The 53109-nt window shown below is 43.1% G+C and overlaps 2 protein-coding genes across 2 annotated transcripts; one reads left to right on the top strand and one right to left on the bottom strand.

Moving 5' to 3' along the window:
• Nucleotides 1-537: 537 nt before the first annotated feature.
• On the top strand, nucleotides 538-36100 carry dhx9 (DEAH (Asp-Glu-Ala-His) box helicase 9). Its single transcript, XM_088350619.1, has 28 exons — nucleotides 538-663; nucleotides 2094-2259; nucleotides 4087-4227; nucleotides 4303-4432; nucleotides 7258-7397; nucleotides 7469-7617; nucleotides 8042-8088; nucleotides 9530-9666; nucleotides 11194-11283; nucleotides 11352-11513; nucleotides 15130-15207; nucleotides 15376-15567; nucleotides 17293-17434; nucleotides 17511-17593; nucleotides 19778-19934; nucleotides 22201-22301; nucleotides 22376-22589; nucleotides 23826-23920; nucleotides 23992-24065; nucleotides 24730-24882; nucleotides 24945-25105; nucleotides 26431-26542; nucleotides 26614-26775; nucleotides 26839-26966; nucleotides 28501-28730; nucleotides 31789-31904; nucleotides 33978-34178; nucleotides 35512-36100. Exons 2-28 carry the CDS (start codon nucleotides 2155-2157, stop codon nucleotides 35831-35833), a joined length of 3822 nt encoding a protein of 1273 aa, XP_088206745.1. The 5' UTR covers nucleotides 538-663; nucleotides 2094-2154; the 3' UTR covers nucleotides 35834-36100.
• An 808-nt stretch (nucleotides 36101-36908) lies between these two features.
• ttc19 (tetratricopeptide repeat domain 19) lies at nucleotides 36909-45624 on the bottom strand. The gene is made up of 11 exons (XM_088350618.1): nucleotides 45496-45624; nucleotides 42619-42689; nucleotides 42469-42557; nucleotides 42041-42151; nucleotides 39845-39883; nucleotides 39730-39786; nucleotides 39596-39657; nucleotides 39434-39528; nucleotides 38546-38709; nucleotides 37240-37402; nucleotides 36909-37174 (listed from the first exon to the last, which is right to left on the bottom strand). The coding sequence occupies exons 1-11, from the start codon at nucleotides 45591-45593 to the stop codon at nucleotides 37032-37034; spliced, it is 1092 nt and encodes a 363-aa protein (XP_088206744.1). The 5' UTR covers nucleotides 45594-45624; the 3' UTR covers nucleotides 36909-37031.
• Nucleotides 45625-53109: the final 7485 nt, after the last annotated feature.

Here is a 53109-nt window from a genome sequence, read left to right as displayed (position 1 = left end):
AAACAAAATAAGACATTGATTTTTACTCCAGGTAAACCAGGGGTTTCCAACCTTTTTCAAACTGAGAGCTACTTTTAGTTACAAATTAGCGCAAAGGGTGCGCACTTTTATAGGCATTTCTGAAATTATCATGCTATTAGTTTGTTTTTACTGTTATTACCTGGTTATTTTTTTATTTATTTTTTTTTTGGGGGGGGGGTTAACAAACTTTGTTGGCACAAACACACTACATCACAATTCAACAACGTGGCCCAATTTAGAGATTACAAACATTGCTTATTCAAACATCATTACTAATGTTTCAATAAAAGAAAAAAAATGTTGGGAGTAGGGTTAAAAAGACTAAGTCAACTACCAAAAAAAACATTTTACTCAGAAATCACAATGGCCCAGAACTAATAGACAAATCATGACGTCAATGCGCCCCCTCACTCACCTTGCCGTGGATGAGGAGGATCGTGACGTCATAAACACCCGGATGTCCAGTGCCACGCACTGGCTCACGATCCTCCCATCCGCTAGGTGGCGATGTTTCTCCAAACATTCACCTGGATGAACACCAAAGAAAGCAGCACCTTCCGCCGCCGCAAATGCAGCAACAACAAAACCTTTGAGAAAGCGATACTCGAAGAAAATCAAATTTGGTTCCCAGGAGCAGTGAACGTGAGTTGTGAACGCTTTACAAGCAACACGGAGTTTGCTTTTTGACTTTCACTGTGGAAAGTGGCGCAAATAGACGGCTAAGTAGCATTAGCATCTTTAGCTCATTCATCGAATGCTGCTAGCAAATCCGTCTGTAAGCCTGACTGCATGGGGTGTATCGACGATGTGTCACAAATATTTCCTCCTACATAGAATTACGTTTGTCTCTATTGTCATTGATATTAACCTAGTGAACATTGTCACCATAATCTGAATATAATAAGCAATGTTCCCTCTTAGCTTCCACGGGTCTGAGCTATCACAAAAGAGTGTGAGCGTAGCTTGGACTAATGGTGAATGTTGCAACAATTAATCGATGATTAAAAGCTTTGGCAACCAATTCCACCATCGTTTTATCGAAGGATTTAGGAGCCACCAAATACGTAAAATGAATGCAAACAATAGTGCACAACATTTTGCTGTGACGCTGGGATTTGTAGTACCGCTTTTTTTCCGGCAGAGGACGCTAAGACCAATTTTTAAATAAACGTTGTGTAACGTCCAAGATATTGAACATGGCATCATTTACATACAAAATTGGAAGTAAAGATTCAACTTTTTGGTGTTTTACCATTTCACCATGAAATAAATGTAGCTATGTTCTTGGAAACAGACAGTACTGCATAAAAAAAACCCTGAAAATAAGTAAGTAAATAGAAAATAGTGATAATGACATGTTTAAGTCTCCCCGATGGGCAAATTATGAAACATATATAATCTTAAAAATGTAACTCCAAAAAAAACAAACAATTTTGTCTACAAAATTTTGTAACTCTGTTTTGTAATAAACAAAATATATCTAAAATATAAATTTTAGATATATATGTTTTATGTGAAAACAAAAATACAATTTTACCAAAAGTTAAGGTGCATTGCTCTGCCTTATTTTGTTTTGTTTGATAAGTCCATGAGTAATATGATGCTTGGATAAGCCAAATCATGTTTATTGGTATAGCCCTTAATCACTGAGTCTCAAAGGGCTGCATGGACCACAGATTATTGCAAACCACAGACTGTTATGCCACTGTAGGTAATGAGTGACGTCATCGGAAATCTATGTATTTCTGTGGAGAGCAAATGCAAAGAAAGGCACAACATTCTCTTGCCTCGTGGTAGGGGGCGGTTGTGAGACCAAGGATTGTGATTTGGTGCACACCTTAGCCCCAAACAATAGAAACAGTGATAGAAAGCTAACAGCAAGTCAAGACATACAATTTTGCTTTTTCTTGATTAACTGATTTTCTGATGCTTCTATTCTAATATCGACTTCCTTTATAAATAACACAATAATATGTTTTTTATATGTTACTGTCTGTATATTGCTTTCTTGCTCTGACAATCAAATGATGAATGAGATGTAGATTTATTCATTTGTAAATCTTGCCGCACAGGAATCTCAAGGCGGAGTGTTGTGATTGGCCAGCGTGGGCGCCAATCGTCCGGTGTGGACCAATGGCGGACATCAAGAACTTCCTGTACGCTTGGTGCGGCAAAAAAAAGTTGACGCCCAACTACGACATCCGAGCCGTCGGGACCAAAAACAGATTCCTTTGTGAGGTGTGTTCATCACTTGGTTTTGGCGTTCTTATTTTATTGTGAAGGCGGTAGCTCAGGAGGTAGACTGATAGTTTTGGGACCAAGAGGTCGCTGGTTCGATTCCCAGCTCCTCAGAGTTAAATGTGGACAAGACACTGAACCTCTCGTGTCTCCGATACGCGGGTACGCCCTTTGCATGGCTGACTCGCTATCAATGTGTGAAGTATACTGTAGAGCGCTTTGGGGTGGTCTTCAGTGACTCTAAAAGTGCTATATAAATACAGTCCATTTATCATTATTGTTTATTTCATTTCTTGCCCAAAGCCACATCTTGGGCAATTGTGATTTTCTTGTTTTTTGTGTCAAATACATTTCCGCATTTGAACAGTTAACGTGGGGTATGTCCTTAAAACGTTGAAAATAGAACATTTTCTTTATGAAGTATGTGTTAACAATGGCCAACTGAGTTCCTCATGCTTTTTTTACTGCGTCGATTTGCTTTTAGCAAAGCTGTTTGGGGCGGAACACATTAGATAGGAGGATCGGGGAGTCGTTAGGAGTGCTGGAGAGTTTTGTCATGCTCATCAGTTTTTTTTTATCTATATTTGCTCATGTAGTATGCAAATGGTAAAAGTATAAAAGTGCGTACTTCAAGCAGAGTCCAAACACCAATCCAAAGCTCCAAATTGATGAAAAATGACGAGTTTCATCTCAGCAATGCAAATCATGAAAGGGTAACAAAGATCCAAATTCCGTACACAAATCACATAGGGCCCTTCAGGCTATTTAATCAGGCCCGCCAAATGTTAAAGGGACATTGTGTAGTGCTTCCTAATTGTGGAAAAACTTTATTCAAACCATTTTTTAAACTAAAATCCAAAATACATGAACTATCATATGAAGATACATTTTTTTAAATACTCAGTAGGTTGAGAAATGTTAATGTATTTTAATAATATAATGCTCACCTAGAGGTAGCAAACATTTTCTTTAACTATTTTGTTGCAATAGGCAACCCCGGACACATTCTTATATTCATTTATTTTGCTGTCTTTTTTTCTTCATTTTTTTTCTTTAATTTTCTTTTTTTCCTCTCTTGTCTTTTCTTCCGTCCTGTTTAAAAAAATCGTAATTTTCTTTATTTCCTATTTTATTTTTCTCTTTTCCCTCCCTCTTTTTTCCTTTTCTTTTCCTTTTTTCCTTTTTCTTTGTCCTGTTGGGATTTAACTATCAAAATGTGCCGCTTACCAAATTTTTCGAATTAGTTATCTGACTCCATTAACCAAACACAACCTACATTCATACAAGAATTTTGCGCGCTTGTTTCTTGAGAGAAAAATGACCGAAAGGCCGACATTTCCACACGGGGGCGGATGGTTTATTATCCCTAACAGCAGATCTAAGTGTAAACAGGAGACGGCTAACCACAATCCCAAAACACAGCGCCTTGATGTCTGTATCATTCTGCTTCAGCACACTCACACGTCCTGTTATCAAAATTCCTAGAGAAAATATTATGCATTTCACACAGCCTGCCCTGACTTGTTATTGTACATTGAACTAAACCACAGTCAGTGAATATCTTTATTGCATTAAACGGAATATATGTAACTTGTAGTCAATCGTATGAAATCCTCTATAGTCAAATGTATAAAATCTTTTAGTCCTTTTTCCTTCAACTTTTTCTTTTCCCCTTTTCTTCCTTTCATTTTTGTTGCTGTTTTTTTACTTTTCTTTTCATTTTTCCTTGCTTGTTGGTTTTCTTCCGTGCCCGTTTTTCATTCGCTCGTCACCCTCCTTCAATACGTAGCGGTCAAACGTTACACACTGATGTTATGTCTGCGTCAGGTACGTGTGGACGGCTTCAACTACACGGGCATGGGCAACTCCACCAACAAGAAGGACGCTCAGTCCAACGCCGCCCGAGACTTTGTCAACTTTTTGGTCCGCGCCGGAGAAATCAGCGCCGCCGAAGTGCCGGCTCTCGGCGTGAGTCTCGCCCGTCGGCCGACAGCATAATGCTTCGCCTGGCATGGCGGATAAAAGGACTGCTTTGTTTGGCAGGTGGGGGCTGCCGCTGTGGGCATGGCCATGCCAGGAGACTCTCAGCCAATGGGAGGAAGCGACGGCACCTTTGGGAATCTGCCCTCTGGGGGTCCGCTGCCGCCTCACCTCGTGGTTAAAGCCGAACAAGGTAAAGTATTCTTTTGTGTATAACGTGTATAGCACTCGGTCCTATCTTTGGATTCAAATTTAGCTTCTCACTTCTCGGCTCAAACTGAACATCGCGAGTGACAAACGTTGAATATATGCGGCCAGGGTTGGGTAGGGTTACTTTAACTTGATTACTTTCAATTACTTTTGGATTACTCCAATACCAAATATGCTAATAAAAGACAAAATAAACTAAATATGAATAAAATGACTACATTTTGTGCAGGCTTGGGGAGTAACGGAACACATGGAACGGCAAAAATGATGTTGGCAAGCTGTTTGGATTTATTTTCATTTCGTTTCTGTCGCATTTGATGTTAGTTTTGCCGGAGATCAAAGCCAGGAGAGAAAGCTTACCACGTGTTGTGAGTCATAATTTTATTCATATTTAGTTTCTTTTGTCTTTTATTAGCATATTTGGTATTGGAGTAATCCAAATGTAATTGAAAGTAATCAAGTTAAAGTAACACTAACCAACCCTGTGTGCAACCATGACTAAAATCATTTATTTACAAAGTCAACTTTGAACACAATACCAACGTCAAATTGACGGTGTATTTATTTTATGTCCTTTGGAGCCCGATTCCTCATCAGATACACCAAAGAGTTGTTTCCATCCTCTTACATTTTTGTATTTGTTTAGATTTTTCAGGATAACTTTCTCAGGGTTCTTGCGGATCCTTGAAAAATCTTAGAATGGGTTGAAATCATTCTACAAATGAGGCCTTAATTGCCATTAACGTCTTAAATCCAATTTTCGAAAGTCATAAAAAAATGTGAATACATGATTAATATTTATATTTTAATTGTCTTTTTTGATCATTCTATCGATTTGCTTTGGTGGCAACATGGCGTGACCACAATAGCGGTTTCTGAGCAGACGCATGTCACAATACACATAGCAACTTTAAACAAAGAGGTTTACTTTGGAGCATGGCCGGGAAGTGAATAGGATAGAATAGGATACAACTTTATCGTCATTGTTACAAAATGGGTTGAACATATTGTGACAACGTAAGTGTCCATTTCATGAGAAGTGGCTGTCCAAAGAACGTTTTTGGCCATGGCTAAAATCTGTGCCGGGTCATGTATAATTGTGTTTTGTCAACTGGTCTTAAATTTGATTCCAAATAGCATTACTACAGTCTTTAAAAGTCTTGGATTTAACTTGTCTTAAGCAGTGTCTGAAATAACGTCTGCCCGGACGTCGGGCGTACAACTTACAAAACGTCTCCGCCCGGGTGGCCGACAATTTTTTCAAGAAAAAAAAAATCAAACGTTTGCTTTATTTGTATTTCAAAATCTTCCTTCGGTTTGGAAATTTCGGTTCGTTTGGCAAGTTGCATACTTGGCAGCCAATCAGAAGCCTGCATCCAATAACTTAGTGCTTCCGGACTCTCCCGAACTTCACAAGGAATTGTATTTGCATATCATTTTCCAAAGTAGACGCACAGACAACACAAAAAAATGGATAAGTGGTTAGGAATCGAGCCAAAACCTCAGCCCCAGAAAAAAGATTCAAAAGAAGCTAACAAAATTGATGACGCTACAAAACGTAAACGTACATTAAAAGCATCGTGGAAGAGGAGCTCACATGGATTGTAGCAGACGACGCAACGCAAATATTGCATGAATGAAGATGAGTCAATACTTAATTTGAAAGTGTTATTCTGTTATGTATTCTGATTATCAATCCTTAATACTTTTCAACAATGTTTATTTGTTTATTTTTTTGCGATGGGTTGTCTTATTGTGTTTCAAGTTGTGAAAAATGGGGCAGAGAACTTTATGGCTGGGCATGCAAATTTTTAATAGTTGTCTGCCCTGGTGTCTGGTAACTTTTTGTCATGAGTTTCAGACACTGCCTTAAGATGTAAGAATCTTGGTCTCACAACTTGAAGTTTGCTTCCGTCTGTTGCAAGCTCCTAGCTTAAAGTCGCGATCGCGGCTTAAGTCTTCTCATTGACTCAACTCTTCTTAAAATAGCTTTTTTCCTCCTTTGTACTTCAGAAGGTTGCTAGTGCAATCAATTCCAACCTGCCTTTTGTTTTCCACACAGTATCTTTTGTGGTCGATAAGTTTATTCAGTTTTAAATTGAGGAAAAATGCAAAGTCGATTTCATAGGATGTTAGCTCATTATTTTGACTAGTATTGCACATCGTTGTTTGTTGCTATTGGCCAATAATGTTGCTGTTCTTTGATGTTTACACCCTTTAGGGCTGATCTGTTTTTTTCTTAACTTAAAGATTTAATCAAAACAGGAGGTTCTAGAAGAAACAGAGGTATTCTTTTATCTAAAGGGCCACCTTTCGAGTTCAAAGTTCATTGATCAGGGTTTGTCGGATCGCTTGAAATCCTTGAAAATGTTCAAATTTTGATGTTTTGTCTCCAAGGTTCAAAAAGTGCTTGAATTTTGGGAGATGTGCTTGTAAATGCTTGAAATTCTTGCCATGTTCCCTGGCAGTCTGACTCGATATGCCGCGCATTAAATGGAAAAAAAAAATCAAGTCTGCTTAAAAAAGACAACGACACGCTTTCGCTGGTGGGTTTGCTTTGCTATTGCATTTCTTCCCTCATGCCTAATGGTAGATGGCATTAGTTTGTATGGCGTTGTCTTGTAAGGCATCATCGCTCTCTAAGAGTCACACTCAAGGGAACGGGTGAAGAGATCAGGATGCCGGGTACTGGAGAGATTGGACAATTGTCTTTCAAAGTGCCTAAAAAGTGCTTGAATTTGGCCATTGAAGATTGATGTGTACTAAAATTTAAACTTAACAGTTATCATTTCTGACGTTTGTTGGCAGATGAGACCCAGTCCCGTCCGGTTCCAGGCGTGACGGGCCTGGGTTATTCGGGCGGCGGCGATGGCAGCGGAGCCGACTGGGAACGCGGGGCCAACCTGAAGGAGTACTATGCCAAAAAAAATGAACAGGAAGCTCAGGCGGTAGGTTGCCACCGCAGGGGGTGACAGGCGGGTGGCACCAAAACCAGCTGACCCGGTGTCTTGGTTTTCAGACTCTAGAGTCCGAAGAGGTGGACCTGAACGCCAATCTTCACGGCAACTGGACCCTGGAGAACGCCAAGGCCCGCCTCAACCAGTTTTTCCAGAAGGAGAAGACCAGTGCCGAGTATAAATACAGCCAAGTGGGACCGGACCACAACAGGTCTGGAGCAGAACCTCTCGAGTCCGGACGGACGAGCGGCATCCGCCAAAGAAATTGCATTCGGACCTCAGATGGCCCTTCAGGTTCTGGTTAAAGTTCCTGAAGCGCCACCGGCTCGGTTCTGACCTAACAAACCAGCGATGCTGCTCGTCCGCCAATAGCTAGCGAGCGGGCGTGTGTTTTTCTGCCGGACTGATGTGATCAGGCGGCCCGGCGTCATCAGAACTCGAGGAAGGACACCGGAGCGGCTTTAGGAGCGCTAAAGTGTTCTGGTGGGGTTTTGGAATCTGTTCTGATGACGCCAGCCCGCCCCAACCCAAGGAGCTGAATCCAATCCGGCAGAAAAACACACGAACGCTGTCAGGTGAGTTTTGTTGCGGACCGCCCGGCGGACGTACCGCCGTCTAACGTGTAATCCCTGCAGGAGCTTCATAGCTGAGATGCAACTCTTTGTCCGACAACTGGGCCGCCGTAAGAACCTCTCCGCCTCTTTTGAGTTGCCGCGTTGGGAATCGCTTAGTCCTCGGTTCAGAGTTCATGCCAGTCGAGAGCTGCGAAAAGCTTTAAGTCAAGGGATTCGAAATCATTTGAGCTCAGGGTCGTCATGTTAGCAAATATGAAGGACCAATCATGCTGTATGTTGAAATAAATTGTAGAAGTATAAGAATAGCTGTAAATATCATATTTTCTGCACTAAAAGGCGTATCATATAAGGCAGTCTTTTGGAATAGCATTATACCTATAAGGCACATCTGTTTATAAGGCACATTAGTTTAAAAACACTATATTGGCTAGGTTTGCATAGGAAAAAAAACCTCAGAAAACGTTTTTTTTATAGCACAAACTAACATAATGAAATCGAGTTTAGTCCACTAAAATAGATTCATTCATAAATGGTTACCCTAAGAATGAGCCTTTTTTATTGTAATAATGCATTTCAAATTTTAATAACTGTATTTTCTGCGGTATACGGCGCACCAGATTGTAGGACACACTTTTAGTCATAAAATACTTTATATCCCATATAAATAAACACATAAATAAATTGTCATACCAAAATGTATGACATTGATGCAGTATATTCATATATTTATGCATCCATCCATCTATTATCTGCTGCGCTTATCCTCAGTAGGGTCGCGGGGATGCTGGAGCCCATCCCAGCTATCTTCGGGCAGTGGGCAGAGGACACCCTCAACTGTTTGCCAGCCAATTGCAGGTCGCTCAAGGACAGGGGCAAACTCGCTCGCTCATTCACACCTAGGGACAATTCAGACTGGCCAATCAACCTGTCATGCATGATTTTGGAATGTGGGAGGTAACCGGAGTGCCCGGAGGAAACCCACGCAAGCACGGGGAGAACATGCAAACTCCACACCAAAGGTTCGATCTCATGACCTCAGAATTGTGCTGGACACGCGCTCACCACTGCGCCCCCGTGCTGCCCTTATTTATGCATATTATCAATTATTTATTCCCATTTTTTGTTATGTATTTAGTCACAACAAAATATTATTCAAATGAGAGGTAGGGTAAAGTGGCTGAGCTTTTTACCTATTGGTTGATCAGTGTGGTAGCCACTTTGTTTATTGCCAATCCAATGGCGACATCCATCAAACATATTAAAAACTGCAGGTCATTGCGATTCATTTTTCTCTCGTGCTTCTCTCAGCATAATCTCGCCGGCTGGACTAGGATCGGTTGGCGGGCCCTATGTTTGACACCTCTACCTCTAGTTGAACGCCATTTTTGCATTTCTAATGGAAGTTATCAATAAGGCGACAACATTTCAGTCCGAATGACCAAAGTCGGCTTCAAAATGGCCGACCTGCTGGAAGCGATTCCCAACATGGTTGCTGTGTTTTCTGGGACACTTGTGCAGATTGTGAATGGACACACGTGTTGTCTTTAGGTGTGACGGCACGCGAACACGGCTCCAACAAGAAGCTGGCGGCGCAGTCGTGCGCCCTGTCGCTGGTGCGCCAGCTTTACCACTTGGGGGTGATAGAGGCGTTCTCGGGCTTAACCAAGAAGAAGGATGGCGAAAAGGTGTCTGCTTTTTCAAATTTTTTATGAAGGAGCAATCTGTCCATATGTAGAGAAAAAAACCTGACAAATATATGCCATAGAAAACAAATGTGGACCCAAAATAAATCACATGATACCTACTGTAAATTCTGGACCACTCGGCACTACATTCTTTTAAATGTGACTGATTTCTGCTCAATGCTCTGAATGTCAGAATGAAGAATTTCAATGAAGCACCGGTAAACGGCATGAGAAACTATGATTTCGGTAGCCAAATGCCCCGTCATGTTATTGGTGATGTACATGAGATTGCGTTCTTGGCAGAATCCACGGGGAAATGTCTAAGAAAAGTAACACATCGTGCTGGATTAAGACACACCTTTGCGGGCTGTGTACGCAGCTGTCAATTTCAACAAGCTAAGTAGTCGATACTTCATAAACTCAATCAGGATTCAAATATATAAGCGGGAGTGAGACAAAAACGTTCTCCCAAAGTACTGTACTGACTAAAGGGAGAGTTTGAGATCATGCGACTCATCATGTGACTATATACATCCAAATTGAACAACAGTTATCTTTCAAAAGCACTATAGTTCTCTTTTAGTGTCCATAGTATCATCGTCCAGTCGCTGGAGTTCCCTTTAATTCTTGAGTAAGGACAAGTGAATGCAATTTGCGTCGTCACCGCGGCGACCACAATATAAAACGATTTCTCACCTCTAGCACTATTGTCCACAGTATGGTTTGCTGTGATCCAGGCATATAGGGCCCACATTTTATGCCACATTTGCAGCCCTCATTGTCATTGGGGTGGGTCTGCATTTGCCTTCTGCAAACAATGGCGTCCATGCCAAATTCCCCCTGCGATTAACGGGTACCCCAAAAACCTGTTGTTCTTACTCTCTCCTTTTCTGTCTCTTCTTTCTTTCTCTTTAAACAATTTCCTGACTCGCTTTCATTCTATTTCAATCTCTTTTTTTTCTTGCATTTTCATTTTTGTTTTTTTTTTGTTTTCTCTTCCTTTTTTATTTTCATTCTTTTTTTTTGTTTTTACTGTTTTTTATTGTTTTTTCTTTTACTTTTAATTTTTTCTCTCTTCGTTCTCTACTTCCTTATGTTCTTCCGTTTTTTTTTTCTTGTTATTCTTTTCTTCTCATTCTATTTTTTTTTTTGTGTGTTTGGACTTTTTTCTTTTGTCTTAGTCAACTGACTCTGTGGTAGTCGCCATCTTGAACGATCACATGATCCGGAAAACCCGTGACGTAAACAACCCGGGCGTGTGCCCAGCTTAAAATGCAAGGAATGGACATGAGTTGATTTTTCTGTCCGTTAAGCTTGTGGCTTCAAATCCCGTGCCGCTTGTACGAAAACAAAATTGTGTTTTTTTCTTAAATTTGAGCATGTGGCTTTTAATCAGGTGAGCCCTGTACTCCGGAATTTATGGTCATTGCAATCCAAGGAGGCGCTCTTTAACCTGCAAGTCCTGACACTGTGGCCATAATATCAAACCTCCAAATTGACTCCAAGTCTGAACGTTTTTGTCCACAGCTGGAAGCCTACGACGTGTCAGTGTCTCAGGACCTCCAGCAGCAGCTTTCCTTCTTTGTAGAGGAGCTGGGGGTCCAGATCCCTTTTCCTGTGAGTGGATGGTATTTGGCGCACGCTCCCGGTTAAAAACCCAATCTGACGAGCGCTTCCTCTTGCAGCCCGCCAACCCCGGCGAGCCGGTGTCTTTGGTGGCCCCCAAGATGGCCACTTTCGAACCATCTCAGCGGCAGAGCGGTGCCGGCGTGGTGCCGTGGTCGCCACCTCAGGTGAACTGGAACCCCTGGACCGGAAGCAACATCGACGACGGACCTCTCGCATTTGTGAGTCACGCTTTTACAGGGTTCATACGGGTGCTTAAAATTATTCTTCTTTGTGTTTAAATGGGGCTTTTTCAAGGTTTGAAAAGTGCTTGAATTTTGTATGAAACATGTCAATTTGTTGACATGTTTCCTGGCATTCTGACTTCATAGACCGCGCATCAAATGAAGGAAAGTGAATCAAGCCTGCTCAAAAATGACGCTGACACGCCTGCTCTGGTGGCTTCACTTTGGCACTGCATTTTTTTCCTCGTGCCTGACTGCAGATCGCATTAGTTTGTATGCCTTTGTCTTGTAAGACATCGCGCCCAAGAATACTAGTAAAGAGACAAAGATCCCGTGTACTGGAGAAATTGGGAACTTGACTTGGAAATGCTTAAAACGTGGTCGAATTTGGCCATGTAAAAGGTGTATGAACTGTTTTAGTATAATAGTGTAATCTCTTCTAGTCTGTGCTGCAAGAACTCATTTTCTGCAAAAGTGTTCTCCCGTTTCTTGTAGAGATTCAACTCACGCCTATTTTAAAGTCGACTCGTCGCAGTTTATTTAAACAATTAGCTAAACAATCAGATGATTATTTTTTTTCTCAAATATAGCATGGCGTTGATTATATTATGTGGCAAATAATGAAAAAACAAACAAAAAGGGGTACAATAAATATGATTTTCTAAACATACAGCGGATTTGTACTAATAAAGAAAAATGCCCTACCTAAAACCAATTAGGCACATTACTCAGACAGTAGAGAGACTTCTATTTTTCAGGGACAGGCAAATAAATCTTATCTATCGATCCACCCTGGTCATATCCCTCGAGAAGGGTGACTGACCGCAAGACAAACACATAAACAAACAAAGAAAATATTAAAAGGGAAAAAGTAACAAAAACACACACAAAAATCTTTGGACCATGGCCAACCCAAATGCCCAAACAGGTTAAGCACCTCGACACCCAAGTTGGTCATGCTTTCGTCCTTCCAGATGAAACGGGACACGAAAAAGCTGTCATGTCACGCGGGTTAGGATGACACGACACACTCATTTGTTCAACAACAGCGCCCAACAGCTTTCACTGGTTTACCCCTGCCGCATCATACGGGTGCCCTGCCCATCCCTTAGAACAGGTCTAAACATCCCACCATCATTTTACAACACCTCTCCACTCATTCCTATCACCAACAAGAGCTCTAGCTTCCACAAGTTTAAATCATGTCGACATTTTTTTATCCCTGTAAACCAAGACAAGTCCCATTGGCAGCAGTAGAACAGTAACTAAAACCAGAGGTGGATAAAGTGCCTGTGGATGGGGAGATCTGGTCTTCCCTGCTGAGGCTGCTGCCCCTGCGACCCGATCCGGAAGTACCGTATTTTCCGCACTATAAGGCACACCTAAAAGTCTTAATTTTTTTCAAAAGCTGACCATGCGCCTTATAATACAGTGCGCCTTATATATGGCTCAATATTAAATCGCAAGGTCTCGCAATTTACACAACAGCCGCGACTCGATTTCCCCCCGAACGTGGAGTAGTCCGCGGTGTATGCTGGGATTTATATACCGGCGTTTCATTGGCTAACCAATGTGTCAATCATCATTTGAATCGATCGCTATTGGCTGAAGTTATTTGGAGCCTCGGATTGGCTAGAGGGCCGAAACAAACCCTGCAATTGGCCGAAAAAGATGTGTCAATCATCCGTTAAATCGATCGCTATTGGCTGAAGTTATTCGGAGCCTCGGATTGGCTAGAGGGCCAAAACAAACCCTGCAATTGGCCGAAAAAGCTGACCGAATAGCAAGCTTGCTAAACTACGCCATAAAGAAACATGTTTCATTAATCTGTATTTGTAAAGATTTTACTCTCCTGGATTGACTACACTCACGGTTGTAAGAAGACCATGATTGCGTATCATTATTGAACGTGAGAACTTAGGTGAGCTATGCGGCTTTATATTTTCCCGGTATCTTGTTTTAGTACGATCTTGATGTTGCTGTCGTCGTCGTCGTTGAGTCACTCAAGGCGCCTAAGGTAATCCATATTAGAGCCAGACTCGCTCGTGGGAGGCTCCGTAGTTCTCCGAAGGAGAGGGGGCTGCGACTGTCCTGTGCCGCCAGGCCTGACGGGGTGCGACCCAAGCAAACCAAGCAGACGAAGCCTCTAAAGTCCTTAGTACGTTCGGACAGGCCGGTGCATGATTTATGGAAGCCCCGTGGGCAGGTAGTACAGGTAATTGGGGTGTGGTCGCAGCGAATAGTTCGAAAGCACCACTGGCATTTGGACTGGGGGCCAGGGTTGCTCTCGAAGTCGCCCGCCCTAAGAAGAACAGAGAGAGGAGAGTAGAAGAGAGAGAAAGAGAGGGACAGATAGAAAGAGACAGAAAAAAGGGAAAAAAAGGCAAAAAGGGGGAAAAGAGAGTGAGAGAGGTGGGGAGAGAGTAGGAAAGAGAGGGATAGAGAAAATGAGAGACAAGAGTGTAAAGGGGGAAGAGAGAAAATGAGAGACAAAGAAGAAGAGAGGAGCAAGAAAGAAAGAGCGAGTCTGAGTGGACTGAGTTGGATTCGTAAGGCTCCCCCGGGAGAGAGCGCTTCGCAGGACACCACGGGAAGGTTCCTAGTCTTTGTCCTGCTGATGTTGCTGTGATGAGTTGAGTGAATTAAACTCAATTCCAAGTGTTTATTGTCATATGCACAGTAAAGTTGCGAGCGAAAAAGAAACTAGAAACTAAGGAATGGTTGGCATTTCTTGAATCCCAAGACTTGAACCTTCCGAATGATATTTGACACGATGCATTTGAGTGACATCGTACGGACACCGCATCCGCACGTGTCTACGACACGTATTTGCTTCTTTGCAAGCTTTGGGAATGTTAAGGGGGTAATCAGTTGGACTGAATCATCTGACTGTTTTGTCCACGTTCCCATTGTAGCGCCTTATAATCCGGTGCGCCTTATCTATGGAAGATATAGGACCAAAAACGATTTTTTGGGGGTCCGCCCTATAACCCGGTGCGCCCTACAGTGCGGAAACTACGGTAAATGGATGGATGTTGCTGAGTAAATTACAATTAGTTAATTTATGGTTATTTCTTTTTGCGGGATTGCAGGTCTACCTCAGGTTATGTGCAATGGTTTTTGATTTGATTACCTCATTTTAGTAACTTTGAATTATTTTTAATGTTCCTCATATTTGTAAAATGCTGTGTAGTAGTTTGTCACCTTGTTTCTTTGTTCCGACATTAAAGATTGGTTCTAGTTTTGTCAACTTTCACTCCGGGGGCAATGATTCGACTTAAAATGCGGACAAAAAAAATGTGTGATCGTTTTTCCGATAATTATCGGTATCGATGAATAATAAATATTTTCTATTTTATTTTATATTCCTCGTCTGTTTCTGGGAAAGCCCTCGGTATTTTTCTCAACTGTTGGTTGAAACCATCAGTTTGGAATGCTTTTGGGGATTGAGTGCTCCTTTTGGGACCGAAATTGTCCTTAAATTGTCGCCATGTGTGTTTACGTCAGTGTGAAGCTCATTGTAAAGTGATTTGAAAAGCCCTATATAAATGCAAACAGTTTACCAGTGCTGGTTATCTCAGATGTGGTTCAATCCGGTGTCTTTTTGTTTCAGTGCACTCCGGAGCAGATTAGTAAAGACCTTCAGGACGAAATGATGCAACGTCTGGAGCACGATAACGACCTTCACAAGGTCAGTTTCTTGAACCTGTTTGTTCGTATGTGTATTTGCGCGTTTCGTGCCTTGACCCAATTTGTTCGAGTTTCAAATATGTATCGTGAGCTTTTGCTGGCGCCCTCCGGTGGGAAGGAGTGCGTTGCTAGGCAGAAAGCGCCAACGATGTCTTTGCTATTTGGCCAGATGCTGAGTGAACGCGAGCAGCTCCCCGTCAAGCAGTTTGAGGAGGACATCATGTCTGCGGTGGACTGCAGCCCGGTGGTGATCATCCGAGGGGCCACGGGTTGCGGAAAGACCACTCAGGTGCCCCAATTCATCCTGGACCGCTTTGTCAAGGAGGGACACGCCGCAGACTGCAACATCGTGGTCACGCAGGTAAGTTTAGGTCCTCTTTTTTCTTTTTTTTCTTCGATTTGGCACCCTTTCCAATGTACGGTTAGCAGTGCTAGCGAATTCTACAAATCTTCCGTAGTTGACTACACTACTGTATAGGAAATTATGAAATATGCACTTTGTATTGATAATGTTGATTGTTCCTTGGGTATTTCTGGTGCATTAGTGCCACCGGCTGGACACTCTCATACCGCCCCGCTTTTTTGAACACATTTTGTTTTTATTTTGTATTGATTGCTTTATTCTCATTTTATTTTTGTTTGCTATTCTGTCTACAGCAACCTTGGTCGTCCTGAGAGGCGCTTTGGAAGTAAAATGTTCTATTGTTATTTTTATTATGTGCGGTTTCTTTCTAAGTGAGGTTGACTAAGCTAGGCACCTTTTTATCATTAAGATAATCTTGAGAAGCACCGACAGTTGAAAGTATTAAAAAGATTATTCCACACCATGTTCCTTTTTGTTAAGCTTTTATAATTGACAGTATGACGTTTTTCTTATGAAATGTACTGGGTAGGTCATAAATGGTTATCCATTTTGGTTAATAGTTTTGCTGTGATGTAAGATTTTACTATGTTTTTAAACTATTTTTAATTTACTATATTTTTATCTTGTTTTTCTAAAAAGAATACAAAATACGACATAAATTAAGCAAAATATATCTGATAATGGGAGGTTTTTTTTTTAGAATTAAGAATGAATAAATTCAGCAAAACCAAGTTCAATATTTTTAAGTTTATTGCAGAATATTTTGGACACCATTGTGATATGGACAAAGGTTGCAGTCCAACAATAATGTATACTGTATATATACTGAGGTGTTGCAAAACTGCCAATGAAGTTACGGGTTGTTTTTCATTGTTTTGATCAGTATCTTGCAATCAGCCATTTTTACAGCTTTGTCGCTCTGGTCTTATTGAAATGAAGCGCTCTTGCAGTTAGCAAAGAAATATGGAAATATGGCTAAAGTTGATAAGCTTCTTATTGTAGAGTCTTCAAGATTCCTACAAATGACATGTTTGAACATTTGTGCAAACATAATCCACATTCTATTGAATTTCTCATTCAGATTTGGCAGAATAAATGTTATGATCTTCAACATTAATACTTTTTTCATTTAATTTGCCTTAATCATATACTTACTGCCTGTGAAATTTACATTTAAAAGTATATGAAATGTTTGGAAACTCTATATTTTGACTTAAAACACCAAATTCCCTGAGATTTGATCTGCAACCTCGGTGTAAATGTTTAAATCTAAGCTTAAAACACACTTCTACTCGCATATGAATAACCAATATTTTATGTTCATAATATGTTCATTGTTTGCCCTCATGTAAGTTTTAGATCAGGTGATGGTGTAATAATAGTCTGTGGTTTGCAATAATCCATGGTCTGTGCAGCCCTTTGAGACTCTTTGTGATGAAGGGCGTCACAAATAAAAACGACTTGACTTGACTAGACTATTGGGATATAGACAAAGGTTAGATTCTGGCAAGAGTGTGCAAGTGACATTTAAAGCAAGGTCCTGACAGTGCCTTTCAAAATGACTTATGGGCAACAGTGGGCATTTTATTGATGACTTTTCTAGGGAGATAAAAAAAGTCATGTTGATAAGGGCAGTTTTTTCATTCTTTTGACGTCATTGGTGGATAAAATGTGACCGGACAAATAATATTTGTGTCGTTTTGGGTGTTTTCCATCTCTTAGCCCCGCCGCATCAGCGCAGTGTCCGTGGCGGAACGCGTAGCGGCCGAGCGGGCCGAAGATCTGGGACGGAGCTGCGGCTACAGCGTGCGTTTCGAGTCTATCTTGCCCCGCCCCCACGGCAGCATCCTCTTCTGCACCATTGGTACGTCTGGCAACCAAACCCCGCCCTCTGCCGTCACGTGATGCCCCATAACCCCGCCTACTGCTGTCACCTGCAGGCGTGCTGCTGCGAAAGTTAGAGGCCGGACTTCGAGGAATCAGTCATGTTATCGTGGACGAGATACACGAGAGGGACATCAACGTGAGTCGCCGGCCCTCGGCTGGCCCCGCACCCTTACCCGCCGAAATCTAGCACTTTACTGAAAAACAATCATGAGTTACAGTTACTAATTACTTCATGTAAAATTCCATAACCCCACAGAATGGACACTTAACAGTAGCCCATACACTTAAAGTAACTATCTAGTTACAAAGGACCTTTTATGTTCCTATATAAACCTGCATCACATATAAGTAGACTCCTTAAAACTGCTTTAAACTCTCCACATTGTAAAAAATATAGAAGGTGTCCACCAACCTGCGAAAGCAGTGAACAGTTTTCATATTTTTTGGCTTGTGCCAGCCTTATAGCTTGCAAATCTTCACTAAGCTGAGGCATTTCATACCCATTTTGGCTTCAAACCGCTCCAAAATTTCCATACAGATCCTCCCCTACTTATGACCATTCGACTCACGCAAAACGGTAGATACGAACATTTTTTTCGGGATGTCGAAAAATATCCGGACATTGCTGTAAGTTAGAATGTGTATTGTGCAGCTTTATCCGATTAAAGGACAGTGTTGTAGTGCTTCTTTCCGCCGCATGGCGCTGTGAGAGGTCAACAAGCATCCACCCCGAAGAAGAAATACGCCTTCTACTTCCTTTTTAGTGTGTATACAGTACACACTGCACTGTATCTCTAGCGCTCTAAGAACTTTGACATTTTTATTGTTTAATATCGCGTGCATCCATTCAATATGATTGGTGTAAATAGGTGAGTCGTTTCTTTTGAAACGAAAGTGAAATAAGAAAGCTTGATGCGGTTGAGAAAATAGTTGGATCGTTTTTTTTTTTTTTTTTTTGGGTCCACTTTTTACCACGGAGGAGGAAGTCGCCTAACTCTTCCAAAAGTTAGTTAAACTTAACTTTACTTATCTTTATTGTCTATCTATCTATCTACCTTGGTCATATCCCTCAAGAGGGGTGACCGACAGCAAGACAAACACATAGAATAACAAAGAAATAAAAGGGAAAAAAATAGCAAAAAAACACACACAAAAATTTTTGGACCATGGCCAACCCAATTGCCCAAACAAGTTAGGCACCTCGGCACCTAAGTTGGTCATGCTTTCGTCCCTCCAGATGAAATGGGACACCAGAAAGCGGCCATGTCACTCGGGTCAGGGTGACACAACACACTCTTTTGTTCAACAGCAGGGCCCGACAGCTTTCACTGGTTTACCCCTGCCGCATCATACGGGTGCCCAGCCCATCCTTAAGATCGCGTCCACAATCCCACTATCCTTTCACAACATCTCTCCACTCCTTTCTATCACCAACACGAGCTCTAGCTTCCATTATATTTAGACCTCTTTCCTGCAGTGCACTTATAACACCATCCATCCACGTCAATCGCGGCCTTCCTCTTGGTCTCCTTCCATTGACTTCTGCTCTGTAGATCCTCTTCAACATTCGCTCCTCATCCATCCTCTCCATATGTCCAAACCAACCGAGTACTCTCTTATCAACATGCTTGCTCAGTTCCACGACTACTCCAGTTCTGTCTCTCACAATTTCATTTCTCAATCCATCCAATCTTGTCACTCCTAACATAGTCCTCCAACACTTCATCTTAAAAACATTCAATTTCCTTCTTAAATCTGCGTTCAGGCTCCAAATGTCTGCACCATACTACACAGTCGGCACAATCACACTCTCATACAGTCCCCTCTTAACATCCATACTCTTGTTATTCATCACTCTCCTCAGAGCACCCAAAACCTTGCTTCCTTGATTCACTCTGTGCAATACCTCGCACTCCACCAACTTTTACTAATTAACTATATTTAAACTCCTTTTTCCATAAACATTGCTCAGATGCGGGTTTATATGGTAGGGAGAATATCTTCACGACAAGAAATTCAGTGTTCTCGTGCTCTATGCTTGCGATGGTGGACTGTGTAGATGATTAAAAACACGCCCACCCTCCTTTCATCTTGCTGGCGAATTAAGTGTTGTATGTTACATCGTGAGTGAAGGACGAACAGTTAGAGATCACAGGACATTGTAATTCCTGATCTTCTTTTAATAAGTAGCAAAGTAACGTACCATGTGGTAATGACAGTTGAGTAACAAATTGTTATTAATAATGCATGGAGTGCTCGTTACAGACAAAAGTATTTGCGCTCTTTTGTAAGGCGTTATTCCCTACACTGTCTTTCGCAGACGGACTTCCTGATGGTTGTTTTGAGGGACGTGGTCCAGGCCTTCCCGCAGATCCGCGTCATCCTAATGTCAGCCACTATCGACACCAGCATGTTCCGGGCTTACTTCTTCAACTGCCCTGTCATCGAGGTCTTTGGGCGCACCTTCTCCGTGCAAGGTAAGGCCCCACTTTGTTTCAACGCTCCATTTAACAAAGCCATTATCCCCATAAAATGGCAAAGGGTTTGTACGGGTCCTTTGAATCTTTAAAATGCTTGACTTTTATTGTGGTGGCAGTGGCTCAGGAGGTAGATCAAGAGATCGCAGTTCGAATCCCGGCTCCTCCGTGTTACATGTCGAAGTGTCCTTGGGTAAGACACTGAACCCCTAAGACCCCCAATACGCAGGTTACCGCCTCACATGGCTGCACGACCGCTATTGGGAAATGTGAAGCACACTGTAAAGCGCTTTGGGAAGTCTTGACTTGAAAAGCGCTATATAAATGCAGATCATTTCATGAAGAAAAATGAGCCTGCCTAAAATCATGTCAAATCTCTGGTGTGCTGGCTTTGCCACAGCATTTCTTCTTTCCTCGTAATTAACGACAGCTGGCATTAGTTTGTATGGCGTTGTCACTTTAAGTCATCGCCGCCTCATTTCCTCTTCTCGCCAGTAGCGTACAAGCTTTACAAACTGCCTATTTCGCTATTTGCTGCGTGTAATTTGCAGAATATGATATTCTTTTTGGTGCGTTCAGTATTTTGTTTTTCTGAATTATCGGTGTGTGTGCCCCACGTTATACCTCTCCCCCCTAGCAAACTTACTTTGTATTTCATTTTTGGAGGAAAGGAAATAGAACTGTAAATAGGGCTGCGCATCGAAAACCGGTTCTAATTTGGAACTGGTTCCGCAGTTCAACGATTCCTTGGAATCGGTAGTAAAACTATTTCGGTTCCACTATCGATCCCACCCGGGCTGCGGTGCGAACATAGCAAACCAATGCAACCCAAAGCAGGGTCCGGTGACGTCGATCCTTGTGCTATTGGTTGTCGCTGCTCGACCAATCATATTAGCTGCAGAGATGTCGCCGGCTCGCAGTAAACGATCGAATGTGTGGCTGTATTTCACTCAAAAAGACGATGCAGGAGTATGCCATACATGCAAAAAAGCCATCTCGGCGAAAGGGGGTAATACCACCAACACGCTAAACTACCTGGCTGGCCAAACATGGCATCAAACTGAAAAAATGCACCATATTTGAGGTGCTCCGACGACAAGAGGACAGTTTTGCCACAGCACATAAACAACCTAGCTAGCGTGCTAACGATTAGCTAGCTACGTTAGGTTTTAGACGTGGCAAAAGGTTTATTTTGCGCAACTGTGTGTATCCAGCTCTCACTTAAAAATACGTTTTAATTCAGATGACACAATTGGCAGTCAGAATCAGGCTGCAGGTAGCCAGTGTGCAGCTGCAGGTACACTAGAGTCCCCTGGTCCATCTGTTGTTGTATTAATATTTAATTTTTCCGCAGTGAGAATCAATAAGAGAATCGATAAGGAATTAGATCGATAAGGAATCAGAATCGCTAAAACCTTATCAATACACACCCCTAACAGTAAAGCACAGAGCATTGGTCCTTGTATAGAAATCCATTTTGAGCAAGTTGAAAATATTTACTTTGGCGAAATGACGCCGGTATCTTCTGAACATTTGTGTTCAACACGGCAAGGTTGAAATTATAAACACAGGCCTAGAGTGCCCCCTAGCTGTTTAGTGTGAAAATAACATGAATTTTTATACCTGATAATAATGAGTTAATAAAACTGCCGTACCTGAGGTCTAAAAATCGCATATGTTAATTCCGGACATATCTGAGGACTTGTAAAACCTGTGTAAATCGTGTGCTTATCGGTGGATTTGATAAATACATGATTCACACTGGATATCTTTTTTCAATGGTACTGGAGAAATTGGAAAATAGCCTTTAAAAAGTTCTTAAATAGTGCTTGAATTTGAGTCAAATCAAGTCACATTTATTTATATAGCCCTTAATCACAAAAATGTCTCAAAGGACTGCACAGGATGGTAATCCCCCTTCCAGGATTGACCAGGGTGAATCACAATTAGCATTACTGTACACAGAATAGTAAACACCAGGTAAGACGTTGAAAATGTCCGGAAAGTGCAGGACAGCAACGACGCCCCCAGCCTGTAAACTAGTCCAGAAAGTCTATGACGACCATGAAAAAAGTTATTGGTTGTCAGTTCATTTTTAAGATTGAAGAAAATTTAAATATGAGCACAATCCAGGAATAAATAAATCTTGTATGTAGTTGTTGTGCTCAAAATGTCTGCACTGTTTAAAAACGGATTGTTTTTAAGCGCTGGCTAATTGGCTTGAGCAATGTGCTACCAATTGATGAGTGCCCATTCTTTGGCGCAGAGTACTTCCTGGAGGACTGCGTGCAGATGACCAACTTTGTGCCGCCTCCTGCTGACCGCAAGAAGCGAGACAAAGATGAAGAAGGCGGCGGAGACGATGACGTGAGTCATAATGAGGGGCACCTTATTGGTTTTGTCCATTTTGTCTGAAAGTAGCGCCACCTCATTGCGATCAGGTGAACTGCAACGCCATCTGCGGGCCCGAGTACTCTATGGAGACCAAGCGCTCCTTGGCGCAACTGAGCGAGAAGGAAACCTCTTTTGAGCTAGTAGAGGCTTTGCTCAAGTATATCGAGACGCTGCAGGTCGCAGGAGCCGTCCTGATTTTCCTGCCCGGATGGAACCTCATCTACGCTATGCAACGCCACCTGGAGTGCAGCCCGCACTTTGGTAAGTGACACCAGGGTAACTGGGCCTACAAATTGCTGATGATTTTTGGGGAAGAGCAATCTCTTGAATACAATTTTAACCTCTTGTGCTAGGCCACTGGGGCTTATCCAATTTAAAGTCCAAACTTTCTCGCATCTATCCAGGTGTCCTCGATAGGTGTGATAAATGCCATTGCTATATACCTGCAATTTGAGTCATATGAACGACTGCAGCCCCAACTTGCACGACTTTTGGCAGGGCTGTTTTCTAGCTATGGTAATTATTGTACAGGTGAATTTACAACCTTCCCCATCCATAGCAATTTTTGGTGTAATGGAGACTTCTATTTCATTAAATTCCACCCAAAAGAAGTTGCTAGCAAGGCGGTGTTTATTACTGCATGGGAAATCTCCAAGGTACCCTACAGTTTCTTTGTGGCTCTGTTGTAGAATAATGAAGTCGGAGCTTATCGACATAATGAGGACACATTTGTTTAGACAGGAAATTCCAGGCAGAGATTAAATGTCAGCGAAGCTGTCAGGAACTTTGCTGGGTCACGGCGACTTTTGATGAGAAACATGCGGACTATTGCAAAAACACTGTCAATTCTTGGAAGCATGCGGCCAGTAAGAGAAAAACAACACGAGATATGGCTGACGTGATGTTTTTGCTCCGGAGGGTATAAGAAAGCCGGTTGTCTCTTAGACAAATGAGAACGCTGTCTTGAACGCTGACGAATATCAATTAACATTTCCCTCCCCGTCAAAACTTCTCTGCTCTTTGTGTATATTTCTGGGGCGAGGCAATACGGTCTGCTCCGAAAGCTCAAGCACACCACATTCTTTCTGAAACTTGAAAAGATCGAGTGCACTTTGAGAGGGTCCTCCACACATTTTTTCCCATTATGGCTTCCACTAATCACTTCATTCAAAAGGCTGAAACAATTAACCTACTACTTATTTAGTTTTTTGATGTGCACGTATGTTTTTAAGTACTCACGCACTTGGCTAACCACATGAAGACGAGCCGTGGTGGAGGGGTTTCTTGTGTTAGCTAGCGTGTGAATCCTATATCCAGTATTCCTGTGAGGTCCGATTGTTTTACATAAGCACTTGTTAGGGAAAAAAAGAAAGTACAATGTATGTTCATTTGTAATTGTATATCCCAATGTAAAAAAAAACAAAAAATTGACGCTGATGGTGAGCATGGCAGCGTTTTGCTAACATTTTTGCCAACGTGTCTTTCGTTCTTTGCCAGGGAACAGCCGCTACCGCATCCTCCCGCTTCACTCTCAGATCCCCCGCGAGGAGCAGAGGCTGGTCTTTGATCCAGTGCCTGACAACATCAGGAAGGTGGGTGGCCTGCCCACTGTGCCCACCATGTCCACCTACACTCTGCCATCATACCGTTATTTTGCCCGCAGGTGATTTTGTCCACCAACATCGCCGAGACCAGCATCACCATCAACGATGTGGTCTACGTCATTGACTCCTGCAAGTAAGTGGCGCCATGGCCTCTATTTCTCTCTATCCCTCTCCTTTTTCCTTTCTTTCCATCTTTCTTGTTTTCTATCAAACTTTCTCTGCCTCTTTCTCTTCCTTTCTCTTTCCCAATTTCCTTTTCACTCCCTCTTTCTCTGCCACTCTTACTCCTCCCTACACTTCCCTGCTCTCTCCCTTTCTCACTCTCTATATTCCTCTCTCTCCCCTTTTTTACATCCTTTCTTTTGGTCTCCCTCTATCTTTCTCTCCTTCCGTCTCACTCTGTCTTTCTCACTTTCCTTTTATTTTACTCTATGGCTCTCCCTTTCTCATTTCTGTGTCTCTTTGTCCCTCTTGCTTCTCCTCTTTACCGCGCTCTATTTTTTTCTCCTGCTCTCTCCCCTTTTCCTCTCTTGTTTCCCCCTCTCCCTCTCTTTCCATCAATTTCACTCTCCCTTTCTATCGCTTGTTCTCTTCTCTCTCCCACTCTTTATTGCACACCATTTCTCTCTCTCTCTTCTACCTGTTCTGACTCCATCTTTCTCACTTTCCTTCCCTCTCTTTTTCATTCCCCCCTGGTCTCTATCCCTTAATCCCCCCACTTTCTCTTTTTTTCCCTTTGTCCTACTGTATCTCTTCTTTCTAACACCCTCTTTTTCCCCTCCTGCTTTGACTCTTAGGCAGAAGGTGAAGCTATTTACGTCGCACAACAACATGACCAACTATGCCACAGTGTGGGCCTCCAAGACCAACCTGGAGCAGAGGAAAGGGAGGGCCGGCAGAGTCCGAGCCGGATTCTGCTTTCACCTCTGCAGCCGAGCCCGCTTCGACAAGTACGACCTCCGCCGCGATCCCCCGTAATCCCCTCAAAACTCAAGCGTCCTCCTGCCTACAGACTGGAGACCCACTTAACTCCCGAGATCTTCAGGACGCCGCTACACGAGGTGGCCCTCAGTATCAAACTGCTGCGACTGGGCGCAATCGGACACTTCCTGTCCAAAGCCATCGAGCCGCCGCCCCTCGACGCCGTCATCGAGGCCGAGCACACGCTCAGAGGTAAGAACACCCCGATAACATTTGTTTTGTAGGAAAGGACTGAATAAAATCATCAAGATGAACACCATCTGGCTCGAGGTTTAGAGTTTAGGAGATACTCAAAATAAGGACAGAAGACAACAATGAATTTTGAACCTTCAGGGAGAACAGGAGTCAAGTCATGTTTATTTGTATAGCTCTTGATAAAAATAAATCTCAAAGGGCTACACAGACTACCAATACAGCATCCCCTAATCTAAAATTCAAATGAGGGCAAGGAAAAACTCAAAAACCTCAGCACGAGGAAAATTAAACCTCGAGAAGGGACTGCACATGAGGCAATTGCCTTTCTAGGATGACCAGGCTGCAATAGATGTCGCAAGGGCATCAAGAGACAATACACAGACATCAGCAACATGAAATATAGGTCATAACAGAATGTCCGGTTGACAAATTCCTGTTCCAAAATCTTGACCGATGAAGCTGGACTGTACAAAATAACCTACAAGGTTCACCTGAACCTCACAATTCCAAATTCCTAATGTGTTATAAAGGTCCTCCATGATTATTATTAAAAATCTTCAAGGTTTAAAAAACATCTGCCCTAAAGGGTGTGGAATCAAAGAACAACTACATGATTCACCATTTTCATGTTTAAAGTTAAGTAAACACACCAATTAAGGAGAAAAGACACATGCATTTTGAACATGCAAGGAGAACAAGGGAGAAAGTCCAAACCTCAGATAAGAAATTCCAACCTGTTCTGAAGGCTGTCCCCTGAGCCCCTTCTTGTTGTTAAATCATTGAAGTTACAAGCAGATCCGCCCAGAAGGGTGCGGAAATAAACTAAAAGCAACATGAATGGCTAATGGTGACAGTAATGTAACAGTTTATAATGGTCAAAATAACCCACTACCCTGGCATCCTATGCAATTGTTGTGGTTTAACTGTAGATCAGAAGCCTGGTGTGCAGACATCTGGCAGAATGTTATGAGATGATGTTGATACAAGAAGTCACAAGATGTTGACCGAACAAAGTCGGGGTCGGAAAAAACAGTTTGGAATCCGAGGAAAAACATCACGTGATCTTGTTGAACACAGTATAAAGCCCAGCGTCTCTTGGACGAATTTTGAACATGGCTTAAATGAATGTTGCTGAAAAAAAGGACGTTCCTTTTTGTCATATTTCTGTCTCTGCGTATATTTTGGGGCGACGCCCAACGACGTCCTCTCCAAAATAAGTGGAGCCCAACGTGGGGCTTCCTCTCAAAAACGATCTCCTTTGCAGGTGTTCAATATTAAATAACGAATGAACTTATAAGAAAACTGCATTTGTTTTTGTGCAGAACTGGACGCGCTGGATACCAACGACGAGCTGACGCCGCTGGGCCGCATCCTGGCCCGCTTGCCCATCGAGCCACGCCTGGGCAAGATGATGATCATGGGCTGCATCTTCCAGTCAGTGTCCCGTCCCGCTTCTGTCACCATTTTTTGCAGCTTTGTCCCGACTCCTCCCTTTTTGCACATAGTGTGGGCGACGCAGTGTGCACCATCTCTGCGGCGTCCTGCTTCCAGGAGCCGTTTGTAAGCGAAGGCAAACGATTGGGATTCGTGCACCGTAACTTTGCCGGCAACCGTTTCTCGGACCACGTGGCGCTCCTTTGCGTCTTCCAGGCCTGGGACGAAGTCAGGTGAGTGCCACCCCGCCCGAAGCCCGAGTACGAACGCGCCACCGTGACTCTGCCCCCTTCCAGGATTAACGGTGAGGAGGCAGAGAGTCGCTTCTGTGAGCATAAGCGACTCAACATGGCTACCTTGAGAATGACCTGGGAGGCCAAAGTCCAGCTCAAGGATATCCTGGTCAACGCCGGATTTCCTGAAGGTGAGCTCTCCCAACCCGGCAGAGTGTTATTGTGTGGTTGGTGAACACAACGGTTGTTTGAAGTGAACAATGGGAGCTGGCATCCCACCAATCGGGAGCCAGTTTATTTTTCCTCGAAAGTCCATGTGATTTCAAACGATTCACTAAGAGCTCTCTGAGCTGGTTCTTTGATACGAACAATGGGAGCTGGATCCCCATGGATCGAGATACTAATGTGTCGTTCACAAACGTTATGCCTCTATAACCAGCTCTTTAAAGTAATCAAAGTAAGCCAATTTCCCTCCACTCAGGAGACGCCTCCCTTTGAAATAGTGATGTGTTGTTGGTAAACAAAATGGCCTAACGAGACAGTTATTTAAAGTGAATAACCAGAGCTGGCGCTCCACCAACAAGTACCCGGCTCCCTTCGAATCTTTTATTTTGTGATTGGAGTAATGAGTTGTTACTTACCTCATGTGCGGTCCCTTCTCAAGGTTTCTTCATTTTCCTCATGTCGAGGTTTTTGGGTTTTTCTTGCCCTCATGTAGGTTTTAGATCAGGGGATGGTGTCATAATAGTCTGTGGTTTGCAATAATCTGTGGTCTGTGCAGCCCTTTGAGACCCTTTGTGATTAAGGGTGTCACAAATAAACTTGACTTAACAACTCCCTTTAAGTTGGTTGTATTTCTTGAAGGAGCGTTGGATTTGATGTCATTCACAGACGAAACGGCTCTACGAACTGGCTCTTTGAAGTAAAACAACAAGAGCCAGCACCCTATCATTAAGGAGCAAGCTCCCTTTGAGACACATTTTTGTCTCGTAGGTGCACATGATATGTACCGACTTTTTCCCCTCTTCAAGGTGCACATGATGGGTCAATATGCACTTTTGACTTTCAATTTGTTGAGTATTCCCACCCAAAAAAATTGTTTTGTATTTGATCATTTCTTTTTGTAGATCTGTATTTTTTTAGATATTTATTTCCAGTTTTTTCTGGAAACCTGTCCTGTCCTATGATTACCTTTTTTAAAAAATACGTAACAAATTGAAAGTTTTTGTATTTTAGTTGTTGTTTTTGCACAGAAAAGTGGATATTTTTTCATTTCCTTTTTATTGTGTCTGTTTTTCTTTTGACATTTTAGGTTGCTTCACTTTCGAGTTGCTTTGCATAAAAAGGTTTTAACAACTTAAATGTTCATTGTAAAGTGAAAACGTGAAAGCATTTATAACTCAATAATATAATAGTTTTTTTAATCACGTTTTTTTGCACACCTAATGACTCTTAACGATCAGTTGGGGTTGAGTGAGGGGGCCGGGAATCCCCTCCTCTGCATCACTCTCCCAGAAAGAGTCAAAGAATGTGAGTGTGTTCTTGACTCTAGCCATCTCCCTCAAGGGGATTTAACTCCGGGATGTATATACATAATATACATATGTTATTTTGCGCATATATGGATTAAAGAAACAAAAACGTAGGAGCTGTTTGAGAGCTGAAAGAGTCAACTCTTTTAAGTGAGAGCTGGAATCACTCTACTGACCGTCTCGTCCCTTGCAGAGTGCCTCCTGACGCAGAACTTGACAGCTGTGGGGCCTGACAACAACCTTGACATCGTGGTGTCGCTGCTGACGTTCGGCTCCTACCCCAACGTTTGCTTCCACAAGGACAAACGCAAGATCCTCACTACCGAAGGACGCAACGCCCTCATCCACAAGTCCTCCGTCAACTGCCCCTTCACCAACCAGGACCCCGCCTACCCTTCCCCGTTCTTTGTCTTCAGCGAGAAGGTAACAAGCCCGAACCCTTCTCCCATACATTAATACATAGATTAGATTGTGAACAGACTAGAAGGTTGCTCATTTCCAAGATCGATCATTGCAGTTCATGGAAATCCCTACATAGTAAACAAGAACACAAACACACTTTATTGATTTATTTGGTGAGTTTGTGTTTTTAATCCCTTGGCACGCAGATCTATGTGACAACGTTACGATATCGAAAAGAGTGTGTTGTAGTGAGTTACCGCGTAGTTGCCTGGGGGATATTGCACGAAGGTGGAATAAAGAAATCCAGGCCAGTTGATCCAAAACAGCTTAAACTAGCCTGGTCAGGAGCAGGCTAGCTTTAGAGAATAAAGTATCAATATTTTTGGGGGTTGTACAGTGGACAATAACACATTTCCTCTAAGACCCTTCTCACCTTTTTAACCACCCACCCATTTTCGTGCCTGTTTACTAAAAACGGCTACTAGTTAATTCATTTAAAAAGTAATTCAGTTAGCCCCCCAGAGTATTGACACCAAAAAGAAGTGCGTTACTTTGAATCTGAAAGTAACTATCCACAAATGACCGTGTATACAGACTCTGCCTAACCTACGAACGAGATAGGTTCCGGATGAAGTTTAATTTGTCCGTAAGTTGCTTCAGTGCTATATTTTGTATGTTTAAGGTTTATAGAAGTATGTTTAAGGCTTGCAGCAGTAACCTGTATTGTTTTGTACTGAAAAATAAACATTTCATAAAATGATATGCTCTATCAAGATAAATAAAGTGATGTTTAACTTACCGTATTTTCCGCACTATAGGGCGCACCGGGTTATAGGGCGCACCCCCCAAAAATAGTTTTTGGTCCTATATCTTCCATAGATAAGGCGCACCGGATTATAAGGCGCTACAATGGGAACGTGGACAAAACAGTCCGATGATTCAGTCCAACTGATGACCCCCTTAACATTCCCAAAGCTTGCAAAGAAGCAAATACGTGTCGTAGACACGTGCGAATGCGGTGTCCGTACGATGTCACTTAAATGCGTCATTTCAAATATCATTCGGAAGGTTCAAGTCTTGGGATTCAAGAAATGCCAACCATTCCTTAGTTTCTATTTTCTTTTTCGCTCGCAACTTTACTGTGTATATGACAATAAACACTTGGAATTGAGTTGAATTCACTCAACTCATCACAGCAACATCAAGATAGTTCTAAAACAAGATACCGGGAAAACATAAAGCCGCATAACTCACCTAAGTTCTCACGTTCAATAATGATACGCAATCATGGTCTTCTTACAACCGTTAGTGAAGTAAATCCAGGAGAGTAAATTATTTGCAAATACAGACTGATAAAACATGTTTCTCTATGGTGTACTTTAGCAAGCTTGCTAAGCTTGCTACGCCATTGCTAAACTCGGACAATTGCAAGATTTGTTTTGGTCATCTAGCCTATTGGAGGCTCTGAATAATTTCAGCCAATAGTGATCGATTTAACTGATGATTGACACATCTTTTTCGGCCAATTGCAGGGTTTGGTTTGGCCATCTATCCAATCCGAGGCTCCGAATAACTTCAGCCAGTAGTGATCGATTCAAATGATGATTGACACATTGGTTAGCCAATGAAACGCCGGTATATAAATCCCAGCATACACCGCGGACTTGCTACGCCATTGTTAAACTCGGCCGATTGGAGGGTTTGTTTTGGGCATCTAGCCAATCCGAGGCTCCGAATAACTTCAGCCAATAGTGATCGATTCAAATGATGATTGACACATTGGTTAGCCAATGAAATGCCGGTATATAAATCCCAGCATACACTGCGGACTTGCTACGCCATTGTTAAACTCGGCCGATTGGAGGGTTTGTTTTGGCTCCGAATAACTTCAGCCAATAGTGATCGATTCAAATGATGATTGACACATTGGTTAGCCAATGAAACGCCGGTATATAAATCCCAGCATACACCGCGGACTTGCTACACCATTGTTAAACTCGGCCGATTGGAGGGTTTGTTTTGGGCATCTAGCCAATCCGAGGCTCCGAATAACTTCAGCCAATAGTGATCGATTCAAATGATAATTGACACATTGGTTAGCCAATGAAACGCCGGTATATAAATCCCAGCATACACCGCGGACGACTTCGCGCTCGGGGGAGAATCTAGTCGGCGGCTGTTGAGTAAGTTGCGAGACCTTGCGAATTTAATATTGAGCCATATATAAGGCGCACTGTGTTATAAGGCGCATGGTCAGCTTTTGAAAAAAATTAAGACTTTTAGGTGCGCCTTATAGTGCGGAAAATACGGTACTTTCACAAGATGAGCTTCAAGAGTTAGGCGACTTCCTCCTTTATAAAAAGTGGCCAAAAAAAGCAATCCGACCATTCTCTCAACCGCATCAAGCTTTCTTATTCCACTTTATTTCAAATGAAACGACTCGCCTCTTCTTTACACTTTACATCAACCGTATTGAATGTATGCACTAGCGTGCTGGAGATACCGTATAGAATGTTTACACACGAACTAGGAAGAGGAAGCAGATTTTTTTCTTTCGGGTGGATGCTGTGTGAGCGCTCACAGGGCAAATAACAGCGGAAAGAAGCACTACAGTACTGTCCTGTACTCGGTAAAATGTGCACACAATACAAAATCTAACTTAAAATAAATTGTGTACACAGACCTGCATATTTCTTCTGCTTGTACAATCTTGAGTCTTAGCTGAGACATTTCATATCCATGTTGGTTCCAAAGCACTTAAAGATCTCCTGGCTACTGTTAATGTTTTGATCCTGTTCAGACGTTTAGTGCAATTCCCATTACCCCAGGACAGGCGTTTTTTTTTCTTCTCCAGGCATAACGTGTTGCAAACGATGCCAAAATAATTTAAGGAAGAATAAAAAATCTGCACATATTTACTTTCAAATCTTTGTTCATGTTTGCCCCATGGGTTTCCTGTTGCTTGGTTTTACTTGAATAAACCACGCCCCCCTCTCCATGAACTGCTTACCATTCGCTACGCACAACCAGATATGCGCGTTTAAGCCGACCCCCTGAATTTACTGTTTTCCACGGGCAGATCCGCACCCGAGCCATCTCGGCGAAAGGGATGACCTTGGTCAGCGCCCTTCAGCTTCTTCTCTTCGGCTGCAAGAAGGTGACGTCCGATGGCGAAGTGGTGGAGCTGGATGACTGGTGAGTGCGCGCCCGATAGAAGCTGGGCAAAAGGCTGCCGAGTTGTTTTTGCATGGCTCAGGTCACCACTTGCCCTAAATTTCAGAGCACAAGCTGCTACTCTTTGTTACATTTTCAACACTGCAGCCTTTTTGTGTGTGGTCCTACTGAGGAAAACGGCAAGCTCCTCCTTTTGACAACGCATACACTCCTAATACAAAACACCACCTGAAAACATTACTGCATCCTTTTAGAAGAGAAGTTAATCAATGTTTTTGCTAACGTTATTTACCGTATTTTCCGCACTATAAGGCGCACCTAAAAGCCTTTATTTTTTTCAAAACCTGACCATGCGCCTTATAATACAGTGCGCCTTATATATGGATCAATATTAAGTCGCAAAGTCTTGCAACTAAGGCAAGCAGCCGCCGACTGAATTTTCCCCCGACGGCGGTGTATGCTTGGATTATTATACCGGCGTTTCATTTCCTAACCAATGTGTCAATCATCATCTGAATCATTCACTATTGGCTAAAGTTATTCGGAGGTAAAGGGGGCGGATCCTTTTTATCATTTACAGGCTCGCATAGGCTAAAGGGGCGAAACAAAGCCTGCAATTGGCCGAAAAAGATGAATGTGAATCACACGTTGGTTGGGTTGCACTACGGCATAGGGAAAACATTTTTTACTATTCTGTATTAGTAAATATTTGACTCTCCTGGATTTACTACACTCACGGTTGTAAGAAGACCATGGTTACGTATCATTAATGAACGTGAAGGCTGCAAGAGAACTTAGGTGAGCTTTGCGGCTTTATATTTTCCCGGTATCTTGTTTTAGAACGCTCTTGATGTTTCTGTGATAAGTCTATTTTTAAACTCAATTCAATTCAAAGTGTTTATTGTCATATGCACAGTAAAGAACCCCGTTTCCCTGCACAACCAAATTCTTACTTTGCTGTCCACACAGTTGCCAGCAAAAAATAAAATTGAAACTAAGAAATGTTTGTTTGGTGGTGACATCGTACAGACACCGTTTCCGTACATGTCTGAGACACTTATTCGCTTCTTTGCAAGCTTTCGGGATGTTAAGGGGGTAATAAGTTTGACTGAACTATCTGACTGTTTTGTCGACGTTCCCATTGTAGCGCCTTATAATCCAGTGTGCCTTATGTATGGAAAATATAGGACCTATAACTATTTTTGGGGGGTGCGCCCTATAACCCGGTGCGCCTTATAGTGCGGAAAATACAGTATATAATATATAACAGGAGCAAAATGGGAGGTTTGGCACTACTTTATTTAATATTTAGGTAACATGAGCAGCTTGCACGAATCATGCAAACACTAGCATTAGCTTTGATTATATCATTCATTTTTAGGTTAAAGTCTTTCATATATAGTTTAACGAACTTCCATATTAAGGGTTTCTTAGCGACCTACTGCCAATACGCAGCCCTTTGAGACTCTTTGTGATTAAGGGCTATACAAATAAAGATGACTTGACTTGACACCCTGACTGTAAACTGTAATTAAAAAGGAGCCCTATACGTACTGGACTGGACCTCCTCACCTTTTTAGCAAAATCCGAATCTAATCCTCAACTTGATAAATCTACAGAGAAAATTTCTGCGGTTAAATTTAATCTGAGCAATATGTAATCATGAAAGGAGCTCACAAGCCACAGGTTCCTGACCCTGACTCTAGGATTAGCCCCTACCTGTGGAAACATGAATACATTTTAACATACATCTGAATTTTTTTACGACAGATAATGTAAAAACGGCTGCATTTGAACACCAGTATTGCCCCCCCCCCCCACTTGTGCAGATTCAATACTGACTCCGTACTCGCAATATTTGAACCTTTTAGGCCACAAATCACGCCCTCAATTTCTGCACTTGAGTTAAACAGCGGTGGAAGTTATCTCTCAAAAACGCCACACTTCTCTTTCCAGGCCAGCTCTCGAGAATAAATCACCACAGTAACTTAGCCTAGCTACATTTTACCTGCTTTAAATGAAAAAAGGTGTGATTTGGCGTTAGCGTTAGCGCTCTGTTTGCTAATGCTAGCGAGCGTCCGGTGCCGTCCGCAGGATTAAGCTCCGGATCCCCCACGAGACGGCGGGCCAGGTCTTGGCTTTGCGGGCGGCGTTGGAAGCCCTGGTAGTGGAAGTCAGCAAGGAGCCCGACCGCGTTTCCCAGTTGGACCAGTTGAACCAGCGCCTCCTCAACCTCATACGACACCTTTCCAAACCTTCTGCCGCCGGGATCCACATGACCGTTGCCAACCACAGGTGAGCTAAGCAAATGGACTTCAGTTCTACGATTATTCTTATCCTACAAAGTTCAACAAATAATTCCTGAATCCCGACGTAAAATGTAAAACAGTGGAACCTCGGTTCTCGACCATAATCCGTTCCAGAACCCTGTTCGAAAACAGATTTGTTCGATCACCGAAATCATTTTTCCCATTAAAAATAATGTAAATCGTTTTAATCCGTTTCAACACCCTGAATATTTACCTTGAATGTTTAACGTAAACATAAAGCTAACCCAGGCTAATCGTACGTTCGCGTTAGCGTAATCTTCCGTACGAAAGATAACGCTAACATGATCGTGTAAAAATAAAAATATCAGGTCGTTTACAAGTCATTTAGCACCCGGGTCTCCACAACAAGTGGTGAGCGGTTCATTGGAAAGGGGGCTCCGTTCCAACATCCTGAATGTTTAGCATGAATGTTTAATGTAAACATAAAGCTAACCCAGGCTAATCGTACGTTCGCGTTAGCGTAATCTTCCGTACGAAAGATTACGCTAACATGAACGTGTAAAAAAAAAAAAAAAGGACAAAGAAAAGAATTACAAATAGGATTTCTTACCTTTGTGGTGGTCAGCAGAAGGCGCAGGCAAGATCAGACACTCGCACACCTCCTTGATATTTTGCTATTATTTCTTTCTTAAATGCAATAGTTGTACGCACTACTTTTCTTTTTTCACCTGTAGCAACTTTGCTGCTTGCACTGACTTTCTTCGGAGGCATAACTGGGGGCTAAAACACTTGGTACACCTATATTAAAAGCAAAAGCATAACGAAGCACAGTTGGTCACAAAAAGAGCCATCTACACCCGTACGCCGCTCAGCATGGCACCCTAGCGTACGCACTCAGGCATTACCGGCGTTCGAACTCCGATTTTTTGACCGAACAGCGAAGCAAGAATTTCTCGACATTTTTGGCCGGACTCCGATTTGTTCGAACTGAGAGGCGTTCGAAAAACGAGGTTCCACTGTATATCGCACATGTCTTAAACTCATGGGCCGCGGGTCAAGTGTGGCCTGCCACTTTATTTGATGTGGTCTGCTTGAGCTTAAAATACCCGAGCGTCTACAAATAAATAGGTCAAAAGAGTGATTTGACCAGAAACTACATTTCCCACAATGCCTTTCGTCTACATGAGCTTGTTCAGTGCCTCTATACGGCAGTAAATAGGACCACCATGTCAACAATGTGGCCCCTCATTAAAATGAGTTTTAACACCCATTTTTGCTACCACTGCAGTTTTCAAACCAGGCACTTGAACGCACCACGGCCGTCTTCTTTTATTGATTAGTGTCTCGTCTGACCGCAGGATGGGCGACGGCCCCCGGCCCCCCAAGATGGGACGCTTTGACGGAGGAGGAGGAAGAGGCTTCCGAGGTGGAGGAGGGGGTGGCGGCTACAGAGGGGGTGGCGGCTACCGGGGAGGTGGCGGCTACCGGGGAGGTGGCGGCTATGGTGGAGGGGGTTATGGTGGGGGAGGTGGGGGTTACAGGGGGGGAGGAGGAGGCTATAGGGGGGGAGGAGGGGGCTACGGCGGGGGTGGAGGTGGCTACGGCGGGGGCGGAGGGGGCTACGGCGGGGGAGGGGGAAATGGGGGAGGGGGCTACAGAGGGCGGGGCAGTTACTACTAGTAAGGAGCGGCTAATGTCCATTATGTTTATTTGATTTTTAAAAAACACATTTTGTTAGGGGGATAGCGTACAGGAATGGGGACCAGAGAGGGTGAGGTGGCTGAGGTGGCTACTCGGTTAATGTCCAATTTGCTCATTTGACTAAAGATTCAAATATTAACTATGTTGCTTTCTGCCTGCTTTATTTTACATACGGAGGATGGGGTTACTAGTAGGGCTGCAACTAACAATTTTTTAATCATCGGCGAACCGGCGGATTATAATTTTTTTTTCCGTTAAATCCGATTTTTTTTGGTTCAAATATTGACGTTTTGCAGGAATAGAAAAACACACAAAAAACAGAATATTCTATAGTATACAACAATAAATCAACCGAAGTGTTAGTCAAAATACCTACAAATTTATGCTATAAGCTTGCAAATATGTAAGATGCATTTTTTACAAAGCGTGTGAAAAAAAAGGCAACATCGGAGGGGAACGCGATTACATCATTGGATGTTTGTTTGTGACTTTCTATTTATTACTAAAATATAAGACTTAAAGACGTTTTCAAAGGGAGTCGAGTGAAGCCAAAGCTTTTCTCCCATTTTTGAACTTGGAATAAAGACCTATTCCAAATCAAAACTAGACCCCACAAAAGAGAATTAGAAAACAAATGTCATATCGCTAGTGACTTATATAACATAATACCCAAAGAAACTCTTCAATATATTTATCCAAAATACTTAAATTTTATGACTTTTTTTTTAACACTGATGGAAATGAACGAAATTTTTAAGGTCATCCAAATCATTCCATAAATAAGTAGTTTTTGGGGTGGTATATTTTTTTTTCTATGTTGCATGAGAATATTAGACTGGATTCTCCTGAAATGATGAGTGTCTGCTCTGTCGAGAAACATCTGTTGAATACAAACCCGAGTAAAAATTTTGGAATCACCAGTCTTGGGGAAGCCCTTATTCGGAATTTTTTTTCTGTAGAAAAAACTTGGATTGCAAACATGAAACAATTGTAAGGTCATTCCAAATATCGGCATTCAGAAAAACTAGAAGAAATGAAGAAAAACATTACAATGGTCAGTACATGTTTCTTTAATAGAGCAAGTCCAGGGAAGTAAAGATGGAATCACTCCATTCTGAGGAAAAACAATTGGAATCGAGGTGAGCGGATCAGATTTTAAGACGGTGGGGTCATGGTTTTAGGGGGCGCCCGGCTTCGCCTCCTCCGGACCAGGGTCCCGGCTGAGGCTCCGCATCACGTGCCGGACGGCGTCCTGGTCGTCGGCTTTCCGGGCTAGCTGTAGCGCCTCGCGGAGGGCGCGGACCCCGTCGTCACGGCGACCTGAGAGAAGATGCAAATATCTACTTAAGATTCTAGACCGGCCAGGCGGGCGGGGTCCGTCTCACCCGTGTGCAGCAAAATAGCGCCCAGGTTGGCCAGGAGGACGTGAAGATCCCGGTGGCCCGAAGAGCGACTAACGTCCACCGCCTGATTGATCAGGGTCAGGGCGTCGTCGTGGCGACCTTGCAGATCCAAGATGGTGGACAGGTCGCTCATCAGGACCAAAGTCTGGCGGTAATGCACACAACATGGTGGGGCGGGCGAAGTTAAATCTGCATCACGGCTTATTATTTTTTTTAAATGTTGTAATCGTTAACCCCTTACAAGTATTATTCTTAAAACAGACCCTTGGATGCAGAAATGAGTTCAAAATTGTCCCCATGGGTTCTTATTCTTCCTATTCCTAAAGGCGTGGGCGCCCGCCTCGAGACTAGGACGTCGCGGGTTCGAGACTCTGCCGAGTCAAACCGAAGATGTACAACATTGGCGCATGAGGGGGAGCAGTTGGACCTTTCCTCGCCTAATGACGAGTTCAAAATTCAGAGGGGAAAAAAAAGCTGAGATATTGTCATATTTTGGTTATTCCTCATGATGCCACTAGTATTTTTATTTTTGACCCCAGCCGTGGAAGAGTATGTACAGGTGGGTCCTACATCAAGGATTAAAGGGACAGTTATTAAATAGTGCCCATTTGATTTTATTATTGGGCAATTATACAGAAACTATCATAAGTCAGTTGGGGCACCTTTTCCTGTGGTGTGTCTTGGGCAAGTACAGCCTGGAGGCGCCCATCTCTCTAACCAAGGACCTATCGCGTTACAGACGAATTTGCTAACCACTTCATTTTTATTTAAATACTTGAAGGTTGCATTTTTGACAAATGAGGCTCGCCTCGAGGGAACAGAGATCTTTGGCGGCCATTTTGTTACTCCAGGTACCCCCAAGAACCAGCGACTCTTTTTCCCCTTTTCTTTAATTTGTTTTTTACTCTTTCCTTCCGGCTATTTCTTGCTTTTTCTTTTGTTCTCCACAAAAAAAAGGATCTAAAATAATGTGGTTGGGTCACTTCAAGTCCCTGCAGTTTTTATTCTTCCTTGTGCTTTGTAGCTCTCATTTTCAGTGGCACTAAACAACACAGTGACATCTAGTGGTAAAGTATTACACACTCCCTCCTGAAATGAAACTTTATATCAAAAATGCTTGGCAAAAAATTGTGTACTTTGGTTTCTTAGACTCTTTATAGTTGGTACTTTTCTTGTGATTTTTAGCACTCGTTTTCAGTTGCAGTACAGAATAGAGCGACATCTAGTGGTCAAACAATACACACTGGCCCTTTAAACACTTTCAAGCTGTGTGTAGCAATTGAGCCACCTGATGGTGCTGAGGCCCCTGCTCCTGAAGGCAGATGTCCAGGGCTTTGCGGCATTGGGCGGCCGCCTGCGCCAACCTGCCCGCCGATGCCAAGTAGCGGGCATGGGAGTCCAGGCACAAGCCCAGCAGGAGGCGGGTGTCCTTCCTCAGGAGCTCTTCGGCGTCTGGCGGGAAACCAGAAAGGGAGGTGCCACGAGTGAAGAAGAGGGGAGGACCCAGAGGCAAAGGAAAAGAGGGCATGAGCCACAGGTGAAGGAGAAAGGGGAGGAGCCACAGGTGAAGGAGAAAGGGGAGGAGCCACAGGTGAAGGAGAAAGGGGGAGGAGCCACAGGTGAAGGAGAAAGGGGAGGAGCCACCGGTGAAGGAGAGGAGGGGAAGAGCCACCGATGAAGGAGAAAGGGGGGAGCCACCGGTGAAGGAAAAGAGGGGAGGACCCAGCGGCAAAGGAGAAAGGGGAGGAGCCACAGGTGAAGGAGGAGAGGGAAGGGGCCACAGGTGACGGAGGAGAGGTAAGGGGCCACAGGTGAAGGAGGAGGGGGAAGGGGCCACAGATGAAGGAGGAGGGGGAAAGGGCCACAAATGAAGGAGAGGAGGGGCGGAGCCACAGGTGAAGGAGAAGAGGGGCGGAGCCACAGGTGAAGGAGAAGAGGGGCAGAGCCACAAGTGAAGGAGAAAGGGGAGGGGCAGCAGGTGAAGGAGAAGAATGGAGGAGCCACAGGTGAAAGAAGAATGGAGGGGCCACAGGTAAAGGAGAAGAGGGGCAGAGCCACAGATGAAGGAGAGAAGGGAGGAACCACAGGTGAAGGATAAAAACGGAGGAGCCACAGGTGGAGGAAAAGAGGGGAGGAGCCACAGGTGAAGGAGAGAGTGAAGGTGCCGGCGCCTCACCTGTAGGCTGCTGGGCGGGCATCTCTTGCATCTTCTTCACCTTGGCCTCCATCGTCTCCAGACAGAAACGAAATCCGTGCTCCGCCAGTTCCGTCCTGCCGCCGACCAATGAGCCTCAGGTCGAGCGCAAGTGACAGCGGACGGTGCCGAAACACATCTTACTTTTCGTCTTGCGCGTACATGACGGCCAGCTTGAGCGACATCTCCACGAAGGCGTTGTCGTCCTGCCAACGGAGACCGTCTCAACCCCAAGCCCCGTCCACACCGAGGGAAGGGGCGGGGCCTAGACGACTCACCTGCGGCGTCCCGCTCGCCAGCATGGCGCTCATGGCCGCCTTGAAGAGCTTCTCCGCCTGCCGTTGGACGGTCAAGACGTCAGATTGGGCGATACCTGAGCGGAGGTTGACTCACCTGCGCCAGGTGACCTCGAACGTACGCCAGGTTGGCCATCTAAGGTGAAAAAGTCGGCAACTTAACTTCACTTTATTTGTCCTTAGGGGGTACCCCCAACCCCCTGATGAAAACCCCTGCTTTCCAGTAATCTCTGCGTTCCAAAAAGGTCGCAACAAAGTTGAAACCTTTACTTCATGAAACATTAAAACCATAGAACAACCCCTATTTACAGACTCAAGCATTAAGTACTGTAGTTTATATTAGTTTTCTTTTACAAACAACTTCTGCACCTTCAAATAATCATTTAAATAAGAATCTTGCTTTTATACTGATCCCAGTAACAATTCCCTTTGCTTTTTAGATCAGGGGTCAGGAACCTATGGCTCAGGAGCCACATATGGCTCTTTTCGTGAGTACATATGGTTCGGAGATCAAATTGCGCATTTCCATCTCGATTTTTGCAAAAAGGACGACCGGGGACAAACTCCCTCTAGTGTATATTAAGGGAACTACAGTTTACATTCAGGGTGTCGCACCAACATTCCTCATTTCAGCAGTAAGTCACTAGGAAACCCTTAAAATGGAGGCTTATTCAACGATGTATGTTCACTGTTGAGATACTTTATGTTAAAAATTCCCTGATCAAACTAAATGAAAAAAAAATGGCAGGAATTTGATTGGACGGACAGCGCAAGGCACTCCCTTCTCTCTCTCGCACACTGCGCCGAAAGTAACGACGAGGAGATCAATTGTTTGCAATATTTTGTGACATTTTCATAAAAGAACTTTGCTCGCACCGGGTTTTGAATCCATTATTTAGAACAAAAATGAGCCTCAACAATCTTAAGTAACTGAGGGCGGGAGTCACATTTTAAACGGTATACTTATTGAATAGATCAGAAGAACCCTAAACGATTCTGAAGCTCTGGCATGATTATGATTTCACATTTTCTCAAAGCATCAAACGTCACACAGTAAAATAAAATGTGCTAAAGAATTTTGGCGAGTTTGTCTGTCGGCTCTCTCCAAAAACGTTTTATGTCGTTTTGCATGAATGGCTCTTCGGGTCAAAAACGTTTCCCAAACCCTGGTTGAGAGATTATGTTGCCACGATGCGGACGTTATTGGGAAAAATGCGGTGTGAAAACATTTTGACACATAAAAGTTTTTACACATAACTCGTGTTCTGTCAAATTAGAAATGCGAATATAATCTTGCTACTATATTGGTGAACTTAAACATGATTCGGAACCTGACTTGGGCAAAAATCTGTGATTAGTGTGACATATATTTATGTCAATTTTTGTTTGGCAGGCTGTATATTTTGGAGAAGAACGTATATGGGCCTCGCTCCAAAACATACGCTGACGATATGGCAGATAGGGAGAAAATCATTTATTTTCAGAGTTGACACAGCGTTTTCTCATTCGTCTCTCAAAGGCATCAGCTTTTATCCCCTCGGTTTCACGTCAGAAATATCACGTGTTGTTTTACCCGGAGTGTTTCATCCTCTTTCGATTCTCTAAAATTACGCTATTTCCCTGAAGATAAAAGGAGAATTCGTCTTGACCCAACAAACTTTCTGTCCGTTCCGCAACCCCAGAAGTTTTCCCTCAAGCCGCAGTGTTTTTCTCGATGACGACATTGCTTATCTCAAAGCCCGACGCTGATGTCCACGTTTAAGCTGACACATGCTTATTCATCCACAACATATTAAAAATGAAATATAAAATTCCAAACTATCCACTTGACTTTAGATATTTCGTCGCCATTATGCGGCATAAAAACTGCTTTAAGTCCGAATTTGTTGGCGCTAGAAAGCCTCTCCCTTTGATTTTTTGCTGCTTTTGAAGGCCAAGAGTATTTTGTTGACATGATGGCGATTCGAAAAACTTAGAAAAAGATTTGTACATACATCATGTAGGTTCGTCAATCTGTTTTACTTAGGTGGTTAGCACATTCGCCTAACACGCAAAAGGTCCTCAGTTCAAGACCGGGTGGAAACATATGTCGCCCTGGGGAGGGATGGGAACCACGGGCTGTACTTGCCCAAGACACACCACAGGAAATGGTGCCCCTAAGACCCGTGCGGTTAAGCGATCCAATCAACCAACGATTTAGGCCATAATGTTACTGATGCAAAGGCAGACACAGGCAGAAAAAGGGGCCAATGGGAATGCAGAATACGATAGAGGGAGGGGTTACCGTACTCACCTGACTGTGGACGTGAATCATGGCGGTTTGATGGCGATGGTGCTGCGCCATGGCGGCCGCTTGGTGCAGAAAATTCTCGGCCTCCTCCAGTTCGCCCTTGGAGATGCTGAGCTGAGGATGACAAATCCATCGGAATATTTATGATTTAAAAGCAAACTAAAGGGATTCTCAGGCTCCGCCTCCTGCGAAGATTGAAACATTTTTACTTCTTTCAATGTCATTTTCAGGGGTGATCGGAAGAACCCTAAACGATTCTGAATCCTGCGCGTCGATATAAAAGGATTTGGTTTTAAACATTTCCACTTCATCCGATGCTGAGAAGCGTAATGATCATAAAACCTCTCGATATTGATTTCAATATTTACTTCTTTCAATGTCATTTGGAGGGACAGAAGTGGGCGGGGCTAATGCTGCGGTTCAATATTTACCTTGGCCTTCTTGAGAAGCAAAACGATCCGATCTTCCGGATTGGTTTCCTCCTCGGACGGACCGAAAAAGGTAAAAGCGGCCGTCCAGGCTAAGGTGGGGGGGAAATGTCAGAAAGGGAAATGGGCGGGGTCAAGAAGGGCGTGGCTCACCTGCCGCTGCCCACGCGGCTCCTCCTCCTCCTCCACGTCCTCGTGGGATTGGCCTGGCAACTGCGGTCACCCTGAATGAAAAAAGGAAATGATTTGGATTCTAGTTGTATTACTGTACTTTTATTTGTTTTAGTATTTCCTTAGAAGTACTTTTGTAGTACTGTATATTTGTAGTATTTCCATAGTTGTATTTTTGTAATACAGTATTACCGTTGTATTTTAGCAGTATTTCTGTTGCAGTATTTCTGTAGTATTCCTATTGTCATTTTTCAGTAGTAGTTTTTTTGTATTATAGCAGTAGCCTAGATGGTAAGGCGCCCGCTTTGAGACTGGGAGGTTCGGGTTCGCGCCCCGGCCGAGTCATTCCTAAGACTTAAAAAGTGGTCGGCGGCGCCCTCTCTTGGCTGCGGCTGCATCGGGTCAGATGCAATCGACATTTCGTTCTGTGTACATTGTTACACAGAATGACAATACAAGGAAATTATTATTATTATTATTATTATTATTATTATTATTATTACTGTAGTGGTATTTTTAAAATATTTCTGTAGAAGTATGTTCATAGTATTTTTCTAATATTTTTGTAGTATTCCCATATTAGTGTTTTTGCTATATTGACGTAGTTGTATTTTAATAATATTTGTGATGTAACATTTCTGTAGTAGTATTTTTGTATTGTAGCATTATTCTGGTAGTAGTTTTGAAGGATTCCTATATCACTTTGTGTAGTATTATAGTGGTTTTATATTTGTATTACTTTTGTAGTATATCTGTAGAATTTTTGGATTATTTCCATCGGAGTAGTTTTGTAATATTACTGTAGTTGTATTTCTGTACTAGTATTTTGGTAGTATTTAACTAGAGTTATTTTTGTAGTATTTCTGTAATAGAAATACAGAAATATTTTTTTGGGATATTTATTTCCCTTTTATTTTCTTTGTTATTGTATGTGTGTGTCTTGCTGTCGCTTACCCCTCTTGAGGGATATGACCCAGGTAGATAGATGGATAGAATTTCTGTAATAATTGATATTTCCGTAATAGTATTTTTCAAATTTTACTGTGGTTCTATTTTTGTAGTACTTCCAATATAATATTAGAAGTAGTATTTTTGTATTATAACATTACTGTAGAGTTCTTTTTGTAGTATTTCTGTAATACTTTATAATATTTCCATTGTAATATTTTTCAAATTTTCTGTGGTTGTATTTTTGTCGTACATCCGATATAATAGTGGTAGGAGTATTTTTGTATTGTATTACTGTAGCAGTGTTTTTTTTTACTATAGTTTCTATAGTATTTTTTCTTTTTTGGAATAAAAGTAAATTTATATATTAGGTCCCTGTTTTTAAGCACACGGTTTCATTTTGTAGGAATGTTGTCGTATTTCTGTAGTAGTATTTTTATTGTAGACGCATAAAGAGTCAATGGCAACCAAATCAGCGAGAAAAAAACATTTCATTGATAGTACTATATTTACTGTTCTATATATTGTCATTATGTTTTGAGCATATTTTGTTTTGGGGGCCGGATGAAAAGGTCTAATTGGCCACATGTGGCCCGCGAACTGTAGTTTGTCCACTACTGTCTTAAAGGGATAGTGTGTTCTCTTTAGCGACTCCTATGGTAAAACGCAATAACGATTCATTTAAATAAGTAAAAAACACACTACAAGTTCAATACAGTGTTTTGTCTTCCACATTATAAGTTGAAATGCTCTTTTGTCTGTCGGTCTTGAGTTTTTGGAGGGGGGGTTATTCATTTTGTATTTAAATGTATACATTATGTTTATATATATATATATATATATATATACACTAGAGGGCAGTGACGCTCTCACGGTCTGCACTCGGTGCTGAAGAAGTTGTTTGCTCTGAGCTATGAACTGTAAAATAATAAATACAGAGTTTTCGTGCCCAAGTACAAGTACACTCTAAGGACTTTTGAAGGCAATTTTCCAGTCTCATTTAAAGAAGTCGAAAGAATGGGATCCTAAACATTGGTTTCCAACCCAAAATCTAGCCCCAATATTATTTCAGAAACCTAAAAATCGGTTTAAGACACGTATTTTAGTCCAAACCCCAGCTCCTAGCCTTACACCCAACCCTGTTTCAAACGGTAACCCTAGTTCTAACCATATTTTGGAACCCTACATTCAGTTTAGAATCCTAGTAAGGAGCTCAAAACCTAGATCCTAACCCTATGTTAACAGAGATGAAATTTGATTGTTTAGAGCTTTTTTGAATTCTCACAAAAATCTGTGTTTTTGTTGCATTACTGTTAAAACTCTGGTACCGCATTCATTTGTTAAACCATGGGCGTGTACGACTGTATTTCTCGTTTGGCACTTTATGGGCTTCTGCGCTTGCCGTACCTTCAGCTATATCACCTCGTGCTGAAGATGTATGCAGTCGTGCACAGACGCCCTGACTTTTGTATTGTTTATTGAATGCAGGTAATAAACAGTGACTGTGCATGATTGAGGGTCGTTGGAATCCACCCCAAACCCAATTTCAGTTTAATACCCTAATAAGGATACTAGACCCTGACTAGAGCTACCTTATTTTGGAACCCTAAAATCCATTTAAACCCCTTATTTGTAGTCCAAACCATGGCTCCCAACAACTAACCTTTACAAATGCTTCACCTAAAATTCAAGCACTTGTCAAACCTTGAAAACATTAAAATCCAGGGATGAAATCTAAAAAAATGTGATATATTCATGTTAAATAATAACATGTGACGTCACACAACGACATTTCGGCCATTTTTGTTGTTGATATTGACTCGGGAAGATGGGAGTGGAATACCGGAAAAGGGGGGGACGGGAGGAGGGATATGTCGGGGAAATGTGGGGTCGTCGCCATCGTCTTTTTACCTGTTTCGCAGCGGAGTTGCAAAGGAGCCGGCCAACCGCCCAACGAGAGCTTCGAACCGGCAGGTCCGTCTCAACGTTCGAGCGTAGGCCGCCGCCATGTTGGCCAGAGGAGCGGAAGTGACGTCGTGACCGAACCGGCCCACTTGCACGGAGACTGGGCGCGGCTTCGTTAAACAACAAAAAAATTAACACTAAAACACTCACACCAAAAGTTTTTTTTGTCAAATCCAGTTTATTGGTGTCTCAAAGGGCTGCACAGATTATTGCAAACAACATACTATTATGACAGCGTCCCCTCATCTAAAACCTACATCAGGGCAAATAATACACAGATATTGTCAACACAAAGTATAGGTTATTCATAAGCTATTGAATCTGAGTGTTTTATAAGCTTAGATTGAAACATTTCTACTGAGGTTGCAGATTTAATCTTCCCGGTGCTGTGGAAGAGCATTCCACAGCGCCGGGGCCCCCAATGGAGAACGCTCTCCAACCGGCGGATTTCTTCTTGGCTCTTGAGATCACTAGTAGACCAGTGCTTTCAGAACGAAGACTTCGGATCGGAACAAAGGGGAAAATTGAATCTGACAGATACGAGGGAGTAAGTACATGCATGATTTTGTATACTTGTAACGGGTGTAATAATAACTTTTATTTTATTGAAATTCCTGCTAAAATATGTGTATAGTTTTTGGTAAATGTCCTGCAATGCTGAGTCCAACAGTGCCATCTGCTGGTATGGGGTGGGGTTTGGTTTTGGCTTCTAACATGTGACCAGGAGGCGGGGTTTTGTCAGTTTAACCAGAGTACTACAAAGGTAAGACATATCTTTTGGTGCTCCACAAAATAAGTTAATTTTAAACATTATAACCCCAGCTGACAAATCTCTCACCATGCATAGTAATGTGATTGATATTGTCAAGCTGTTTTGATTTATTTTCGTTTTGTTTCTGTTTTACTAAATATTAATTCCCCTTGTAGAGATCAAAGAGATCAAACCCAGCAGAAAAAGCTAATGTTGTGACTCATCCATTTGCAGGTAAATTGTACCCATTTTTATACTCATTATTGTTTTTATTCCTATTTTTTCATATACATTAAAAAAGGATGATGTTGGTTAAAATTCAGAGTAAAGAAAAACATGTTGAATTCATTGTAAACGTTAAAAATCCACTATACGATCTCTTGTTAAAAGTATCTTGTTAAAATGCAAAGATTTATAAATGTATTGTGATATTCTAAAATGTATTTTCTGTAAAGTGAAAAGACAGCTCTTTGATATGCTTTGTTGTCAGTTTAACCAGAGTACTACAAAGAGATCAAAGAGATCAAACCCAGCAGAAAAAGCTAATGTTGTGACTCATCCATTTGCAGAAACTGTAATAATAAAAACCTCATCATCCAGTCCAGCGTGAATGTGGATCTTTGGTGGGACACGTACAACGCGGTTACATTGGTGCCGTGACCCGTGACTTCTATCAAGCTCTCCGAACCGAGGACTGTCCTACCTGCCACATCATTTCATAAAGCCATTAGCTCACAGTATTTAAAACTGCTATACAGTGACGTGTTACGCAGGCGATTTTGACTTATTTACATCTTTGAAACATGTTTACTCAGAGCACAAGTGACGTTTCTGAGGGTGTAGCTGATCAGATGACAAATATTATTCAGGAGATAGGACATAAATTGGCTGATAGCATATTCACAAATATACAGTCACGTAATATAGTAGCACCTAACGCTGCTGCCACACAAGATGAAGCAAACAGATTGAGTCAGGTGGTTACGCAGAGAAAGGTTAAGGAACCGCCGTCATTTATTGGGGATGGCTCAGACTCAATAACAATACATGAGTGGGAAGATCTAATGAGGACATTTATAAAAAGGAGTGATGTGAGACTTGAAGAGCAAGCAGAGGAAATCCTTATACATTTGAGAGGAAAAGCTAAAGATGTAGTTAGGTTTAGCATTAGAAACAGTAATATAGACGTCTATACCCGCCCTGACATGATTTATAGTCTTCTCAGGAAATACTTTAGCTGTACCAAGTACTCTGCTGTCCCTTTAGCTGACTTTTATTCAACTTTGCCCAAAGACCAGGAAGACCCCTATGACTACTGGCTGAGACTAAACAGAGCAGCTGACCTTGCCTCTGAGTGCTTGAGTGAGCAGGGCAAAACATTTGACAACCCTGAAATAGAGGTTACTCGCATGTTTATTCGGAACTGCCCATGCAAGGAACTGGCACTCACTTACAGATCAAAAACCATCGAAAAGTGGTCAGCATGTGAGGTACTAGAGGTGCTGAATGAATACCACGCTGAGAAGAGCTACAAAGCAGATTCCCTACAACAACCTGCGAATAGAGCGGAAATTGCCGTACACAAAGCTGAGGTGAACCATGGTCCAACCCTCGTGCACGAGCCACCTCAGACTTCGAGCCCACAGTATGTCTCTCTAACGGACGTTATTAGTATGTTGGAGAAAGTTCTGATACGTGTTACTTCGAACCAGTTTCAAGAGAGAGGGGGAGCTCCAACCAGGCGACCTGGAGCCAGAATAAATGGTTTCACTGCCAAGCCATGTATCATTTGCAAAGAAGTCGAACACAGTGCTCTCTCTCATTGCCGAGACAAAAACCTTTGCTTTCACTGCCATGCCCCAGGGCATTCTCGACGTGATTGTCCAGTGACGAAAGTTGTCCCGCTGCCTCAGGGAAACTAACTGATCTGCGCTTAGGGGAGAACAGTGCAGATCAACTGAGTAAACCTCCCACCACTAATGTGAAGCCTGACATGCAAGACAATAAATCAATTTATGAGTTGTATAGCAACAAGATACCTCCATCGAAGAAGCTGATCTTTCAGGGGTTTCAGAGAATAGCGGAGACTGACGAACTGTTTTACACACCTGTACTTGTGCAAGAAGGCCCCACTTTCAGAGCGCTGTTGGACAGCGGGTCGATGGCTTGTACAGTAAGTGAGGACACGGCTAAGTCCCTCCTGCAGCAATTCCCTGATATGATGAGTTACACGGCCGATGATTATGTCATTGTAGGCTGCGGTGGACACCAAGTTTCTCCCAGAGATATGTACGACATTCACGTCACAGTTTACGGGTGCCAAATGATAATACCAGTAATGGTTGTGCCAGGCCAGACCGAACAGATGATCCTTGGCAGCAATGCCATCAAATATATTTTGACTCAATTGAAAAGTACTGATGGCTACTGGAGATTAGTTTCCACTCCTGACAACGGTCTGTCCGATAACCACAGTCAATTCCTGTCAATGCTTTCTAACACAGAGAGATGGAGAGGTGACTGCATTCCAGACAAAGTAGGGACAGTAAAAATCAAGAGTTGCGTGACGCTGAATCCACGGACCGAGTACGTTATTTGGGGCAAGTTATCTGAGTTGGCCGGGACGTCTGTGGGCAGCACAGTGGTCGTTGAGCCAACCCAATCAAAGGCTGCGCCCAGACAAGTCCTTGTCGGACGAGTTGTTACTCCACTCTGGGGAGATGGATGGGTGCCTGTTAAAGTCTTTAATCCCACGGACAGAGTTGTGGTGCTGAGAAGAAACAGGAAAATTGCAGATGTGTCTCCTTGTATCGCAGCGGAAGACCTGCCCAATGCAGAGGAGGTCAAGTGCAACGTGCAGAGTGTACAGAGCAAAGAGGTCCGACCCAGGTCAGAAGAGGACATGATGCGTGCATTGGAAGCTCTGGGACTGCAAGACATTGACCTGAAGTCATGTGAGGTTTCGCTGCAGTGTAAAGACAAGCTCCTTCATATCATCGAACAATTCGAGTCAATCTTTTCTCGCCATAAGATGGACTGTGGAGAGGCCAAAGAGTTTGTACATCGTATCCACCTTGTTGATGATAAGCCGTTCCGTCTACCCTACAGACGTATACCACCAAGTCAGTATGAAAAACTGAGGACGACTCTGAACGAGATGGAAGAGAAAGGAATTATTCAGAAGTCGACTAGCGACTATGCATCTGCGCTTGTTCTCATATGGAAGCGGAATGGAGAACTAAGGGTATGTACTGATTTCAGAAGGCTTAATGCAAGAACCATAAAGGATGCCTACCCACTACCGCATCAAGCTGATGCTTTGGCCGCACTTGGGGGAAATGCCTTTTTCTCCACAATGGATCTGACGTCAGGCTACTACAATGTCCCCTTGCACCCTGACGACAAAAAGTACACGGCATTCTCCTCACCATTCGGCCTTCACGAGTACAACCGGCTCCCTCAGGGACTTTGCAACAGCCCAGCAACATTTATGAGGATGATGATGTCAATATTTGGTGATCAGAATTTCATGAGCCTATTATGTTACCTCGACGATCTGATGGTGTTTGCCCCCACAGAGGAAGTTGCACTCCAACGCCTGCAGATGGTGTTTACTCGCCTTAAGGAACACAACCTCAAGCTCGCACCCAAAAAGTGTTTTTTCCTCAGACGGACTGTGAAATTTCTTGGGCATGTCATCAGTGAGGATGGAATTCGGACTGACCCCGAGAAAGTGAGAGCGATAAATGACGTACAAGTCACTGATCTAATGGAGTCGGATGGCAAGACGCCATGCCCTAGTAAAATCAGATCTTTTCTAGGCATGGTGATGTATTTCCAAAGCTTCATTGAAGCATGTTCTGCGAAGGCAAAACCTCTGTTCAGGCTCACATCTGAATCTGGTGACAAGCATAAGCGCAAGAGAGACCGCAAGAAAGGTCAAGTGAAGCTGACGCCTGCAGATTGGTCCGATGCATGCCAGAACGCCTTTGAAACACTGAAGCACGACCTCGTGACAGGTGTCACTCTGGCGCACCCAGATTTTGATGCGCCGTTTATTCTGGCTGTCGACGCATCCTTTGATGGGATTGGAGCAGTCCTGTCACAGCTGCCACCTGGTGGAAAAGTAGCCAGACCAGTCGCCTTTGCAAGTAAGACGCTCTCTCGCTCCCAGCTCAACTACCCTGCACACAGGCTCGAATTTCTTGCCTTGAAATGGGCGGTATGTGATAAATTCAGCCATTGGTTGAAAGGAAGACACTTTACCACGTGGACCGACAATAACCCACTTACATACATTTTGACCAAACCAAGACTTGATGCGTGTGAACAGCGGTGGGTAGCGAAGCTAGCTGCATACAATTTTGACCTGAAGTACATTCCTGGACCAAAGAACATCGTAGCCGACGCTCTGAGCCGTGAGCCATTTGTACGGTCATGTGTGGGTCATCGCCTTGTTACCGAGCCCTATACTTCGCTCTTGGACCAAGTCAACAGGGTGAACAACAGTACTGTGCAAGAGGTGTTCAGAGTATCCAACAATTGTCACGCTGTTGTAGACGAGAGTGCTGGGACATCAGACGAGTCAGTAAAAAGGGCTAATCCATCAGGCTCCAATGGTTCTGTGACATCAGAAGAGGTTGCTGCTGTCTTCAGTGCTCAGTCCACTGGTGGCGTGGGTCAAGTGATGGGAACAGACGCCAACTTCAATCTTCTGCAGAAGGGAGATCAGTCAACGGCACTCCCACAGAGTCAGCTTGTTGGTTTACAAGAACAGGACAACACAATAAGCAGGACCATGTACTTTGTGCATAGACACAAGAGACCTACCAGGCGTGAGAGAGCTGTCGAGTCGCCTAGTGTGATGAAACTACTGAAGCATTGGAGCAGACTCACCATACAGAATGGCATGCTCTACAAAATAAGGAAAGATCCTCACATGGCCAAGAAAATCTTCCAGTTTGTGGTGCCTGATTCATTGAAACAGAAAGTCCTTCAAGGTTTACATGACTCAGCAGGTCACCAAGGCCAGAACCGTACTTTGTCTCTGGTGCGGCAACGATTCTTCTGGAATGGCATGGAACGTGATGTTGTGAATTATGTCAAATCCTGTCAGCGCTGTGTAGTAGGGAAAACACCGGAACCACACAACCGTGCACCACTCAAGAACATAGTCACCTCTGAGCCTATGGAGTTGGTCTGTATAGACTTTTGGACTGCTGAGCAAGAGAACAAGTCTGTAGATGTCCTGGTCGTAACTGATCATTTCTCCAAGATGGCGCACGCCTTCCCTTGCAGAAATCAAACCGCCAAACAAGTTGCTCTCCGTCTGTGGCAGGATTTCTTCCTTGTCTATGGTTTCCCACGGCGTATCCACTCTGATCAGGGAGCTAATTTTGAGAGCAAACTGATCAAAGAGCTTCTAGAGATGGCAGGGGTGCAGAAATCCCATACCACTCCGTACCACCCCATGGGAAATGGCATCGCAGAACGATTCAACCGAACATTGGGAGATATGATCAGAACCCTTCCCCCTCAGCCCAAAGCAAAGTGGCCACAAATGCTGCAGCAGCTCACATTCTGCTATAACTGCACAGAGCATGAGACAACAGGGTTTGCACCGTTTTACCTAGTGTTTGGTAGGATCCCTCGTCTCCCTGTCGATGTCATGTTTCAACATGCTAATACCAATGATGCTGTTGTCAGCTACTCTGACTTTGTACGCCATCTGAAGAAAGATCTACATGAAGCTGCTCAGATTGTACAGAGGAATACTCTCAGAGAACAGACTCGTCATGCCAAGCTGTACAACCGTAGGGCCAAAGGATCACCTCTCGTCGTGGGAGACCGGGTGTTGATCGCCAACAGAGGTGTCCCGGGGAAACGCAAAGTTGCAGACAAGTGGGAGTCAACCCCGTATGAAGTCATATCAGTCAAGCCTGATCTCAATGTCTACAGAGTCAAGGATTGTCTGACGGGCAAAGAGAAGGTAGTTCACAGGAATTTGCTGCTCTCTGTTAGCTTCTTGCCCTGTGAGGATGATCTGGCCAGCGAATCTGAACACTCAGAGTCTGACGCTGCTATGCATGGAAGTGATGTATGCCCTGATTTACCTGACGCGGTTGAAGACAGTGATGTCCGTACAGTAAACTGGGTGATACAGGCAGGTGAAGAGCAAGTTCATCCAGAAGTGAAGGATAACTCACTAGACAGCAGATCTGATGCCCAGTCCGACTCTCTCACAGATGATACATCCAGTCGAGGAAGTCAGCACATCCCCGAACAAGATGTTGACCATACTTCAAGTGACAATACGGAAAGCCCATCACAGTGCTCTGAAAACATGATCCCTTTGGGTATGGGTCTCCCAGACGAGACCCCATTGAACACTGACCATCTGGACGCAGACTCCCCTGATACTGACTGTTTAGACTTGACTGCCCCAGACCTTCAAGCTCAGGTTATTTGTGCTCAACCTAACCGTTATGGTCTTAGGGTCCGCCAGTCCATCAGGCCTCCTAGTCGTCTTATTTGTCAGATGAATGACCATGTGGTAGGTGACAATCATCTGTCCGCAATATCTGCAAGTTCCTAGTTTAAGTTCAGTAGAGATGCACTTTCAGTTTGAGTAACAAAGCTTGAGTAAGAAACAAGAATCGTGCCTATGTGAGCACTTACAACTACAGGAACAATGTTAGATATTTCAGAGATGTAACAGGCATCTTTGAGTCTGTGCTTAGTTAGGAGTTTGCTCGCCTCCTTTCTTTTCACACTCCTTTTTGGGAGAGTTTTAGAACTGACATGCACTT

This window comes from Urocampus carinirostris, chromosome 1 (genome assembly GCF_059441175.1).
Source record: "Urocampus carinirostris isolate Australia breed hairy pipefish chromosome 1, RoL_Ucar_1.0, whole genome shotgun sequence".
NCBI lineage: Eukaryota > Metazoa > Chordata > Actinopteri > Syngnathiformes > Syngnathidae > Urocampus > Urocampus carinirostris.
The sequence above is the reverse complement of the archived record's forward strand: the minus strand, read 5'-3'. Positions and strand labels throughout refer to the sequence as shown.

Excerpts from the sequence above, each read along its gene's own strand:
- dhx9 (XM_088350619.1), top strand. The coding sequence starts at position 2,155 with ATGGCGGACATCAAGAACTTCCTGTACGCTTGGTGCGGCAAAAAAAAG. Across the intron at positions 19,935-22,200 it reads GCGCACCTTCTCCGTGCAAG|AGTACTTCCTGGAGGACTGC; the intron begins GTAAGGCCCCAC and ends TCTTTGGCGCAG. Across the intron at positions 24,883-24,944 it reads AGCCGAGCCCGCTTCGACAA|ACTGGAGACCCACTTAACTC; the intron begins GTACGACCTCCG and ends TCCTGCCTACAG.
- ttc19 (XM_088350618.1), bottom strand. The coding sequence starts at position 45,593 with ATGGCGGCGGCCTACGCTCGAACGTTGAGACGGACCTGCCGGTTCGAA. Across the intron at positions 42,558-42,618 it reads AGCCGCGTGGGCAGCGGCAG|CCTGGACGGCCGCTTTTACC; the intron begins GTGAGCCACGCC and ends CCCCCACCTTAG. Across the intron at positions 38,710-39,433 it reads GCCCGCCCAGCAGCCTACAG|ACGCCGAAGAGCTCCTGAGG; the intron begins GTGAGGCGCCGG and ends GTTTCCCGCCAG.